Below are 66944 nucleotides of genomic sequence, written 5' to 3' on the forward strand. Positions count from 1 at the left end.
CTTGTAAATTGGAGACATCCTGTAAGGACGTTATTCCACTGCATAGCTTGGTGTCATCTGCAAAGACAGAAATGTTACTTTTGATCTCAGACCCAATATCATTTATAAATATATTGAAAAGTAAGGGTCCCAGCACTGAACCTTGGGGTACACCACCTTAGAGCTTTCAGAGTAAAAATTATTAACAACGACTCTCTGAATTCTGTCTTTTAGCCAGTTTTCTATCCTTTTAAACCCTGATCTTTCCAATCCTGTAGACTTTACCTTACACATGAGCCGTGTGTGGGGAACTGTATCGAACACTTTTGCAAAATCCAGGTATACCACGTCCACTGCCACGCCTCTGTCCAAGGTTTCACTCACTTCTTCAGATTTATTTTTATGATTTGTTTGACAACTTCTGCCTTTCATGAATCCATGCTGTCTTTTGCTTAAAATATTTTTTTCCCCCCATCAAGAACTCATCCATGTGGTCTTTTATTAAACTCTCCAGTATCTTCCCGACTATAGAAGTTAACAGGTCTATAGTTACTTGGTAAAGACTTTGTTCCCTTTTTAAATACTGGCACCACATTGTTCAATTGTGAACTGGGTGGTGATGTCACAAGGGGCAGGGCCTCCAGATTATGTCACTGGGTGGGCACGCCCCATGTCTATATAAGTAATGGCATACGTCGGACCCAGCATTACAGCGGGAGAGAGCATCGAGACAACATCAGAAGAACAGTGGGAGAAGACAGCCCTGCCCCCCCCCCGCTCCAAAGCACCCATCCCCCCCATGTTGAGGGCATGTGGCCTGGTATGGCTCACTCTCCCCCACCGCCCTTTACTGACCTGCATGCTCAGATAAGGGTCTGGTATGGATCTTAAGGGAGGGGGGGTGCCCATTAAAACCCACACGAGACCACAGGGTCTGGTATCGTCTTGGGGGGGAACCCCACACCAGTTTTTTTTTTTGTTCATTTTGGCGAGGAGTTCCCCTTAAAGATCCTTAGCACATAAGCAAGTCGAATCATCAAAGTGCGACTTCTATTCAAATCAATAGGCTCCCATAGGGAACCAATGATTTTGAATAGAGACAAAGAAACGCTGCTAAAAGCTAGCATGGCTAGACGCGCATTAATGCCAAAAGCTACTAAAAGCATGTTTTTTACAGCCGCCTTTTTTTGGCACTGGTATTGCAGCTTGTTTTTTTTTTAATGCCCGTGTGCATGAGGCCAAAACCCCAATGAGAGAGTCTCTGTACTATGTGATAGATGGCACAACATCGCAGAATTTAAACACAGGCTGAAGTCAACAGTTGTGCCTCACTTACAGGCCATAAGCAGGAAGCACGGTTTGCTCTCACACATTGATCAGCGTATGAGAGGAAAAGAAAACCTCCTGAAAACCAGCAGTATAAAAACCCCACCTTTCTATTGTCATTCATTCCCTCTACAGCAGTGGTTCGCAACCTCTGTCCTCAGAACCCACTGACAGGCCACATTTTAAGTATTACCTTGGGGAGCTGCAGACTAGAATACTGCAATCACTGAGCCGCAAATTATATCACCTGTGATGTATTTCAGTTATGTTGCCTGTTAGTGGGTCCTGAGGACAGGAGTTGAGAACCACTACTCTACAGAATTTTTTTGCAACCCTTCACAGTAAAGACGCCTATGAAAAAAAAAAATTCAGACTCGAGGCACCCCAGTCTAACGCTAGGTTCACATTACTGCGTGTGGGGTAATGCATGCAAAAATGTGTATGTTCCTGACACAGACAAATGTGTTGCTCTTTAGCAGATGTGCAGGAGTGCATATAATTCTTCCATTGGCAGTTTGATGCAATGAGATTTAAAAAAAAGGGGGGGGGGGGTCAGGGACTTTTTTCCCTTTGTGAAAGGAATAGGCTGCCATACACCAAACCCTAACTACTCCCTCTTTAACTGCAGTGTCAACAGCCAGCATACCCCCAGGTGAGAGGGCTGCACTCTAACTGCCTACATACAGTTCCCGCATTGTAATGGAGGAGCAGTAGTCCTTGCTACTATTATGAATGAGCCATAAAAAAGCATACACGCACACAGCCTATTTAAATAGTGAAGTACTGTACCTGCACTGGTACTAGCGGGTTCTGCCCTGTAGAGGGAGGTGGAGAGCTCAGAACTTAGGAAGCCACCTCCCCCCTTCCACAACTTTCACTTCACTTCACTGTCCTGACCAAGCACCCGCTGTGAAGAAGGTCGTCAAATCAGTCAGCCAGTGCTGTGGCATCCTGCTCTACAGTATGCATCAGTCACTATCTGTCTCTGATCTAACCTTTTCACTTCTTCCCACCGATGGTACGCATATATGCGGCCTCTCGCCAGGTCTGCTTTACCGCAGAGAGGCCGCATATAGCCCTATGTAAACACTTTTCTGTGCTAAGAGCTCTGCGTGTAACCAGCACAGTCACTGGTGAGGTCTGAAAAGGAAACATAACCTGAATGCCCACCTCCCAGCATTTAGAAGCTCTTAAAGGGCTGGGATGTGGAGGCGAAAAGTGCTTTACCCTTCACCTACCTCATCTTGCATGTGACACAAATACATTTCACCTCCTGATCCCTCTGTGTATGACTTGTACATGTTTTAAACCCCTCAATAAAATTACACGGCACTGGGCCTCTGATAATTTTTACGAAGGAAATCTACTTTTTTTATTATTATTATTTATATATACTGTACACACCTTTTTTTCATTTAATTGGATAACACATTTTCAAATGAATATGTTTTGCTATATATAAATATATATATATATATATATACAAACACACACACACACACTCATATATATATACACACACACACACATTTTTTTTTCCAGGTTCTATTTTTTTCCCCTCTCTTTATCTTGAAAGCCAGGCCATTTGGTGGATCTGTCAACAATAGAATTCTTGTGATATTTATCTATATTTTGTTGTTTGATGTATATCTATGATTCTCTCTTATGTCTGTATAGTTGCTCCTATCTATAGTTGACGCATTCATCCCCTGATGAAGCCTAGAGGTGAAACATGTTGGGATAACCTATATTTACTCAACCTTCAGCAGACCTCTAGTGTAACCACTATTTTGGATTTACTCCACACTGAATGACCTTCAGTGATTGATCACTAATTTTAATAACAATTTTTGTATAATTAAAAATAAACTATATGTAATTTCTACCTACTGTTTCTGGGTTTCCATTGTTATGATACTATGTGATTAAGCACCACTACAGTCCCATCCTTCTCTAAAAAAAAAACCCTCAAAATTAAGAAAAAAAGGAAGAAGAGATCATCCTTGGGGTGTCTATTTTCAAAAAAAGGGGTAATTTCAGGGGTTTTCGCGCTGTGCTGTTCTTATTTGCTATGTTTTTCTTTCGAATTTGTCTTTTGTCAAAAAAATAATTGAAAAAAAATAGGGGTTTTTAAGTAACACCAAAAGAAAGTAATTTGAGTACAGTGTTGCATAATGTAATTGTAATTGTCAAAATATCACAGTGCTGAAAACTGAAAAATGGCCTGGTAATGAAGGAGTGAAGCATGCTGATACTGAATTGGTTACGACACCAACTTATCTTTTTTGCCTACTTTATGGTACTTGTCCACAAACAGGTTACACAGCTTTCTCAGTATCAGATGAGACAACTAATAAAGTATCTTGGCACAGGCTTTAATTTTATACTTTTCATTTGCATACAAATGGAAGAGATGTTTGGGAGGAGCAGCCAATTCAAATCTTAAAAACACAAAAAGGAAGTAAAAGATTGCACACAATCTGAAGCATTGACTACAGAAATATAAAGACATTATAATGCAGCTTAGACATAAGAAATCATCTATATGGGCTGTATCTTATTAATATATAATAAGAGGCTGCTGCAGTTTGGTCAGGAAATGGACACATTATGCTGTTATTAGAGAGCTGACATCCCTATGCAGGAAGGAAAACCCATCTCCCTGCTTCCCTCAACTCATTCTTCATCCCCCACCTCTGTCCAACCAAATCATCACCATGGGATTTCCCACTGAGAGCAAACTCAATAAAACCTATATACATACAAAGCTAATGAGCATAATTTGAGGATTGAATTATACCCCATTATCATGGCAGAGCACTACCCGGTTACATCAAGCAGCTAATCGCCAAGAGTCAATTGATTTTTCAAAAAACAAAAATACTCAGTCTGGCTAAAGTGCATTCAATTGATTGGGCCTCAAATGCTGAAATGGAATTTAAAAGGAATCTGTAACAAAGCAAAACAACTGTGTGATTAGGCTCCGATTGAAACTAAAATGACACATCCCATTTCCAGGGCAGCTGCACATAGAAAATAAGCCTACTGCAATGGAAAGAGAATGTGGCAGAGACAAAGAATGGCTTCCACTAAAGCCTATGTACAAAGTGTAAAGTTCACTCTCTATTACAAATTACAGGTAACAGAGGATCTATCCAGAAATGCACATCCTGGAATATTTACCAACAATCACAGTCGCTCATTCAGCACCGAAGAATGCCTTGTCCAATCAGAATGACTTGTATTCATTAAAAAAAAAAAAGCAGGATTATAGGAAGGGTGAGTGACCCCCTATGATTGCTATACAGAAGGGCATTCTCTCAGCAACTGGTAGATTGTTGCTAATATTGAAATCCTTGGAATCCAGAAGAGGAGGATTGGGGATGCTCTGCTGCTCTGTGGAAAACCATTGCACGCAGCAGCCCCGATCCTCCTCTTCTGCATTCCCCACTGACACGCTAAACGTCCCCAAATTCTTTGTGTGCCACCATAGAAAACCACTTCCTGTGGTGGCACACATGTAGGCTTGATCCCCGTGCCATGTTCTCTGTGTGTCCATTGAAGTAGGGGGCATTTAGCGGTGCTCTGAAACTTATTTATGCAGTATGTACATATTACCAAACAGTTCTTAAAAGTTTTAAAACATTAAAAATAAGAAAAAAGGCCCTGCACATAAAAATGTCTAATGAAGTACATTTGATAGCTGAAAAACACATTCTGATTGCAGCTAACAAAACATCTTGACAACTTAAGAATTAAAATGTGGTTGCACCCATTAGCACTGACAAACATAACTGGTAGTATAAGTGCATCATCCAAATATTTGGCCTATTTAAAGGAAGCCTGTCATAAGGAAAACATGTGGGGTGCCACTGCTAACCTCCTCCCTAAAAAATGATATTAGTCTGCATGTTCAGCTACTTTACTGTCCTGAATCAAACTGACCTAAATCAAAGATACAAATCAAGAGCATCATTTTGCTGAAGAGATTGACAGTCATCTAGCCTTTTACCCATTTTAATTTCTAAAGGATCTGTGAAGTCGTTTTTTATCCAGGTACCCCTGCCAGGCAGCACAGCCCAAGGAGTACAGCTTTGTTAAGAACACTAGTAAAAAAAAATAAAAAAAAACACATGTATGGCCGGCTTTAGTACTTATGTTTGAGGGTAAGGCTGGACAAATCCAAAGAGCCACCAATGTTTCCTAAATCAGGCCCCTACATTGAAATTAAACTTTTCTCCTCCGTGCCGCCTCCCGTACATAGAAATCACCATTCTTTTGTGGTCGATTTAGCTTTTTTTCTGTTCAGCCCCAGCCCCATTCTCTAGGTGGGAAAGATGTGCTGTATTTATGATGCCTCTTGGGATATGCACATTGCATAATCCATAAAGCATTTGCTTCCATTAAGGAGGCTGCCTGAACCTGAAAGAGACAGCCGCCTCCCAATGACGCCACAGAGGAAGATAGTGACATGGGACCAAAGGAGGGGCAGCATGGAAGTTGATCACAACCCTGAATGGGCTGGGTGGGTAAGTATCTGAACTGGGGATGGGCAAGCACCAGGTTAGTGGGAATAAAAAAAAAATTCAAGCAGAGCTCCAAGAATTCAGACACCCTTTAAAATGTGCTGGTTTACACAGGGTTAAGTTCAACAAGGTGTATGCCACCTCATCTTTGTATTTAAAATTGACATTGGTACTGAGAAAGCAGCATCACTCCCTGTCACAGCACCAGGAGTATAGCGATAGCTGTACTTCCAGCACTCTGACAGCATCAATGCGACTTTCTTACACAGCAGCCATTTTGCCAGCCACTCCCCTCTGCTGTCCTTAGATTTTGTGAATAGGATCACAGAGCACTTTGTGCTCTGTGATTGGGCAAGAGGAGAGGAGGGAGAGTAGCTGTACTGGAAACCGGAAGGTTCAGCTCCAGAAGTATAGCGATAGCTGCACTCCTGGCATTGATTACATATATAAATTGTAAATAAAATAAAAAAGGATGAGTCCACAAGGAGGCATACACCTTACTGGACGTTACCCTTTGTGAGCCAGCACTAAAAAGGGGCTGAATTCCCGAAGGAGGCTAAAGTTCCTATTTCTCAATTCACAGCCTGCAACTTCCTTCAAGCAACTTGCCCAAGCTTCCAGTAAGATAACAGTAACTACTGCATGAATGTTAAAAACTGAGTAGTGGGTACCCAATCTCATGGCTGACATTATAAATAAAAAGTTCCCCCAAAAGTCTGTATATATAATTTTCCGATGCTCTTTTTTTTTTAACCGACATATGCTTATAGTGCCCTCACTTCATATTAATAAATGCTAAAAAAAAAAAAAGAAAAGTAAAACAATGGAAGCAAAACCTTCCTGTAGTTCAGGGGTGCCCAACCTTTTGAAGAGCGAGGGCCACGTAAGCAACTTGGTAACCGGTCGCGGGCCACATAGGGTGGAGGGGACACAAGTCTGTTTAATCTGCTGCTCCATAGAGGTGAATGGAGGGTCCCACTGAGTTGGAAAAATTGTGTGAAAGGGGCCTAAAGCTACTTTCGCACTGATGCACTGCAGTTTACCCACACCGTGGATGCAGCGTTGTGTGCCTGTGGCTTTCCTGGGTTTGCTGCACTGAGCCGTAGACTTCTATTATATCCTGCAGGTGTTGTGCACTTTCTGAAAGCGCACCAAACCTGCAGGTAATAACAGAAGTCTATGGCTCAGTGCAGGTAACCCACATGTAAACTCAGTAAACATTGGTTTGAAAGCAGCCCAGTAACCACTACAGAACAGATATGCCCATATATACACTGTGATTTTAGTAATAAACTTACCTTTAATAACAGTCTTCCATTCAGGTATCGTCGGGTGTTGCTGTCCCAGGCAGAGTGCATTTGGTATCACTCCACCTGTGACAGGTGGCAGCACTTTACAGGAAGCATCGGCTTATGCGGCTCTTCTCCGCAGCTGCTTGCTTCATCTATCACCGGCACAACTCTGATGCTCTAGGATGGCATCCTGCGATCTGTGCTTGCCAACCCGCTATACCCAGGACAGGAGGTCGCGGGCCACTGGTTAGGCACTACTGCTGTAGTTGATAGACGTCCCTGGGTCCCACTGCAAGATCTTTAAATGTTCCTGAATCCCACATCCTGTGACAAGACCTTCCAGCATTATGTAGGATTTAAGATCCCCAGATTTTCCAGGATCCCTTGAGGTGGTCAGTGACTTTATTCTTGACTAAATCAATGCTATGAAACTAGGGTTCCAAAGCTATAGCCCACGGGCCAAATTTTGGCCTGCTAAAGTATTCCATCCAGCCAACAGCTAGGGTGAAGTTCCCCCCATTCCCCTGCTGCACTGAGGTCATCCCATTAGGGGACTATTAAAACAGCCGACATCCTAGCATCCAACACTATCCTTGACTCAGCAGGAGGACAGACTTCCTGCGACCATTCCTGCTCACCCCCTCACCCTGCTTCTACATCCACACTGTATCCAAGGAAAGTATCAAGCATAGGAAATCTGAGGTGCCCTGATGTATGGGGGGGGGGGGGGTACATTCATGGGAAGAGGGCTCCGATTTGGACTTTGTACTGAGGGGGGACTCCTAAGGCAAACCTTGATGTAAGGAGTAAGTGGGGGGACTCCTAAGGCAAACCTTGATGTAAGGAGTAAGGGGGGGGGGGACTCCTAAGGCAAACCTTGATGTAAGGTGTAAGGGGGGGACTCTGAAGGCAAACCTTGATGTAAGGAGTAAGGGGGGGGACTCTGAAGGCAAACCTTGATGTAAGGAGTAAGGGGGGGGGGGACTCCTAAGGCAAACCTTGGTGTAAGGGGGGGACTCTGAAAGCAAACCTTGATGTAAGGAGTAAGGGGGGGACTCTGAAGGCAAACCTTGATGTAAGGAGTAAGGGGGGGACTCTGAAGGCAAACCTTGATGTAAGGAGTAAGGGGGGGGGGACTCTGAAGGCAAACCTTGATGTAAGGAGTAAGGGGGGGACTCCTAAGGCAAACCTTGATGTAAGGAGTACGTGGGGGGACTCCTAAGGCAAACCTTGATGTAAGGAGTACGTGGGGGGACTCCTAAGGCAAACCTTGATGTAAGGAGTACGTGGGGGGAACCCTAAGGCAAACCTTGATGTAAGGAGTACGTGGGGGGACTCCTAAGGCAAACCTTGATGTAAGGAGTACGTGGGGGGACTCCTAAGGCAAACCTTGATGTAAGGAGTACGTGGGGGGACTCCTAAGGCAAACCTTGATGTAAGGAGTAAGTGGGGGGACTCCTAAGGCAAACCTTGATGTAAGGAGTAAGGGGGGGGGGGACTCCTAAGGCAAACCTTGATGTAAGGAGTAAGGGGGGGACTCTGAAGGCAAACCTTGATGTAAGGAGTAAGGGGGGGACTCTGAAGGCAAACCTTGATGTAAGGAGTAAGGGGGGGACTCTGAAGGCAAACCTTGATGTAAGGAGTAAGGGGGGGGGACTCTGAAGGCAAACCTTGATGTAAGGAGTAAGGGGGGGGGACTCTGAAGGCAAACCTTGATGTAAGGAGTAAGGGGGGGACTCTGAAGGCAAACCTTGATGTAAGGAGTAAGTTGGGGGACTCCTAAGGCAAACCTTGATGTAAGGAGTATGTGGGGGGACTCCTAAGGCAAACCTTGATGTAAGGAGTACGTGGGGGGACTCCTAAGGCAAACCTTGATGTAAGGAGTACGTGGGGGGACTCCTAAGGCAAACCTTGATGTAAGGAGTAAGTGGGGGGACTCCTAAGGCAAACCTTGATGTAAGGAGTAAGTGGGGGGACTCCTAAGGCAAACCTTGATGTAAGGAGTAAGTGGGGGGACTCCTAAGGCAAACCTTGATGTAAGGAGTAAGTGGGGGGACTCCTAAGGCAAACCTTGATGTAAGGAGTACGTGGGGGGACTCCTAAGGCAAACCTTGATGTAAGGAGTAAGTGGGGGGACTCCTAAGGCAAACCTTGATGTAAGGAGTAAGTGGGGGGACTCCTAAGGCAAACCTTGATGTAAGGAGTAAGTGGGGGGACTCCTAAGGCAAACCTTGATGTAAGGAGTAAGTGGGGGGACTCCTAAGGCAAACCTTGATGTAAGGAGTAAGTGGGGGGACTCCTAAGGCAAACCTTGATGTAAGGAGTACGTGGGGGGACTCCTAAGGCAAACCTTGATGTAAGGAGTAAGTGGGGGGACTCCTAAGGCAAACCTTGATGTAAGGAGTAAGGGGGGGACTCTGAAGGCAAACCTTGATGTAAGGAGTAAGTGGGGGGACTCCTAAGGCAAACCTTGATGTAAGGAGTACGTAGGGGGACTCCTAAGGCAAACCTTGATGTAAGGAGTAAGTGGGGGGACTCCTAAGGCAAACCTTGATGTAAGGAGTAAGTGGGGGGACTCCTAAAGCAAACCTTGATGTAAGGAGTAAGTGGGGGGACTTCACTTTTTTTTTTTTTACTGAAAATCTCTCTTGTTTTGAACAGTATCATGCTGATTCTAAAAAAAGATCCAAGTAAAGCATGGTTCTTCAATTTATAAAAACGGATTTTTTTTGGAGCCACAGGTATTTTGAAAATACATGCTTTCTTTGGTCCTCATACTGCAAAGGTTTGGAGAAGCTTGGATAAAGTTTCCTTCCAATGTTTTGTTTATATTTGCTTTCACTTGCTTGTTTCGTTTGTTTGTTTTTTACCTGAAGGTTGGGGAGGTTACAAAATAAGTGATCATGGCATTTTTATGTAAGGTACAATTTATATGAAAATAGTACAAACATGACATTTTAATTCTGAATTTAGTTTAAAGTGTTAATAAACCCTCCTGGTATAAAAATAAAAAAAAGTAGATTTATTGTTTAGTTCAATTGTGTACACTCCTGGCCGACACACAAGGGCACCATCAAAGCAACCAGCAGAACTAAGACCTCTTGGTTGTTTGTACGCACATCCATACAGCTACAGATGAGTGGGTCTATATGCAAAGGGGTCGATTTACTAAAACCAGAGCATTCATAATCTGGTGCAGCTGTGCATAGAAACCTTATATTACTGGACAAGCTGAAGTTAGAAGGCGATTGGTTACAATGCACAGCTGCACCAGATTTTGCACTCTCCAGTTTTAGTAAATTAACCCCAAATGGTCCGCTTCCCAGGCAGCTCATCTATCCCTGCACTCAAAAACAGATGAGTAACTACTCAGATGTGCAAAAAGATCTGTACAGTGATGGGATCTGTCAGAATGTCATTGATTTGTACAGGTGCCTGCCTGTGGCCGTACACGAACACTGTCAGGAGCAGAAATCACACCTTCTTTGTAAGCTGTACAGGCCATCTGCGGCCATCTGAGTAAGACCCCTTTCACATTACAGCGGGAGCCGCGGTGGCGGTATATCGCCGCTAAAAATAGCGGCGCTATACCGCCAGGATTGCCGTGGGAATCAGCCGCTAGTGGTGCGGCATTAACCCCCGCTAGCGGCCGATAAAGGGTTAATACCGCCCGCAATGCGCCTCTGCAGAGGCGCATTGCGGGCGGTATTGCCGCGGTTTCCCATTGTTTTCAATGTGAAGGAGTGGTATACATGCCGCTCCTCTTACCGCTCCAAAGATGCCGCTGACAGGAGATTTTTTTCTCTCCCACCAGCGCATCGCCTCAATGTGAAAGCCCTCCGACTTTCACATTGAGTAGGCAGTGAAGGAGTTTTTCAGGCGGTATAGCAGCGCTATTTTTAGCACTGTACCGCCTGAAAAACTCCTCAGTGTGAAAGGGGTCTAAGGCAAGCGCTAACAGCCACAAATCGTCAAAGGGCACGGCCACAAGGAATCATGGGACATGTAGTCCTGATGCAGCAGGCCACCTGACTGGTGCTTCGACTGAGCAGTGCAGGCTCCCTGGCTGGAACTTGGTGGAAGAGCTTTAGGAGGACATAGAGCTAACAGAATGAAACATGAATCTTTAGGGCAAAGTAACAGGATAGGAACTGCCACTATATTATAGTAACTTGCTGCTTAAAGCAGAGTTCCACCCAAAAGTGGATCTTCAGCTTTAAGCACTCCCTGCCCCCTTACATGCCACTTTTGGCATGTCATTTTTTTTGGGGGGGGGAAAAGAGTACCTAGTTTTGACAAGTACCCAGCTCCCACTGCTCTTGCTGCCTAGGCAACTCCTCATCTTCCTCCCATCTTCTTTGGACACATCGCAGGTCCCAGAAGATTGCCCGGCCACTAAGAAGGCGCCGCAGCAGGACTAAGGAATGTGCAGTGTGCACCGAGCTGTGAAGCCGCAAGCTGTCACAGCCAGTTGCTCACACTTGAAATGCAAGCGCCGCAGAGAGGCGAAGGAAAGGAGCAAATCTTTGAGCGCCCGTGTCGCTGGACCATGGGACAGGTGAGTGGCTGTTTATTAAAAGTCAGCAGCTACACTTTTTATAGCTGCTGACTTTTAGTAAACTCAAAAACCACAGGAGCTCTGCTTTAAGGGAAAAATGCCTTCTCTGTCTAGTGTTTAATGCCATTTTCAAACGGACTTTCATTTCTCCAAATGACTATCACCCTGCACTCTCCACCCCTTCATAATGTCAAAAAGCCCAGGGGGTGAAGGTTCTCATTAGGGTCTGTTCACACCACAATGAGTGCACTGAGCGCATGCAAAAGCACGAGTGGTGACATGCATTGGCCTTCTATACTGCTGTGCATTTTAATGTGGTGTGAGAGAGAGACACTTATACTTCAGCAAGCTTTATTTGTAAAGCAAATTTCAATAGACCGTTTAAACTCTTGCAATTAATCTCGTTGTGGTGTGTTTATGTGCGTTTACACCTATTGTGCGGGGGGGAAACCAAATCAGCACAATGCATTGGTGTGAACTGCTCATTTTTACAATGTGAATGCTCTGGCATGTGGTGATTTACACATTCCAGCACATCAGGTGTGAATGAACCCTTAAAGTGGTACCAAAAATGACATCTAGGATACAGTCTGTTTTTCTGTAATTTTGTTTGTTACCAGGCAATCCTGCCCATAACGTTGCTATACACTAGTAGATTTTCAAATGAAATTTCATACAATAATTTGTAAAACAATTCTCAGAATATTTGCTGAAATGTCGTTTGCTTTTAACATTCAATTTTGTAACAAACAGACAGACATTCTCGAATATAAACCATAAAAACTGCCGAAAATCTGTTAGAGAAAAAGAGAAAAAGTTTGCACCCCGCCCATTAAAATTTTCTTTGTGGAAGCGATTCCACGTGGTTCTCACCATGGCCGACTGGATAGATTGATAGCAGCGCAGCCATTGGCTCCCGGTGCGGTCAATCAAATGCAGTGACGCGGCCACCGGGCCGAGTCATACACTCTGTGTCTATGCACGCTGAGTGTATAACACGGGAGTGCGCCCGCAAGGTAACCCCCTCGGGAGAGAGCTTCCCATAAGGGGGTTAGCTCTTGCTGGGAGAAGCCGAGACACCCGCCGTGGGACCCCAGAAAAGGATGTTCGGGGCTCAGGTAAGTAAAATGGGGGCTGGGGTGGGGCCGGAGAGTGCAAGATGTTTTTTCACCTTAATGCATAGGATGCATCATGGTTAAGAAAACATGAAGCTTTACAACCCCTTTAAGGACCGAGCTTCTTTCTGAGACTTGGTGTTTACAAGCTAGAAAATTACTTAGAAAAAAAATTATAATGTTTGGGGGTTCTAACGCCCTAGGGAATAAAATGGCGGTCATTGCAATACTTTATGTCACGCCGTATTTGCACAGCGGTCTTATAAGCGCACTTTTGTTTTTAAAAATACACTTTTTTTAATAAAAAAATAAGACAACAGTAAAGTTAGCTCAATTTTTTTTTTATTGTGAAAGATAATGTTACGCCGAGTAAATTGATACCCAACATGTCACGCTTCAAAATTGCGTACACTCGTGGAATGGCGACAAACTTTTACCCTTAAAAATCTCCATAGACGATGTTTAAAAAAAATCTACCGGTTGTATGTTTTGAGATACAGAGGAGGTCTAGGGCTAGAATTATTGCTCTGGCTCTAACGATCGCGGCGATACCTCACGTGTGGTTTAAAAAAAAAAATTTTTATTTTACCTTTTATTTAAATTGTTTACACTGTTCTTTTATTTCCCTATTACAGTGTAAACATCCCATGTAATAGAAAAAAGCATGACAGGTCTTCTTAAATATGAGATCTGGGCTCAAAAAAACTCACATCTCATATTTACACTAAAGTGCAATAAAAAAAAAAAATTAAAAAAAACATTTGTCATTTGAAAAAAATTAAGAAAAAATAAAAAATCGCTTCAGCCCTGCTATGGTATGGAGGCGGGTGGGGGGCCCATCTTCCCCTCACTTGTCTCCATACCCAGCCACAAGAAGGACCCGATCGCCTCCGCCTCTGCTAACGGCTCAGGCCACGGGAGAGCGGCGGGAGGGGCTCTCGCCGCCGATAATGGTGAACTTGCGGTGAATACCCCGCAGAAACCACCATTATCGGAAACCAGACCACCGGCTGAAGAAGAGAATACCTGGGTTATGGCAGCTAGCTGCTGCCATAACAGAGATATCCCGCTTCAAACAGCCGATGTATATCGGCGTGCGGCAGTCCGGAAGCGGTTAAGACAGGAAGTGTGTGTACAGATTGTGCAGCGCTTTACAACATGAGGGGAGCCAGTACAGTTACAATTCAATACAGGAAGAATCACAGAGCCCTGCTCATTAGAGCTTCCAATCTGGGAGGCAGGGTCAAGTGATATAAAAGGTAAAAACTGTGGAGGATGATCTGATGGAGAAAATAAGAGGAGGGTTTTCAGAGTAGAAATGTAATCTGACAGATTGAGGTAAGGAGTTCCAGAGGATTGGATATACTCAGGAAAGTCCTGGAGGCAAGCATGGGACGAGGCGACAAGGGAACTAGAGAGCAGGAGGTCTTTGGAGGAACGTAGAAAACAATTTGGTCTAAATTTGAAGAAAAAAAAAAGGAAAAATAAATAATAATGAATGAATGCAGCATTGCATTTAAAGAGGTAAAGCTTTCTGGCCATATGTCTGTTGAGGTTTACAGGCGCACACTTACTTTTGTTCTCCTGTGAATCAAAGTCAGCTGATAGCAGGCTAATGCCTGCTATCATCTGATGGGGTGGAGCCATGCCAGTCTATGGAAAGATTCCTACAATATTGTCGGGATCCAATGGCTGCTAGATAAAAAGCTAGGCCTGCCTTTCATTCCTGCCTCCTCAATGACTGACAATTACCTCCGCCCCGTGGAGCAAACCAATCGGCAGTCATGTAACCACTCACTTTTCAGTCTTAGAGCCTGCATTGAACAAGCTGTAGTATTCTCATATGCTGCAGCATGGAGGTTTCCTTTAAAAGAGAAGCATAGCCAAAGCATTTTAGGGTCTCTTGAGGGTCACAGGAATGCACTTACTTTTGCTCTCCTATGACCCCAAAGCAGGTGATAGAGGGGTATTGCCAGCTGTTAGCTGACACGTCAGGATTAAGAATGAGCTCAGGCGTGTTTGCAACTCCACGTGCCCGCCAGGAAGTGGACACCTCACAGTGCTAATCACAGGCAGAGAGACATTTCCTGATCTGTGCAGCCGCGGATTGGAAAATGTCTCACTGCCTGCGATTAGCGCTGTGGAGTGTCAGCTTCCTGGCAGGCGCAGGCACGTGGAGTTGCGAACATGCCAGAGCTCATCCTTATGGCCCATACACACGATCCCAATATCGTACAACTTTTGTCGCTAACACTACTCGTCGTACAGTGCTCGGCCCTACACAGCGGAGCGGACCAAAGCCGCCTCCCTCTCCTCTCTATTTACGGAGGAGGAGGGGGTCCGAAGGAAACACTCCGCTGTGCCTATCCACCGAACCCGGGTCCCGGATGTTCTTTAGTCGCTTCCAGCAATACCTTGAGGCAGGGTGACAGCAGCAGTGGGGATGACAGACCGCCGAGGATCTCCAGCTGGACTTCACTCTGCTGGCCACTCGTTCCTCCCGCCATGTCAACCGCTGCTGTGCCGCTCTATCCCGCGCTGTTCTGAGGTCTGTAAATGTTTTAATGTAGTCCAAATAGACATTTGCTGGGGGGTGCTATGGGAGGTAAAAGGGGCGTCTGTGCACTGAGTGGGGTCTGCACTGTGGGGGGCCTACACTAATGGAGAGGGGGGTGTACACTGATGGAGGGGAGATCTGCAATGATGGGGGGCTGCACTGAGGGGGGTCCTGCACTGATGAAGAGGGGGGTCTGCACTGAGGGCGGGTGCACTGTGGGGATCTGCACTGAGGGGGGTCTGCAATAATGGGAGCTGCAATGATGGATGGGGGTCTACAATGACGGTGTCTGTACTTAGTGAGGGGGGTCTGTACTTAGTGAGGGGGATCTATACTGCGGGAGGGGGGGGTCTGTACTTAGTGAGGGGGGTCTATACTGCGGGAGGGGGGGGTCTGGACTTAGTGAGGGGGATCTATACTGCGGGAGGGGGGTCTGTACTTAGTGATGGGGATCTATACTGCGGGAGGGGGGGGGTCTGGACTTAGTGGGGGGGTCTATACTGCAGGAGGGGGATCTGTACTTAGTGAGGGGGATCTATACTGCGGGAGGGGGGGTCTGGACTTAGTGGGGGGGTCTATACTGAGAGAAGGGGATCTGTAGTTAGTGGAGGGGGGACGATACCAACCCTAGTGACGTCACCAAACCTGGCGCCTAACTTTTTTAGCTGGCTCCTAGATTCAAAGCAAATTTGTCAAGCCTTGCTGTAATGTATTTGTATTGTATTTTCGGACGACAACTATACTGACAAAGAAAATCGTGCGATCTGGTATCGTACGAGGAAAATTTTCGTGTTTGTCCGATCTAATAATATTGGATCGTGATCGGCTCTCTAAAGTACTGTACACACGATCGGAAAATCGTCCGATATTCGGATCGTGTGTACGGGCCATTAGTCAGGATCCACGCAGTGCCCTGATTGACGCATGCCAAGCGCTGGAGCCAGCTGTTCCCAGCCCAATGAGCGCTGGAGGGGCAAAGGGGAGATCAGTGACTGCTCCCAGCACACAGCTGATGGAGAACTGAACGATCAGCAGTCACGTGATCACTCAGTTCTTGTTGTTGCCATATTTAATCCTGCTTTAAGTGACCCTGTTCTATGTACCCCCCTCAGGATGGATGTAGTGAAGGTATTTGCAGCAACACAAGTTATCAGCCACACATCTGACAACATTGGCAGCGACCCAAGTATGAGCAAACAAGCTGTATCAACACAAACCACGGCTCCAATAGAAGCTGTCAAAAAAATAGAAAAATCAAACTGGAGTTATATGCTGTGCAGTTTTCTTGTTGCTGAGAAGTGGTGGAGCCACCAAAAAGCCCAGAGAGACAGTGATGAGGATGGAGGTGCTGCCAGGAGACACTTTCCATACACCCCGAGTGACAAGTTGATAAGGGTACATTGGAGAGTGACATCCTGATACCATTCATTGTGGATGACCCCCCAGTGCCCCCTACTGGGAGATGATAGCACACAGCGATGCTCTGCTCCCAGGAAAACACACAGGCACTGTGTACCATTATCATACCCAGTCACTCATGCCGGCAGATGTGGAGCTATTCTGTGACAGTCACACCCCAGGCCTCAGCTCACAGCCGAACTCTACACAAACACAGCCTACTACCACAACCAGGCCACCTTCCACTGAACAAACTACGCAAACTTCTCCTCCACCGGCCGCCACCTTCCCCCCTACACACTCTCAATCCGCAATGTCACTCTGCAGGCTCCGCTTACCTGTGTGAGAGAGATGAGCGCCGCCATCTTTGCAGCTACTCACAGGAACGCGCAGAGCGTCAAGCCTGCACCGGGAACGCGCGCAGCTCTGGCAGGGGGGCGGGGACACGAACGCTGACTGAGTGGAGGGGGCGGGGACACGAAGGTTGACGAAGGGGAGGGGGCGGGGTTATGCACAATATACCACACTGGACGGAAAGGGGTGGGCTCGTGGGCGTTGACTGAGTAGAAGGGGCGGGGTGATTGCAGCATTTTAGACAACACAGGACGGGGTGATGGAGATAGGCGTGATTGAGAAATCGGCTTGGTCACACAGCAGAGGAAGGGGAGCGGTGTAGAAGCAGATTCCTGGATTCTATACTGACGTTTACAACTTGCAATCGTCAGCGCATACCAAGTTTGCATTGTGAAGTTTAACCACTTTAAGGATTTACCCAATAAAATAGGTCAAAACTCTATTGGGTGGCCGTGGCTGTAAGCAACCTAATTGTGTTCCCAGAATGTGACCACTCATTGCTGCGCCTATACTCTTAGGGCCAGATCCACAAAGATCTGCCCCGGCGCAGCGTATCTGAGATACGCTACGCCACTGTAACTTACTTTTTTTGGTTTGAATCCTGAAAGAATTCCCGCCGTAAGTTACAGCGGCGTAGTGTATCTCTCGCGGCGTAACAGGGCCTAATTCAAATCGGCGAGTAGGGGGGCGTGTTTCATTTAAATGAAGCGCGTCCCTGCGCCGAACGAACTGCGCATGCGCTGTCCCTAAATTTGCCGCCGTGCATTGCGCTAAATGATATCGCAAGGACGTCATTGTTTTGACGTGGACGTAAATTATGTCCATCCCCGATTCACGGACGACTTACGCAAATGTAAAATTAAAATTATATGCGGGAACAACAGCCATACTTAACATTGCGTACGCCACCAAATAGCAGGTTTAACTATACGCCGGAAAAAGCCGACTAGAGACAACGTAAAAGAATGCGACGGCCGCTCGTACGTTCGTGGATCGTCGGAAATAGCTAATTTGCGTACTCGACGCGGATTACGACGGGAACGCCACCCAGCGGACGCCGAAGAATTGCATCTTAGATCCGAAGACGTACGCCTGTCAGATCTAACCCAGATGCTGTTGTATCTTGTTTTGAGGATTCAAAACAACGATACGACGCGGGAAATTTGAAAGTACGCCGGTGTATCAGTAGATACACCGGCGTACTCTCTTTGTGGATCTGCCCCTTAACCACTTCGTTACTGAGCCTGTTTTTCAGATTCAGTGTTTACGAGACTAAAACTGTTTTTTTTGCTAGAATATTACTTAAAACCCCCAAACATTATATATATATTTTTTTCTAACACCCTAGAGAATAAAATGGCAGTCATTGCAATACTTTTTGTCACACCGTATTTGCGCAGCGGTCTTACAAGCGCACTTTTTTTGGAAAAAAAAACACTTTTTTGAATTAAAAAATAAGACAACAATACATTTTTCCCAATTTTTTTATATATTGTGAAAGATAATGTTACGCCAAGTAAAATGATACCCAACATGTCATGCTTAAAAATTGCGCCCGCTCGTGGCATGGCGTCAAACTTTCACCCTTAAAAATCTCGATAGGCGGCGTTTAAAAAATTCTACAGGTTGCATTTTTTAAGCTACAGAGTAGGCCTAGGGCTATAATTATTGCTCTCGCTCTAACGATCGCGGCGATACCTCACTTGTGTGATTTGAACACCGTTTTCATATGCGGGCGCTACTCGCGTAAGCGTTCGCTTCTGCGCGCGAGCTCGTCGGGACGGGTCGCTTTAAAAAAAAATTTTGTTTGTTTTCTTATTTATTTTTATTTATTTTATTACTTTTTACACTGAAAAAAAAAATTGATCACTTTTATTCCTATTATAAGGAATGTAAACATCCCTTGTAATAGAAAAAAGCATGACAGGTCCTCTTAAATATGAGATCTGGGGTCAAAAAGACCTCAGATCTCATATTTAGACTTAAATGCAAGAAAAAAAAAAAAATTTTGAAAAATGTCATTTTTTCAAATGACAAAAAAAAAAAATGTTGCTTTAAGAGGCTGGGCGGGACTGACGTTTTGACGTCACTTCCGCCCAGCAGAGCTATGGGGACGGGTGAAGGAGATTTTACCCTCACTCGTAACCCCGCTCAGCTGCCGAACGGTCGCGATCTCCTCCACCGTTACCGACGGCTCCGGTAAGCGGCGGAGGGCGCGGGACAGCGGCGGGAGGGGGGGGGCCCCTCTCCCGCCACCGATAACGGCGATCTCGCGGCGAATCCACCGCGGAGACCGCCGTTATTGTGTACAGGACCATCGGCACTAAAGATGGATACCTCAGTTGTGGCAGCAGCTGCTGCCGTTACTGAGATATCCATCTTTAAAAACAGGACGTATTTTGACTATGGGCTGGAAAGCAAGTGTTAAAGTGCATGGTAATTAATCATAAATAGTAATAAATCATTGCTTGTGTAAACCTTCATCCGTGTATCTCTAATAAAAAATAAGCAATCAAAACCTTGTTTCGTAATCATCTGTAAAAATATCGAAATATAAGCCGCGCAGACAAATATAGCAAACTGACAGTAAAGTGCCAATTGTTTTGCTTGTCCTTTTAATAGTTTAACTATATATTGCAAATCATATTGTGGCAAAACAGTTATATACACATGTGCGCCAGTGCTTCAGTGACTTCCACCACCTTTGACCTGTTTTTCCAGGTCACATTGTGCTTTCCCCTACTTTGGGGCACTGGACTTGGACTCCTCTGTGAACCTCCTTCTCCTGTGTATTCCCTGGGCTCTGGATCGTTTCGTCAAAATGGCATGTACGGCATTTAAAGACCACCTTACCTCCGCTCTAGACAAAATTTATATAACAAGGGACATCCTCATAGTGCAATAGTTTTATTTTGTTTATTCAAGTATTAAGCACTTACACTTAAGTATAAAAACTTCTGTTACTGTATGATAGCAGAGCTCGGAGGCTCTCACGTCACTTCCAGTATCAGCAGCATCACCCAGCTCCACCCAACGTGTGTCGTCATGGTGACGTGACTTCCTCAGGGGTATGGGGCCGGGCAAACATACAATGATTTTATGCTGGTGACAATTGAGCTGCCATAGTAATGTGTACGCAACCAGAGGTGGACTGACAACTCATTGGGCCCCCGGGCAATAAGAGATTATGGGTCCCCCAGGCAGTAGATTATGGGGCCACACAGTATACACACATACAGTATACATACACAGTATACACAGACACACAATATACACACACATACTGAAAAGGTACTGGCGATTCTTGGGATTTAAAAAAAACACAGATTTTTACATACTGTCCCTGGTTTTACTGAGGCTGGCAAACCTGATGGGGGTCCCCTAGTGGCATGGGGCCCTCGGGCAGTGCCCGAATGGTCAGTCCGCCCCTGTACACAACACTCCCCTCAAATCTATGTTGCAGATAATAATTTATATGTATAATAGAACATTCTCATCCATCTACCTCAAAAACACAGACTCTGTATACTTTAATATAACAACAAAATAAAACTTCTACAATCTCCCATTACTCTACACTGGGGGTCAGCAATCAGTAGATCATGATCTACTTGTAGACAGGGATGGACTGGCCATTGGGACTACAGGGAGTTTCCCTGTGGGCCGATGGCTGACAGCTGACTCAACAGCTATGGCCTGGGGGTTTCTCACTTCTGCCTAATCTTGTCCCATAGGGGGAGGCACCAAACTGATTCTTTGCCCCGGGTGAAATAATGTCTAGCTTCCCCACTGGTACAGCCTATAAGAGTACCAGTACCAGCCGCTCTACTCTAATAAAGTAAAACGGCTAGTGGCAAGTGAAGGGGGAGGGGTGGCTTTGGTGGCCGGGGGGGCGCAGGAGTTGTCCGGCCTCTGTGGGAGAGACCTGTCAAAGTGGGCCAAATTTTTGTCCCAGTCCAGCCCTGCTTGTAGATGTTGGACAGGTGACTTGTAGATCGTGGTCTGGACTTGTTAAGCCACCATTCCAGAGCATCAAACAGAGTGCAATGCAGGGGGACTACTTGTAAAGTTGTAGTTGTAGTAGGGCCCAAGAGCCGCAGAAGCCGATGCCTCCTCTGTAATGCTGGCTCCTGTCCAGGGGCGGACTGACAACTCATGGGGCCCCCGGGCAATAGAAGATTATGAAGCCCCTGGGCTTACAGATGGCCACCACGTCAGGAGGCAGTGCAGAGGCAGGGCAGCTAAAATCTCAGGATTTTCACATAAGAAGCATGTTGGTTTTGGACATATCGGGGACAGATGTAAAAAAAACACAGATTTTTACATACTGTCCCTGGTTTTACTGAGCCTGGCAACCCTGGTGGGGCCCCCTAGTGACATGGGGCCCCTTAGGCAGTGCCCGAGTGACTCAATGGTCAGCCCACCCCTGCTCCTGTCCCATGCAGAGTGATACCAACTGCACTCCACCTTTTATCCCAACTCCCATCTCCCAAGTTTATGTGTGAAAGAGCCCTAAGGGTGCTGCTGCTGAAATCAACGAAGGGCTCATTTACAAGTGCAGTAGGCACTGCTGCTCCCCTGAAAAGCGATCCGAGTGAATTTGACAGGTGGTGAGGAGGTTATACGTTGCCTCCTTACCACCTGATTTAAACCCATGATTGCCGTGCAATGTACGCAATTATGACAATTAGAGGTTTCTATCAGGTGTGAGGAGGTGACACTGTGCCCACTGATCTTTGACTTCTCCCATCTTGTTCAGGTAGATCTCACTAAGTCCATATACTCCATCTAGTGGTCAAACATGAGAAAGCAAAGAAAGTACATATTCAATTTGTTAGACATAAAACTAGGGATGAAAGGGAGCAGCCCTGTCTGGTGCCATTATTTATAGTAAAGGCTTCGGATTTTATCCTATTAGCCAAAACCCTGGCAGAAGAGGAAGCATATAAAGACATATTTGCAATAAAACATCATTTTAGAAAGGGGTTTTGGGCCTAAACCTCTCTGCTGTAAAGAGAGATGAAGAAATGACCAGTTGACCCTTTCAAAAGCCTTCTCGGCATCACAAGCCAAGAGGCAGGTAGGGGTGATGCAGTGTTGATAAGTGTATGGGGGAGGTAAATTGTATAAAGAGGAATAGAACTGTCTAAACTTTACTATGTCGGAGCTCCTATGCTTTTAGGTGTTAGAATATGTGAGAAGATATGAAATAGTCTGTTTGTGTTGTCTAGGATGTATAATACGTGCTAGATGTCTACCACATTTGTTAGCCTGCATATAATCAAGGAATCGCATCTTATCCCACGCAATTAGAGAGCGGTCGGCCAACAGGCGGAGAAGATCTCTGCGTGAATTAGACAGTTCTACCACAGTGGTTGGGGCCAAAGTGCGTTTATGTGTGGTTTCCAGGGTTGAAATGAGAGTGACTAGTTGCTTGATATTGGGTGATCATGCCTGTGTAAGCAATCACAGTGTAAAAAAAAAAATCACCCTTCACAACAGCAGCACAATGTAATACAAACTATCACCAAAGCAAGTACAGAGTCACTGTGGGGACACTGTACTGCTGTGGCGGTGATCGTGTGCAATGGCTGGCTGCTCTAATATCATTGTATGTAAGTGCTGACAGCCATTTTCTCTGATCACCACTTATAAAGTACAATGCTACTAGACCAATGCTGCCAGTCATTGTCCCCCCAATCATTGCCACACCAATCAAAGTGTCCCTTATTACCACCACACCAGTCGCAGTGTCCCTAATCACCGCCACACCAGTCCCAGTGTCCTTTATCACTGCCACACCAGTCCCAGTGTCCTTGATCATTGCCACACCATTCCCAGTGTCACCAAAGCAGTATATGCCAACAACAGTGTTCCTTACACTGCCCTTCAGACGTAGTGTCACCGCACCAGAGTTTACTAGCAGCAATTGTCCCAGATTGTCGCCAGATCAGTTTCAGTGTCAGCAGGCCAGTGTAAGTCAGCAACAGTGTTCCTGATTGCTGCCACACTAATCCCCAGTGTCACCAGATTTACATAAGCCAACAACAGTGTTCCCTATTGCTGCTACACAAGTCCCAGTGTCACCAGACCAGTACAGCCAGCAACAGTGTTCATGATCACCACCATTCCAGCCTGCACCGCCACTGGCCCATACTGACGCCATACTGTATGCTGTCTTTGCCTGTTTGCTGACCATATCTCAGTCGGAATTTACCTATCTGCACATGTGATTGGTTATGTTCCTGTGAGACACCAGTCCCAGGCATTCTCTGCCCATTCCAGCCAACTGCACTACTGGAACCACAGGAAGTCTTTTGTTCTTCCTTTCTTCTGCCTCCCTGTACATCCTAGCCAGTGAACACAACATTTCTAGGGGTAGCCACACTTGTTTGGCTTTTTAGAGTGGGGACTGCTTTAGAGGTACTACACTAAGCTATATTCCCCGACAACTTGTACAAAGGTGACCATTACAATACCTTGGTTTTAAACAATAGGTTAACCACTTCCATACCAGGCACTTACGCACCTTCCCGCCCAAGCCAATTTTCAGCTTTCAGCACTGTCGCACTTTGAATGGCAATTGCGCGGTCGTGCGACGTGGCTCCCAAACAAAATTGGCGTCCTTTTTTCCCCACAAATAGAGCTTTCTTTTGGTGGTATTTGATCACCTCTGCGTTTTTTTTTTTTTGCGCAACAACTAAGAAATAACTGAAAATTTTGAAAAAAAATTAAGTTTTTATTTTTTTCTGTAAATTTTTTTGTAAATAAGTACGTTTTCTCTTTCAATTACGGGCACTGATATGGCGGCACTGATGGGCACCGATGAGGTAGTACTGACACGCACAGATGAGGTGGCACTGATTGGTGGCGCTGGTATGCGGCACTGATGGGCACACATAGGCGGCACTGATGGGCACACATAGGCGGCACTGATGGGCACAGATAGGCGGCACTGGGCACTCATAGGTGGGCACTCATGGGCGGCACTTATGGGTGGCACTGATGGATACTTATGGGTGGCACAGATGGGCACTGATAGGTGGGCACTGGGCATGGATGGGCACTGTGGGGGTGGCACTGATGGACACTGTGGGGTGGCACTGATGGACACTGTGGGGTGGCACTGATGGACACTGGGGTGGCACTGATGGACACTGTGGGGCAGCACTGATCTACCCATGTTTCCAGTCAGTGCCCATTTGTGGGCACTGATTGGCATCTTTTTTTTTTTTTTAAGCTTTTTTTTTTTTTCAAGACGGCTCTTCCTGTTTACATCGTGATCAGCCGTGGTTGGACACGGCTGATCACGTGGTAAAGAGTCTCCGCTGGAGGCTCTTTACCGAGATCGGAGATGCAGGGTGTCAGACTGACACCCCGCATCACCGATCGCCGCGCTGCGCGCCCCCACGGGCGCGCGCGGCATGAAATCCTGCAGGACGTCCATGGACGTCCAGTCAGGATTTCAAAATCACTTCCCGGACGTAAATCGGCCATAGGCCGGGCGGGAAGTGGTTAATTTGTCTGATACGCAAGATGCAATTTACTATCTCTCGCCTTGACTATTGCAACTCCCTTCTTATTGGCCTGCCTCTCTATAGGCTATCCCCTCTTTAGTCTATCATGAATCCTGCTGCCAGACTTATCCAGCTTACCAACCGCTCAGTGTCTGTCAACCCTCTCCTCCAATCTCTACACTGGCTCCCTATCACCCATCAAATTATATTAAAAATACTAACCACAACATACAAAGTCATTAACAACTCTGCCCCAAGCTATATCACCAATCTTGTCTCCAAATATCACCCAAACTGTCCTCTCCGCTCTTCTCAAGACCTCCTACTCTCAAGCTCTCTTGTCTCCTCCTCCCATGCTCGTCTCCAGGATTTCTCCAGAGCCTCTACCATCCTCTGGAACTCGCTACCTCAACCTGTCCTGCTATCCCCTACTCTTGCTACCTTCAGGCAATCCCTGAAAACTCATCTATTCAGGGAAGTTTATCACATCTCCAACTAATCTTTTGCCACTTCCATCAGCTCATTCCCCACAGTTACAACCTTTTGTACCACCTGCCCCATCCTATTAGATTGCAAGCTCTTCTGGGCAGGGCCCTCTTAATCCTCTTGTATTTTATTGTATTATAACTGCATTGTCTCCCTTTTATATTATAAAGTGCTGCGTAAACTGTTGGTGCTATATAAATCCTGTATAATAATAATAATAATAATTTACTAAAACTGATGCATACAGAATCTGGTGCAGCTGTGCATAAAAACCATATCCTAGTATCGGGACCGATACCGAGCATTTGCGCGAGTACTTATACTTACCCAATACCTGGTTGGGGGGGCAGAGACTGTGGACAGAGAGGGCGGGTGGAACCTGTGGACGGAGACGGCGGAGCTTGTGGATGGAGACGGAGGGCGGAGTCTGTGAATGGAGACGGCGGGCAAGGTCTGTGGATGGAGACGGCAGGCGGAGCCTGTGGACGGAGACAGCGGGTGGAGCCTGTGGACCGAGAGGCAGGTAAACTGGCAGGGGTGTAGGGCGCAGCTGCATCATGATCGGTGTCCGGTGCTGTCACATTGGGTCGCAGCTGAACATCCCTAGGCCCATCTTGGTACACCCTGCACTCGGCTGCAGTAAGCCAGCAGCGGACATCTTGTTACACCCAGCCCATATAGTTCGGGCTGGGTGTAACAAGATGTCTGCTGCTGCTTACTGCAGCCGAGTGCAGGGTGTACCAAGATGGGTGTTGCAGCATAGTTTTTTTTAAATAAATATTTTCCTTGTGTAATTTTTTTGCAGCATTTCAGTGCCAGCCACCTGTCAGTGCCCACAAGTGCCACCTATCAGTGCAATCAGTGCCATCTATGAGTGCCCACAAGTGCAACCTATCAGTGCCCACAAGTGCCACCTATTAGTGCAAACAGTGCCATCTATCAGTGCCCACAAGTGCCACCTATCAGTGCAATCAGTGCCATCTATCAGTGTAATCAGTGCCATCTATCAGTTGAAGTTCCCACAAGTGCCACCTATCAGTGCAATCAGATGGCACTTGTGGGCACTGGTAGATGGCACTGATTGCACTGATAGGTGGCACTTGTGGACACTGATAGATGGCACTTGTGGGCACTGATATATGGTACTGATTGCACTGATAGATGGCACTTGCGGGCACTGAACGATGGCACTGATTGCACTGATAGGTGGCACTTGTGGGCACTGATAGATGGCACTTGTGGGCACTGATAGATGGCACTATCAGTGCCCAAAAGAAAGCTCTATTTGTAGGAAAAAAGGATGTCAATTTTGTTTGAGAGCCACGTCACACAACCGCGCAATTGTCAGTTAAAGCGACGCAGTGTCGAATAGCAAAAAAGTGGCCTGGCCATTGGGCAGCCAAATCCTCATATCCAAAGCTTACAGTCACATATTTCAAACCAATCCAGGAAAGGTATATGATAGGTGACTCTTGAATACAATTCTATATCAGGTAAGCCCCTTTGTTCCTTGTTCCTGGTGAGAATGGCATATCTAATTCTGGGTTTCTTTTATCCCTGAATATATTTAAACAGTAGTTATTGTAGACATGTTCAGTTCATTTAATTCTGAATCTATTTTCAGACAATTTTTTAATTTTTCGGAGATTCAGATGTATCGAAATTGGAATAAAAATGTCATAGAATTTGAAAACAAGAATAGAATAGAAAAGATAAGAAAAAAAAAACAAAACATAAAATAATAGAATATAAAATAAAGGAATAGAAAAGAGTATAATAGAATTAAAAATTAATAGAATATAAAATAAAATAGAATAGAATATAAAACAAAATAAAATAATAAAATATAAAATAATAGAGTAAAATAGAATATAAAACAATAGAATAAAATAGAATAAAAAATTAAGTAATAGAAAAGAATAGAATAGGAAATAAAATAATACAAAAGAATATAAAAGAAAGGAATAGAATAGATTTTTTTGTAATAAAATAGAATATAGCCGCCTTCCAAAATTTGAGTTTTTAAAAGAATAGAAGTGAATAAAACAGAATAGAATAGAATAGAATATAAAAGAATAGAATGAAATAGAATAGAAAATAAATGAATAGAATAGATTAGAATAGAAAAGAATAGAATGGAAAAGAATAGAAAGAATGAAACCATTTTCCAAAACTCAAATAGAATACATTTGAATTTGAATAGAAAAGAATGGAATAGAATAGAAAATAATTGAAAAAATACAATAGAATAAAATAGAATATAACCATTGTTTAAAATGCAAATTTCGAATAGAATAGATTAGAATAGAAAATGTAATAAAATAATAGAATACAAAAGGATACAAAAAATCTAACCCTCTTATGAAATTTGAATAGAATAAATTTGAATAGAATAGATTAGATTAGAATATAACCACCTTTCAAAATTCAAATGTCAAATAGAAAAAAATGGAACTGAAAAGATTAGAATAGAAAAAAGAATAGAAAAGAACAGAAGAGAATAGAATGTCTTCCGAAATTCGAATAGAATAAATTTGAAAAGAATAAATAAGAAAAGAATAGAATCATCTGAAATTCGAATAGAATACATTTTGAATAGAATAGATTAGAATAGAAAATAAAATAATAGAATATAAAAGGATACAAAAAATATAACCCTCTTCTGAAATTTGAATAGAATAGATTAGATTAGAATATAACCACCTTTCAAAATTCAAATGTCAAATAGAAAAAAATGGAATAGAAAAGATTATAATAGAAAAAAGGAATAGAAAAGAACAGAAGAGACTAGAAAAGGCAATAAAATAGAATAAAATAGAAAGAATATAACTGTTTTCCGAAATTCAAATAAATTTGAATAGAATAGATAAGAAAAGAATAGAATCATCTGAAATTTGAATAGAATACATTTGAATAGAATAGATTAGAATAGAAAATAATAATTTGAATCAAATTTAAAAACGAATAAACAAAATAGAATGGATTACAAAATTAATTTAAAGTGGTTGTAAAGGCCCCCCACAGCCCCCCTAATTCTTAGCTGAGCCCCCTCTCGATCCAGCAATGTGTACAAGAGACTCGGCTGTCCTGGGACTCCCTCTCCTCATTGGCTGAGACAGCAGTGGGTGCCCATTGGCTCCCATTGCTGTCAATCACAGCAAGTGAGCCAATGAGGAGAGAGTGGGGGGACGAGACGTGGCTCTGTGTCTTATGGACACATAGTGCAGCAGCTCGGGAGCAAGCTTTCTCTGGGGGCACTGCTCGAAGGGCCACTTGCCCCTCCCACCATACATTACGGACCACCCACTGTACATTTACTGATACAGGGTGGCTGCTCTGCACCAGATCACATACCTAGTACGTGATCTGACACTTTCAGGTCTAGGCTGTGATTCTACACAGCGGGAGCCCAGAAGCGTGTACCGTGGACACGATGTCCGCCGTCACCCGCCGATTACACAGGGGAACAACCTAGGCACACAGTTAACCCTTTGATCGCCCCTGATGTTAACCTCTTTTCTGCCAGTGTCATTAGTACAGTGACAGTGCATATTTTTAGCACTGATCACTGTATTAGTGTCACTGGTCCCCAAAAAGTGTCAAAAGTGTCAGTTAGGTGTCCGATTTGTTCATCGTAGTCCCACTGTAAGTCGCTGATCGTCGGCTTTACCAGTAAAAAAAAATATCCCATAGTTTCTCTACGCTTTCTCTGCGCAAACCAATCAATATACACGTATTTGGATTTTTTACCAAAAATTTGTAACAGAATACATATTAATAAAGCATCTTTATTTTTTACATTTTTTTTTAATTGGGTATGTCTTGTAGCAGAAAGTAAAAAACATTGTTTTCTTTTCAAAATTTTCTTTTGAGCCCAGGTTCACAATGACAGCGGGATTGAAATCGTGCAAATTCAACTGAACTTGAACAATTTCATACCCACATGTCAGTCCGACATTCGGGGGCGATTTCGTACCCTGAAGTCACCAAAAGTAGTACAGAAATTACTTTTGGGAACCGGTGCGGCGCCGCAAAATCAGCGTCGTACCGATTCGGACGGTGCTATTGTCGGCAATAGCCGCCAATTTCAAAATGCAATGTGAACCTAGGCTGATAGCTAGATTCAGATAGAGTTAGGCCGGCGTATCAGTAGATACGCCGACCTAACTCGGAATCTGCGCCGACCTAAGTTTAAGTGTATTCTCAAACTGAGATACACTTAAACCTATCTAAGATACGACGGCTTGCGCAATAGGGTGCAATATTTAGGCTGGCCGCTAGGTGGCGCTTCCATTGCGCTCGGCGTAGAATATTTAAATCACTAGATATGCCTATTCACGAACGTACGCGCGCCCGTCGCAGTAAAGATACGCCGTTTACATAAGGCATTTTCAGGCAGTAAAGTTATTCCATCAAATAGCTGGACTAGTAATATTAATTATGGCCGTCGTTCCCGCGTCGAAATTTGAAAATTTTACGTTGTTTGCGTAAGTCGTCCGTGAATAGGGCTGGACGTAATTTACGTCCACTTCGAAACCAATACGTCCTTGCGGCGTACTTTGCCGCAATGCACACTGGGATATGTACACGGACGGCGCATGAGCCGTTCGTAAAAAATGTCAATCACGTCGGGTCACAGTTAATCTACATAAAACACGCCCCCCACATCCTCATTTGAATTTGGCGCGCTTACGCTGGCCTATTCACGCTACGCCGCCGTAACTTAGCAGGCAAGTACTTTGTGAATACAGTACTTGCCTAGCTAACTTACGGCGGCGTAGTGTAAATACGATATGCTACGCCGCCGCAAAGATGCGGCGGGCTACTTGAATCCACCTATAAGACTCGGTTCCGGAAGCCCCCATTTAGCTTTGTGGGCCAGGTACATTGACGATGTCCTCCTTCTATGGACGGGTACTAGACACCAACTTGAGGAGTTCTTTTCTTCCCTCAATAAAAACGAAAGGGGGATACGTTTTGTCCATGAAGCGAGTCAGAAATCAATTAACTTTCTGGACCTCACTATTATGAAGGACAATGGCTTATTCAAAACCAAGTCATATTTCAAACAAACTGACCGGAATTCCTTCATCCCCTTGGGCAGCTGTCATAATGACACCTGGTTAAGATCGTTCCCCAAGAGCCAGTTTGTAAGGATGAGAAGGAATTGTACAACTTTAGAGGATTATGGGCTACAAGCGGGGATATTAAAAAATAGTCTACAAGAAAAAGGTTATGATCCAGAAGCATTAGAAACCACCAAGAAGGAAGTCACGGAATTGGATAGACTTCAACTTCTGGATCCTAGTTCCAAATCCAACAGGGATAGGCCTATGATACCATTCATAACAGCGTTTTCAACTCAGCATTATGCGATAAAAAAACTATTTAAAAAGCATTGGCACCTGTTGGGTAATGACAGGATTATTAAAACATTTCTGCCATCTAACCCACAGGTAATATTCAGAGGGGTACCTTCCTTAAGGGATAGGATAGCCCCGAATGTAGTGGACCCTCCTACGAAAAAAGTATCCTTTTTTCAACGGAACATAACAGGGTATCATCAATGTCGCAGATGTCAAATATGCACCTTGAATAAAAGTGCCGCCATTACTAGTAAGAAAAAAAAAAAAAATGCCATAAATCTATCCCCTATTTTGTAGACGCTATAACTTTTGCGCAAACCAATCAATATACGCTTATTGCGATTTTGATTTTTATCAAAAATATGTAGAAGAATATGCATCGGTCTAAACTGAGGAAAAAATATATATATATATATTTTTTAAATTGTGATATTTATTAAATCAAAAAATATTGTGTTTTTTTCAAAATTTTCGCTCTTCTTTTGTTTATAGCGCAAAAAATAAAAACCGCAGAGATGATCAAATACCACCAAACGAAAGCTTTATTTGTAGGGGATTTCATTTGGGTACGGTGTTGCATGACCGCGCAATTGTCATTCAAAGTGCACCAGCGCTGAAAACTAAAAATTGGTCTGGACAGGAAGGGGGTGAAAATGCCCGGTATGGAAGTGGTTAAAGCGGGACTTCACCCGAAAAAAAATTTTTAACATTAGATTGAGGCTCATTTTGTCAAGGGGAATCGGGTATTTTTTTTAAAATTGAAGCTGTACTTACCGTTTTAGAGAGCGATCTTCTCCGCGGCTTCCGGGTATGGGCTGCGGGACTGGGCGTTCCTACTTGATTGACAGGCTTCCGACAGGCTTCCGACGGTCGCATACATCGCGTCACGAGTAGCCGAAAGAAGCCGAACGTCGTTGCTGCTCTATACGGCGCCTGCGCACCGACGTTCGGCTACTTTCGGAAAATCGTGACGCGATGTATGCGACCATCGGAAGCCTGTCAATCAAGTAGGAACGCCCAGCCCCGCAGCCCATACCCGGAAGCGGCGGAGAAGATGCATCTCTAAAACGGTAAGTACTGCTTTGATTGTAAAAAAAACACTGATTCCCCTTGACAAAACGAGCCTCAATCTAATGTTAAAAAAAAAAGGTTTTTGGGTGAACCTCCACTTTAAGTGGTTAATTAGGCATTCCAATACACTGTACCAGAACCAGTGTTAGAATAGAACTAAAAAAAGAGCAACACTGAAAGCATGAAAAGCATCAAACAGCTAATAGTAGTAGCATTAAAAAATTATATCAGTCATCAAAATCCTGCAGCAACCAAGCTCAATAGGAACAAATTCACTATTCACTTCGCAAGCCTCAGACCACTGAGCATGCGCGGAGTAGCCTGCAGAACAGAAGACAGCGCCAGCAGCTGATGAAAGAGCATGCGCAGTGTAATATGTATGAGGCGCACAGGTTCTCTGGCAGCCGGATATAGTCCTGGAAACGAGGCTTGGAATGCAAGCTGTTTTCCCGGAGCTGTGAGGCGTCCTGACGATTACTATATGTGTTACTATGGTAGTTACTGAAGATGGAGTCGTGCCGTGGGGTGTGATATGTGAGTTGGTCATGTCTTAGTAGTATGCAGGCTTTGTGGAGGCAGTGAAGGTTGCACCGCTCATATCTTGTATATAGAGCATGTCCAGTCTCTCTGTATAGGTAAAATGATTGGAGTTCTATGAGAAGCATGGGTTTTTAGGAGTGATCATCACCACCAGGCACAAATCACTGGAAGGGCACACACTAGAAATGCAGGAGCTTTGTTTTTTGGTTGTTGTTTACTAAGGGTGTTGGTTCTGTGTTCTATACAATCTCCTCCTTTATGGTGGCCAAACGCATGTCCCTAAATGATCCATTTATTTCCAATCCAGCGCTGACAACCCATTTGACTAATATGCCACACCCAGGTGGAAGTGAATTTCTATCAATCATTAAGATATGATCGTAACTTGATTGTCTAAGTCACTGTTTTCCCCATGTGATCTTATAATGTGATCAAAGGAAATCCAGCCGTACTCATGAAGAAAGCATACCATTGATGCAGAACTATCAATCATTTTCCATCCTGGTCGACTGACTCATTTTGATCGAATCTGGCTTGAAATTGAGTCTAAGGCCTCTTTCAGATGGGGTGGACTCCATCAAGCGGATCCGCCTGCTCAGCGGGGGATCTATCCGCTGATCCCCACTGACAGGAGGGTAACGGTTCTGTGTGAAACGGGCCAACGACAACAAAATTACAGTTTGTATGGCCACCGTTAGATTTACTGACAACTATTTAACCTCCCTGGCGGTATGATTCTTTCAGAAAAAACATGCTGAAAGCGGTACCATTATTTGCAAGGAAATTTGGCGTTTTATATTGTAGGTCTGTAATTTTTAGAAATAACTCACTTAAATCTGACCAAACAAGATTCTAATAGGCATCCCGGGTATGAGATTTTTTTAAAAACAAAATTATAAATTATAATATAATAAATAATTATAAATAATTATAACAAATAATAATATAATTATAATAAAAATTATTCAATAATGTAATCAAATCAAAATCACTGAAATTTTTTCAGTTGCAGAATTGTCGCTGTCATTATTTTTTTTTTTTATGACGAATTTCCCCACAAATCACTATCGCACAATTCTGCAAGTGATTATAATTTATTATCGCTGTTTTTTAGCTGATCTAAAACTATTTTTGACATAAAGGGACACTTTTGGTTGCTATGGACAATCTACAGTTTGCAGGGAGAAAGAAACGTTTTTATTATATAAAATGACATGCATGACACAGGACAGACCACTAGGGACAAGGGGGGTGTGTTTTTTTTACATACAGTACTGTAATCTATAAGATTACAGTATACTGTATGTAAAGTGTTTGTTTACTTTTTTGAATTTGGCGCCGTTCTCCGTCCCCGTGCGTCGTAACGTCGCAGGGAACGGAGATCGGCGTCACACGGAGGCACTGTGTGAATCGAGCGAGGTCCTGCTCGCTCACACAGCGCGGTGGCATCGCTGGATCCAGGGACAAGGTAAGTAAACCATGCCTGTGGATCTAGCGAGGCAAGCCCGAGTCTGACTCGGGATTACAGTTTGTATGGCCACCGAGTCAGACTCGGGAATACCGCCAGGCAGGTTAAAGTAAGGACCTGCCCTTAAATTAATTGTTTAGATTTGTCCTCGTATGAAATGGTTTTGGTACATTTTAACCACTTGCCATCCAGGCCAATTCTGACATTTCTCTCCTACATGTAAAAATCATAATTATAATTTTTATTTTTTTTGTTAGACAATTGCATAGAACCCCAAACATTATGTATAGTGTTTTTTTTTTTTTTTATTAGCAAAGGCCCTAGAGAATACAATGGCGGTTGTTACAACTTTTTATCTTGCACGGTATTTGCGCAGCAATTTTTCAAACGTGGGGGAAAAAACGGTTTTGTGCTTAAAAATAACAAAAAATCAAAACCAGTAAAATTAGCCGAATGTTTTTGCATAATGTGAAAGATGAAGTTGTGACGAGTAAATGGATACCGAACATGTCATGCTTTAAAATTTCACACTCTCGTGGAATGGCCCCAAACTTCAGTACTTAAAAATTTAAAGCGCCGCCTATGGGGATTTTTTTTACTGAATACATGTTTTGAGTTACAGAGGAGGTCTAGGGCTCTTGCACTAATGTTCGCGGTGATACCTCACATGTGTGTTTTTAACGCAGTTTTTATATGTGGGCGGGACTTGCGTATACACACGCTTCAGCGTGTGAGCACATGGGGGCTTTAAATAAAAAAAAAAAATTAATTATTTTCTTTTTGTTAGTTTGACACTTTAAAAAAAAAAAATGTGATCACTTTTATTCCTATTACAAGAAATGTAAACATCCCTTGTGATAGGAATATGACAAGACAGGTCCTCTTTACAGTAAGATCTGGGGTCAATAAGACCTCACATCTCATCTCTAGGCTGTGAAGCCTGAAATGAATAAAAAAACAAACAAAAACGATTTCTGCTTCCCAGCCAAGGTGGTGCTATTTTTTTGAATGCAGAGGCTGGGCGTGACGTCATAACATTGTATCTGGCTTCCGACGATCATAGAGAGTCCGGTGACCATCTGGTACGCCAAAATCTCTATGGTCAACTTCTGGGGCCGGCGGATCCGTTCTCCGACTCACCAATCGCAGAGGTGAGTCGGTAGAAGCAGCGGAGGGTGGCGGGAGTGGGGAACGTCCCCTCTCGCCTCCCGTAAGAACGATAAAGCGGTGGAACAGCCGCTATGATTGTTCTTATGGTGCACACAATCGCCGGCTCTAAAAGACGATATCTGAATGATGCCTGTAGCTGCAGGCATCATTAAGATATCCCTGCACAAAGTCAAGGACGTCATATGACGGGACGGTTAACGAGTTTGTACAAATCGGTTGTAGTGTGTATTACCACACCAATTGTGATAAAGGGAAGCTCCCCTTTTTTTTTTCCTTCATATGATTGTCTCGATTTACACTTTGGAAAATCGTAGTTTTGGTGTAGACCACAAAAGATCAGTACATAATACCAAATGACAAGTTTACACTAGGAGAGGAGTTTAGCCCATGTGCATCCAGGAGGCACAGGCCCTATGTATTCAAAGACGTATACGTAAGCCTAAAATGCAGAATACCTGCATTCTTGACATAGATCCTTGAAGGCATATGTCTCATTGCAGCGTTTAGCCCCATCCAGATGCAACCTATTTCACCTTGCCATAGACTTTGACACTGCTCCTGCCTCCTGAGCTCACTAATTGCCAGGATTGGACACACACACGCTGAGGCTGGGTTCACACTACTACACTACTTTCATCCTACTTTGCTCTGTGTTCAATGTTTCCCTATGAGAGCGTCTTGTAGCGTCCTACACAAGTCGGTCAGACTTTGAAAATGCTCCCTGTACTACTTTTGGTCCTACATTGATCCTACTTCAGGCCCATTGAATATCATTGAAGTCGGACCAAAGTAGTATCCTGTTCATGAAAGTAGGATGGATGTAGGACCAATGTAGGATAAATGTAGGACCAATGTAGCAGAGCAAAGTAGGATGGAAGTAGTGTAGCAGTGTGAACCCAGCCTAATAGTCTAGTGTTCAAGGTGTCCTAATACCATATGACAAGAATATTCCAGTACTAGTCCTAGACACTGACAGAGTATGGGACAGTTTGTGTGATCGCTATCTAGAACACATCTAATTGTAACACACTAGTTTGGTAATTCCAGAAAACATACAAATATGTGCAGCTCCATACACATGCACTCTTTAGAATGCTGCTCCATGGGGTTGATTTGCTAAAGGCAAATTCACTGTGCACTACCTGTAGATTTGAGGGGAAGCTCTGCTGATTTCTATCATCCAATCGTGTGCAAGCAAAAATTCTGTTTATTTTCCTTGCATGTCCCCCTCAGATCTACAGCGACTGCACTTCCTAGTGCACAGTGGATTTGCCTTTAGGGTGAATTCACACCTATGCATTTTTAGTGCTTTTTGCATTTTGCAGATTTGCACTACAGAACGTGTTCCATAGGAAATCATGTTAAATGGACTGCATTGCAAATCTGCAAAATGCAAAAAGCACTAAAACTGCATAGGTGTGAATCCAGCCTTAGTAAATGAACCCCCATGTCTGTGTACACACTGAACACACACCGCTGCCCATCAGGCCACCAGTGTGTCTACAGAGCATGCCAATATATAACTCTTTAACAGACAGGCTTTCTCGCATGTAGTATTGGTGAGCTAGGAGGACAGCAATAAAAGCCTTTTGAATATTTCAGGTTACACAACAGATCCTTTCCAGGTGCACAGACAGAGATTTAGTTAAAAAAAAAAAGGGTTTAGTTGTAGGTGTTCCTTTTCAGTTGTTGCACACCATAGGCTCAGTTCAAAGACCAAACATACCAGGGCATATTTTCAAAAAAGACAGTTATTTTTAGCTGAGTCCAGTCAGATTTGACTGCACATAGACCCTGGAATTCATAAAGAATGCTGTCAGGCCTCAATACAACAATTATTGTGCGAGACAGATTAATGTACCTGTTGGAAACATGTGTTTTGACGCATGGAGGCCCGCACTTAAAGGGTTTGTAAAGGAATTTTTTTTATCTTAATAGCTTCCTTTACCTTAATGCAGTGCTGTTTTCATGTCCTCCATTGTTCGTTTTTGCTCTCAAGTTGCTGTAATTCTTCTCTGATCTCCACACTTCCTGGTTGTCTGTTTCCTGATAACCACAGTGCTGGGAGCTTTCTCTCTCTGTGGTCACTAATCAAGGAGGTGTGATTACTGTGTGTCTAAAACCCCTCAGCACCAATCGGTTTCGTTTTCCAAACCATCACTGCCCTGTATTGGCTCTGTACATCACAGAGGCAGGAAACAACCTGCAAAAACGAAACTAGAAACTACAGGTACATTATATGATTGATTTTTAATCGTTTTTAAAAGGAATCAGTTAACTATTATGTCTCTATACCCTGTAAACAGTCATTTCAGCAAAACATGTTTTTTTTATTTACAACTCCTTTAAGACAGAATGTCCATACCAGACACTCCTCAGTGCAGCTTACAAACACTGGGATCCCACCTGGCCATTAGGCCACACACATGCACATTGCTTGGTAGTTTTGCTCTGGGAACAGGCAGAACCTGATATGGAGAGCTTTGAGAGACCAGTTTACCTTAGGTTCACCTTGCTTGTGGGTGACCGCAGACTGCAGTTGGCAGATACCATAGCTGCCAGAAGTTAGTAAATCTGCTGGCTGCCATGCACTGTGAGTTTCAAGCTACGCAGACGTTATGGTCCCTATGCTTAGCCCACTCCACAGTCTCATCAGCAATGGAGTTCACAGCGTCTCCCGGCAGGGATGTAGTCCCAAGGGAGGGGGCGAGCACACTGACTAACCCCCTGCCAGAACGGCTCAGATGGTGTTGGAAAGCTTACTGAGGAGAAACGGGAAGTGAGAAATTCAGACAAAGGGGGGAATAAAACATTTAGCCCTGGTTCACACTGGGTACGATTTGGAACGATTTGAGATGCGATTTGACATGTCAAATCGCATCTCAAATCGGCGGCAATTGTCGGCAATGGCACTGTCCTAATCAGTGCGAACGCCGCATCTGTGATTTCAAAAAGTAGTTCCTGTACTACTTTTTGCGATTTCGGGCCGCGATTTACATTGCGGCAAAATCGCAGCCGCGAAATCGCGGTAAAATCGCCCATTTTACCGCGATTTTGAATTCGCAGCAGTGGGAACCTAGGCTTAGAAGGGAAATGGAAGGAAAAGGTAAGTGAACCAACAATACACTAGCTTAAAGAAACCTATTTAGAAAATAAAAAAACAATCACACAGAAGGTGTACCTTATGGGCGCCAGTCATATGCCTTAAAATGGTTGACAGCAGTTAGCAGATTCCAAAGCTACTTTTCTGCCCAGTAGGGTCTATGGCCACCTGCTTTCAATCACAAGCAAGGTGGACCTGATGGAGAACATGATCTCTCAACCTCCCTATAAGGCTCCACCCACTGTTGGTGTTTGGCTTTTGTCATTGGTTCCTAGAACGCTGGTGGACTGCTTCCCAGCAACCAGTGAAGTAACTGGGTGCCTGTATGCCAGCTTATAGTTGGGCTTAACCACCTAAAGTTTTGTTATTTTCAAACTGTAGGTAACTTTGTTTAAATTTTTTTATTTATCGCAGTCATTGGGCCACATTGTAAAAGTGATGCAAATAATGAATCTGTCATTCTTGTCAAATCTTTTCCAGTGCTTTTGTGAATTGGGCGCTGTTTGTTTGTTTTTTTCTAAAGGAGCCATACTACCAAAAAAGTGGGCTTTAAAGCTAAACACCAGCCTCTGAGATTTATATACATTTCTAAGGCACAAACGTTGCCTCTTGTAATGATGCGTAAAATATTTACAGTGTCTCTGTTTACACTATATTTTTATTCGTCGGCTGAATACTGCTGTCAGCAGCAAACTATTGGTGCTGAGGGTATGAGAGCTGCGATAGTGAAGTAATCCGGTTTATCCTTCCTTTCCTCTCCCTCCTGTCAATTCACAGAACACATTTTGTGTTCTATTCACATAATACAAGGCTTTTTTTATTATATATATATATATATATATATATATATATATATATATATATATATATATATATATATATATATATATAATATATATATATATATTTTTATGAACACAGGTGAGATCCTGATGTTTACTCTCCTCTCTCTCGTTGTCCATTCACGGAATCGCTTCACTGTCATAACAGCAGCTCTCATTCCCACAACTCCAGGTATTTAGTAGGCCTAAAATATTTTTCTCTATGAATAGTCTGTTTTCCCTTTTAATTTGGAGAGCTGATCGTTTGTTCTTTTTCTTCAACAGGAGAAACACGATGGCTAGAAGTGGGATAAGAAGTTCAGCTCTGGCCAGGGCAGAAGCTCAGCTTTCTGGTCAGAGGGTCCCTATGAAATCTAAGGATTCTAAAGATGAACTGCAGGTTGGTATTCACCATGGACGTACCTATTAAAGTGGTTCTAAAGGCCGAAGGTTTTTTATTTTCATGCATTCTGTGCATTAAGATACAAAACCTGTGGGCAGCAGCCCTCCTAATGCTTAATTGAGCCCAGCGATGTTGCACAAGAGCACCAGCTGCCCAGGACCCTCCCTCCTGATTGGCTGAGACACAGCAGTGGGTGCCATTGTCTCCTGCTGCTGTCAATCAATATCCAATGTCAATGTCTGAATGGACACACAGAGCAGTGGCCTGGCTCGGGTGCCTCCAAAAAAAAGCTGCTTGCTGTGGGGGCACTCGAAAGGAGGGGGAGGAACTCGAGAGCCGAAGAGGGACCCAAGAAGCAGGTAAGTATAACATGTTTGTTATTTTTAAATACATTTTTTATAATTACATTTTGTTTGAGTGTGTTTTTATAATCTGACTACATTTTCTATGGGGACCAAGAGGTTTTACTCTGGTATCTGGATACAGAGATTGTGCTTCCTTGGTTTAATGGCACAGTGCGGCATGAAAATGTTGGTGCCCCCCCCTCCCCAAAAATCACAATCGCATTTAAAAACTCACTGCACTGTGTTTGTGATCTCTGTTTGGTGTTTAATTAGGAATTTGACACCTGCAGCAGATCGCACACCCGTTGAATTTTGAATGTGGTGCAGAAAACACAATGAGGGGGGAGGTTGCTGAGCATGATGCACCCTAAATATGAGTGTAACATATTCAGAAAGGGGATCCTTTTTAAAAAAATAAAATATTCCCCCTTTAATCACTAAATCATTTATTAATGTGCCACAAAGAAACTTCTCAACTGCTTTAAGCAGTGTTTTTTTGTTTTTTTTTGTTTTTTTTTTATATTGAGTTTTTAGTGTACAAACAAGGTACAATAAAAACCAACACACAAACAATGAGATCCATGTGTTGCCCAGACATTAGTGCCTGTAATATGTATGCAAAGATTGAGAGCAACACTGGATCAGTAGTGGTGGTGTGACTTTGTAACCTGCAGTGGTAAGTGACAATAAATCCTATGAAGATCAGCCCGTATTTTCCACAAATGTTCCAGAAGCAAACTACAGTAAGTTTACCTTTTGTGCACATTGAAACCTTTACTTGTGCACCTGCTTGGGATCATACTACATTACCCATCAAACATAGTGCATCAGCACAAGAACACATGAGTGAAATGTGGGAATGAAATTTCATAAAGACATACTTGCTGTCCTCCCCTATCTGTTTCTACTGTAGAGGATCCTCTGATAACTGAACAAGTAAGTGCTTCTCTGTGTCTGCAGAAAATGTGGATGAGCCCCCTTGAGTGACAACCATGCTCCAGTAAAGGGCTGGTGTCATCCGGGGGGAACCAAGAAGCATGAACATGCCTTGCTATTCTGTCAATCTTTGAACACAGTAGACAACATTGACTGTAAAGGCACACGACAGGAAAGTTGGCAATATTTAAGTAGAATAAAAGGCATGCTATGTAGAAAGATTATGTTCATGCTTTTAATTTTAGAACCCTCCATTTTGCATTAAAGATACCAGTTTGTGACGTGATGCTTAAATAATAACTATAGGCAAAACTTTTTTTAGTTTTGGATAGAGGGGAGTTGGATTAGAATACTTGTCGGTAATTATTGCTGTCTGTGCCCCCGTTAGGGAGATTTACCCTCTCTATTTGTTCTTTTTACCATTTCAGTAAAAGAAAATGCCAAATTTTGGGCTGTCCCCCCAGAAAACTAAGACGGAAAGTCTTCTAATACAGACTCTAGTTCTGGTGCCTTGGGGGGTGGGGGGGTGTCCCCAAGAGATTATAACTTGCAGGTATTTCCTCTCACATCCTGTTTGGTTATGGGACATGAAATGAAGGAAAGTCTCCCCATTGGGACAAAGGGGGCAAAAATAAACTTTACAGGGTTTATAACTCTCCTTTACTCTATCCAAATTGGGAAAATAAGTTTTGCTTTATAGTTCTTCTTTAACAAAATTTTGACTTTGGAGATTTATCTAAACCTAAACAAAAATATGTACTTGTATTAGCTTACTTCATTTAACGTTAAAACTACTTTGTCTTTTAGGAATACATGCGTGCGCTCAGCAGCAAAACGAGCGCGTTAAAACTAGCACAACCATCAATTGCTAACCTAAGCGATTTATCGGCTTCAGAACAAGAAAGTGAAAAGTATAAAGGTACTGTTGGCCCTCAACAGTCAACGGGAACCCAAAGCCGTTTTTTAAAGAAAAAAAACCCAGCCAGTAAAGATACTCAAAGCAATGTCAAACCAGCAAGTGTGGTGGCAAAGCCACAACCTATGCAGTCAAAGATGCCAACCAGTGCAGCACTGAAGAGACTAGCAGAATTTGAGAACAGACATCGAATGAGGTATACCTGGGAAAAAAATCTACACACTCTGCTGCTTTTACTATTTGACACTCAGTTTGCGTGGTAACCTCCTTCCATAATATATATATATATTTTTTTTTTTTTACAGAAAAGTAGAACTGGACATCTCTGAGAATGATTCTGACCTGAGGACTTCGGAGGAAAGACCATTCTCCAACAGGTCAAGTAGTGAACTCAGCTTCCGAGGGAACAGGTTTTTGAAGAAAAAGGTCAATATAAAGGAACCAGAGCCCGTGGAACAGATCAGGACACCTTCTGTCAGGGGTAGCTCAGCAGATAAGCGGCAAGTTGCAGAGAGTGAGGAGGAAGAAATGCTCCAGCTGGTTGGAAGTTCGGTGGAGTTTTCAGAAGCCGATGAGAAGTGGTTGAAAATGCCGGTGAGCTTAACCTGTGGAGTCTTTGCACAATGAGAGAATGATTTATCAGCAGCCATCTTGAGTTTTAGTATAGAAAGAGAAAATGCTGTATTACCCACTGTGGAGTTGATTTACAGAAAAATACTGTGCACTTTGTAAGTGCATTTGCACTTTTTTTTAAGTGTAGTAAAGATTATATATATATATATATATATATATATATATATATATGTATATATATATATATATATATATATGTGTGGAATATGCCTTTAAGCGCTTTCTAAGAATTGTTGTTTTCTCCTAATTAGAAACCACCTAGATCTCCCTCACCACCCAGCAGATTAACACCACGCAGAAACCTGCATCGGAGTCCTTCAGCTCTTGGCTATTTCTCTCCACGCCGTCCTCCTTCTCGTTTTTCTTCCAGAACTCCCTCTCCTCCTAGTTATGGAACTCCGAGATACCCAAGAAGAACACACTCCTTAATTCGATTTGGATCACGATCTCCTTCACCATCTGTGAGAAGTTCCTTGACAAGCAACTCTCCAAGGCCAAGACTGGGGAGACGTAGTAGAACTCCTCTCTCCCAGAGAAGCAACTTTAAATCCCTCGATGAGCTATTTTCGAGAGCAGATGATCTCAGTAGTTCAAGTTCCAATGGTAATATGACACAGTTTTAGTCATTGTTTTATATCATATGAGCTGCTAATTTGTATTATACATGCTTATGGTGCATGGTAACTTCAAATGTTTATTCAAGGACATTACTGATTTTAAACTTTGATTCCCCTTCGGATGTAGTATTTGACACTGTGAATACTGACAATCTGTTCAAACTATGACAGGACTTATACAGTATATTTAACTGCTTACTCAGACTTTTATTGTAATGGTAGCCACAAAAATGGAGCTAAACACAATGGGGGGCATTTTTCAAAAATGGATCAGATTACCATGCACAATGCTGAAGCTTCAATCAATGAGCTTCCATCTTCAGCTTGTTCAATTAAGCTTTGAAAATAAAAGCTAGAAAGCTGACTGGTTGCCTGGCACAGCTGCTCAAGATTCTGGCTTCTACAATTTTGATAAGTTTCCTTCGAAATGCATTGCACTTACGTGTAACTGTACGATGACCATAATAATTTATGGCTAGGGTCAGTAAATTTTATATACGCAGCAGGTAATCTAGTTTACCTTTACCAAAAAACTGCCTATGTTAATAAGGGACCTTTTGTGGATGAAAACAAGCTGTGCCGCTTTAAACCATGTTGCATATAGGCATAGTCCATACTTCATGAAGCCTGAGTGAAAAACTCCCAGAGATTGCTTCTTATCATCCTGCCTTGTTGCTAAGACATGCTCAGCTGTTACTGTTCACATCCACTATCGTGGGAGGGAGCTTTTAAATGCAGAGCTCAGAGCGACTGCGTCAGGCGGGAGAGCACACGTGGAGGGGGTTTGAATCGGGGGGGGGGGGGGGGAAGCTCAATCCTTTTAATATAGAGGTGAAAAGTAATAACTGGGCATGTCTTGGCAACGCCCTAGCAACAAGGCAGGATGAGGAAATGCAATCTCTGGGAGCTTTTTCAGTCGTGCATTATGAGGTATGTGAATGGCCTACACCAAGGGCATTATTCCACTTTGGTCAAAACTGCACAGTTTATTTTTATCTACAGATGCCCCTTATATGTATAAGCATTTAATTTTACCAAAAACAAAAAACTATGCCTTTTTAAGATAAGAACTTCTGGCTTGCCTAGTATGTGAGGTTGAAAAAAGTCCAACCTGTGTGTGTGTGTGTGTGTGTGTGTGTGATTTTTGTGTGTGTGTGTGATTTTTTTTTATTTATTTTTTTATGTCAGTATTACGTTGTAAATCCCAGTATGTTGTCATTCTGGTGACTATCTAATAATATTTTTTTGACATTATCAATGCTCTCTGTTTACTTTGCTTGCAGCAGCTTGCATGCCATTGCTGAGCCTATCATCTACTAGGACCCCCAGGTCCTTTTCCATCCTAGATTCCACCCCAGAGCTTATCCCCCCCTCCCTAGTGAGTAGATTGCATTCATATTTTTGTTACTCAAATGCATAATTTTAATTTTTCCACATTAAACCTCATTTGCCATATAGTTGCCCACCCCATTAATTTGTTCAGATCTTCTTGCAAGTTTCCACATCCTGTGGAGGTTATTGACCTGCTTGGCTTAGTGTCGTCCGCAAATACAGAGATTGAGCTGTTTATCCCATCCTCCCAGGTCTTTTATGAATAAATTAAATATGATTGGTCCTAGGACAGAACCCTGGCGACCCCACTACCCACCCCTGACCATTCTGAGTACTCCCCTTTTAACACCACGCTCTGAACTCGCCCCTGTAGCCAGTTTTCAATCCATGTACTCCCCCCTATGCTCCATGCCACGGACCTTACTTTGTACAGTAAACATTTATGAGGAACTGTGTCGCATGTTTTTGCTAATTCCAGATGCACCACGTCTACGGGCCTTCCTTTTATCTAGATGGCTGCTCACCTCCTCATAGAAGGTTAATCGATTGGTTTGGCAAAAACGATTCTTCATGAATCCATGCCGCTTAATACTAATGATCTTGTCATTACTAAAATCTTATATATAGTCCCTTATCCCCTCCAAGAGCTTGCATACAATTGATGTTAGGCTAACTGGTCTGTAATTCCCAGGAAGATAACTTGGCCCTATTTTAAATATTAGTGCTACATTGGCTTTTCTCCAATCAGCTGGTACCATTCCAGTCAGTAGACTGTCAGTAAAAATTAGGAACAATGGTCTGGCAATTACTTGACTGAGTTCCCCAAGTACCCTCGGGTGCAAGCCATCTGGTCCCGGTGACTTTTTGATACGATTTCCAAGTCTAATTCTAATTCTGTCCTCTGTTGGCCATGGGGGAGCTTCCTGTGACATGTCAGGAGGGTAAACACTGCAGTTCTGGTTACTGAAGCCCCCCGATTCCCTTGTGAAAACTGAGGAGAAGAATAAATTCAACACCTTCACCATCTCTCCATCCTTAGTATCCAGATTCCCTTCATCATTCTTTATGGGACCAATATGATCTGACCTCCCTTTCTTACTATTTATGTACTTTTCAGATACGCACTTGTACATGCATGTTCTAGTGGCTCAAAATGTACAGGCCAGGAATTAAACATGATGGCCAGATTACTAGTATTTTTAGAAGGATGCGAGCCTGTTTTTCTGTCTTGACAGGTTTACTTTAATACATATACATTTTTCCAGTAAACAGAAGTAAAGCGGTATTCTGGCACAATTTTTTGCTGAGGTAAAATTTAGGGTTGTCCCGATTCCGATACTAGTATCGGTATCAGGACCGATTCCGAGTATTTGCGGGAGTACTTGTACTCCCGTAAATACCCCCGATGCCAGATCCGATATCAACCCCTAACGTTACGCCGCATCCCCGCTGCCAACTGGTTAATGCGGGCGGGGAACATCACAGCTTTCATTTGAATAGCTGTAATGATTTGCGCCGCGCTGCGTATTGACACTCCCCCCTTGCTCGGGATTGGACCGTTCACCCGAGCAAGGGGGAGTGTCTATACGCAGCGCGGCGCGAATCATTACAGCTATTCAAATGAAAGCTGTGATGTTCCCTGCGCGTATTAGCCAGTCGGCGGCAGCGGGGATGCGGCGGGATGCATAAAATTTATATAGGTCAGTGAGACGCATAAACTGCATGTTGTCTGATTTATATAGGAATACATATTCTGACATCAGAGGGTTTGTGGGTAAATATGCAATCATATGTATAATCAATAAATTGGTCACCACCAGCGGTACAAGAAATACATTTCTCTTTTGACATCAGAGGGTGGTATTTTCACTGTTAATTTTGCAATTATTTGGATTATCAATTGATCCACTGGTTCTCTTTTTTTTTTTAGATTTCAAACTGAATATATTGAGCTTGGATGAACTGGCACCTGCTGCAGGAACGGAAGAACTTGAAGAAAAGGTAAAGGTGTAATATATATATATATATATATATATATATATATATATATATATATATATATATATATATATATATATATATATATATATATATATATATATATATATATATATTTTCTTTCTTTAACCTGGTAGAATAGCTGTTAACGTCCTTATTGCAAATCAAAACTAAAGAAATTCCTATCTCAACATCAGCCTGCAACCTACCGAATTATCCAGTCTAATGCTTCAAAAACACGGGTTTCGTTTGCACATATTTGTAAATGTATGCGCAAGCTACAGTGACCCCATAAGGCACACCAGTACTTGCTTCCACTGTTGGGGGCTTTCAAAATTCAGAGTTAGGACTACAGAAGATACTGGGGTGCCTTGACGGGGCTCTGTAGCTTTCAAATGTGTGCAAACGAAACCCCTGTTTAACGCATACTGTTAGGCTAATTTGTTTGGTTACAGGCTGGTCAGGAGGTTGAGCTGGGAATTTCTTTTGTTTTGCATGCATTGCCCTTCCATGTACTCCTTGCTGCAAAGACCAGGTATAGGTGAGAGTAGTGTCAATTTGTTGGGTAATGTCCTTATTGCTTCGATGATCAACCATATTGGTGTATGGAAGCCCCAACAATTGACTTCACTTATTTGCTCATTTTTGGTCTGTTAAAGCGGTGGTTCACCCTGCAGAACAACATTTTAGCATACAATTCGGCATTGTAGCGCGAGCTACAGTATGCCGGTCTTAATTTTTTTATCGCCGTACTCACAGTGTAATCGTACATAGTAGATTCTGACTGCCCGCGGGGAATGTGCGTTCCTTTCAAGAGGGAGGGTGATTGACGGCCGGCTCTGGCACGTCACGCTCCCCGAAGACAGCCGGAGTAGGTCTCGGCTCTTCACGGCGCCTGCGCACAGACGCCGTGAAGAGCCAAGCCTATTTCGGCTATTTCCGGAGAAGCGTGACGCGCCAGAGCCGGCCGTCAATCACCTTCCGTCTGGATTGGAACGCCCATTCCCCGTGGGCAGTCGGAATCTACTATGTGCGATTACACTGTGAGTACGGCGATAAAAAAATTAAGACCGGCATACTGTAGCTCGCGCTACAATGCCGAATTTTAGGCTAGAAGAAAAAAAAAATTATTTTATAGGGTGAACCCCCGCTTTAAATACTTTTTTTATCATTTAAAAGTGTGTTTTGTTTTTGTTATCTGTTCAATAAGCAAAAACAAATTAAATATCCACTGCTGCCCTGTGCACTAAGCATGTAGACAAGATTGATTGAGAACTGCAAAGGAAACCTTTTGCGAACTACAAAATGCCTATGCCCTATGTTTTGGAGATAAGACAGGGAGGTGTTCTGTAGTACTAACGTTGCTCCTGTTCTAACTCCTTGGTGAGGGATTGTTGTCACTCAATGACAGGAAATGTGTTCCTAGTAGAATCGCCAACTTGGGAAAGTATCTGGGGGAGGGGGGGGGGGAGAATAAATAAAATGAATGCAATATATTATGTTGTTCTTGCTTTTAGATACGCATTAGCTCGTTGCCTATGAAGTCGGCAAATGAAAAACCTAAGGAACGCAAGCAAGCACCCATTACCGACCATCGAGAGCCCTCACATAGACATAAAGATGCAAAGACATTCATGAGACAGAAGTCCAGCTCTGACGAAGAATCTGCTCCTGAAGTGCATACAGAAACAAATAAGTCGGACGTGTCTAAGCATCGTCACAAAGATAGCTCTAGTTCTGAGCAGTACAGTCAAGAGCGACCTGATGAAACTACTATCCATTCCGCCTATTCTGAGGATTTTGAAGATTCTGTACCCTCTGACAATGAACTCCGTTCCAGCTCTTACTCATATTCCCTCCCTAAATCCATATCCTCTGATTCCAGCCTCTCCTCTAGCCATTCTTATCCTCAGCCTAGCCAATCAAAACGGAAAGAACAGTCCCATATAACACACAGACTTGTTTTACGAGAAACTTCTGTGCAGACAAATGATGCTGAATTTGCATACAGCTGGCCACAAGGTAATTCAATTTTGATAACCATTTACAAAGGAGTTTTGTTTTGCATAAGTGACCATTGCATTTTATTTTTAAAATGTTTTTTTCTATGTTATTATTTTTTTTTTTACTATGGCTCCTTTTTCACACTTTTGTGACTTGGGATTCAACTTGTGAGACCCAAAGTCACAGGACATATGAAATTCAATGTATTAGAATGTAAAGTCGGATCAAAGTCGCAGTGGAAATCATGCGACTTTGGAGACATGCTAATGTAAAAGGAGCCCATATGGATTAAATCTTTGTTTTACAAATAAATGTTTAACACAAGGATTTTTCAGAGCAGCATTGCTATGAAATGGCACAGTAGCTGCCTTTTCCAAAAGCTGGTTTCTATCCAAAACCTCAAACTGAGCTCTCTAATAAAGTGAGTCGCTGCTCTGGCTCATTTACTTTGTGTAGATCGCAGCCTTAAAGGGTTGGTTCAGCTTTTACTGAAAAAAACTAACTTGCAGATAAGGAGCATCCGTAAATAAAAAATAAAACAAAAATGCAGCTTTGACCAAAGTTGAATAATGTTCTTGCTATATGTGTAAGCTATTCATATACCTCATGAAGCCTGACTGGAAAACTCCTAGGATGTTCACCCCTACCATCAGAAATGCTAAACTCAGAGCTACTGCATCAGGGGGGAGAAGGCATACGTGAGAGGATTTAAATCAAAGTAAGAGCTCTTGTGATGGTGCAGATGAACAGTAAGAGCTGGGATTGTCTTGGCGACGTTTTAGAAGTTTTCTAGTCTTGCTTCATGAGTTGCACCTTTAATATTAAAAACGTGAATACTACGCTTAGAGGGCGCTGCTTTTTGTCTCCTTATGAGTTGCACCTACAACTATGGAAAGGTCATTATTTTACCTTTAGTTAAAGCTGCACAGTTTATTTTTATCTACAGACTTCCCTTCTCTGCATAGGCAGTCTTTCTTTGGTAAAGGTGAACTATGTATTTTTAAATACTGAGCTCTGCAAACAGGCTAGTGGAGAGACAGAGGAAAACTTAAAGGGTCACTAAAGGAAAAAATTATTTTTGCTGAAATGACTGTTTACAGGGTATAAGAGATATAAAAGTTAACCGATTCCTTTTAAAAATGATTAAAAATTTAAAAATTGAATTTAATCTATCATATAATGTGCCTCTAGTTTCACTTTCGGTTTTAAAGGTACATACATGAAGTTCTGGGTGAGAGGTTAGTCGGGAAGACTCACAGAACAAAAACAAACAAATCCAGGGCAGTGTTGTTTTTAAAATGAATCTGATTGGTTCTGAGGAGTTTTAGACACACAGTAATGACAGCTTAGACCACAGAGAGAAAGCTCCCAGTACCATGGTTATAAGGAAACAGGCAACCAGGAAGTGTGGAGATCACAGCAGAATTACAGCTACTTCAAAGCAAAAACGAACAATGAGGACATGAAACCAGTACTGCAGTAAGGTAAAGGAAGCTATTTAGCTAAAAAAAAAATTCCTTTAGTGACCCTTTAACTAGAAGCATAGCTTTGTAGTCAACTTTAAAATATGCAACATTTAAATATTTACCCAAGTAAATATGTTTGTACATAGCAAGATGTATGTACATTGTTTAGTAATCTTTTTATTTCAAAGTTGTTTTATTTATTTTTTCTGTCTCGCATAGCAACCATTGGCTTTGGACCTCTTGCTCCCTCCATTGCTGTGGAGCCAGCTTCAGTAGTGAGCCATGTGGTGAGCCCTGAGTTAATTGAAGGTAATTTTATTTGACTTGTTCACAAACAAACTTGTATAGCAACTTAACTGCACCATTGTAAAATGACGGTCAAGCGGGAACCCCATTGTTCTGGAAGGACGTCATATGATGTCTTTCTGAGAACGCTCCTCGCACGGCCGTGAGCCGCATTTTGATATGATCTGTCAGTGGATACCGCAGATAACTGATCATTGTACTGGCTCGCTACCGGTACCATGTGATTGCTGTGAAACCGATCAAAGCAAATCACATGACCCTTTTAAGCAATGAATGGCTTCCTTACATGCCATTCATTGTATACAATTGTGTTGCTGTGGTGAAGTCCCTGCACTTGTAGTCCATTGATGCTATTTCAAACCACATAACCAAAGGTCTTTACCTCTGTACGGACCTTTGCCTGGAGGAATAGAGTCTGCAACCTGTGTTCCAATGTTTGCGGTAGCAATGATTTTTTTTTTTTCTTTTTTTGTAGAATATGCCTTTTAAAGAGGAAGTTAACCCAACAAAAAAAAAATACACCCTGCAAGACAAGGGCATAATGAGCTAGAATGCATAGCATACTAGCTCAATATGAAGTACTTACCTGAGATCAAAGCCCCCGCAGCCGACCTCGTTCGCCACCATGTCTCGCGGCGGGTCTTCTGGGTATCGCGGCCCTGGCGCTGTGATTGTCCGGAGCCGCGATGATGTCACTCCCACGCATGCGTGCGGGTGCCGTCACTAACTGCATGATCGTCGGAAGCGTCACGCTCAGTGCGCCTGCGCGTTGTCTACAGCGCATGCGCCATAGACATCGGTGCATGTCTTTTGCAAATATCTCCTAAACCGTGTAGGTTTAGGAGATATTTCTTGTACCTACAGGTAAGCCTTAATCTAGGCTTACCTGTAGGTAAATGTGGTCTGTAAGGCCCCTTTCAGACTGGGGCAGGAGCTGCGGTGGCGGTATAACGCCGCTAAAAATAGCGGCGCTATACCGCCGGAATTGCCGCGGGTATCAGCCGCTAGCGGTGCGGTATTAACCCCCGCTAGCGGCCGATAAAGAGCTAATACCGCCCGCAATGCGCCTCTATAGAGGCGCATTGCGGGCGGTATTGCCGCGGTTTCCCATTGTTTTCAATGTGAAGGAGCGGTATACATGCTGCTCCTCTCACCGCTCCAAAGATGCTGCTGACAGGAGATTTTTTTTGTCTCCTGCCAGCGCATCGCCTCAGTGTGAAAGCCCTCGGGCTTTCACATTGAGTCTGCAGTGAAGGAGTTTTTCAGGCGCGATAGCAGCGCTATTTTTAGCGCTGTACCGCCTGAAAAACTCCTCAATGTGAAAGGGGCCTTAGGGTTTAGAACCAGTTTAAATATAGCCTAAAACTGCAATATAGATGTGTACAGTTGTGCTCAGAAGTTTACAATCTCCTGACAGAGTTTGTAATATGCAGACCATTTTCTTTTTTAAGAAACATGTGATCACTCCAAACACATTTATCTTTGATATTTAAATTAATAGAACAAATTAATAGGCTGTACCACACCTTCTGTGATTGACTGTGCATAGGCTATAATGGACAGTTCATTGTCGGGTAATCAGAAAGGCATATTCCTGATTACCTGAAAAATGTAAAGAATGCTTTTAGTTTGAGGATTAACCCTTCCTGAGCACACTACATAGTGTTTCAGGTACTACACATGTCTTCTGAGAGAGAAATTATACAAGTGAATAAAAGGAAAAACAAAATGATACTATTATAACTGTATTATCAGTGTTGATGGGCTTTAATGGACAAATGCAGTGAGCTTTTCACATCAGTTTGAAATCGTTCAGAATTCATTGACCTGCTTCTACTACTTTTGCATTCCCATAGTCCTGTATGGAGGAGAGATTCAGTTCAGAAGAAAACATGTTTCTCTCAATGTTTGGCCCTAAGAATGGAGAATCACTTTTTTTTTTTTTTTTTTTTCAAATGCCTATTCCTGATCGATTCTTTTTAAACCATATTTGCTTATACACAGTTTCAAATATCTGTCTTCAGGCTCAATATGACCTGCAGTTTCTGAAAACGTCATGTTTTACTAATTTGTATTTATTGTCTACCAGCTTTGACCACATACAATCCAATGGCTCTAGCACTGAATGACATGTTGAAACAGCAGCTGCTTCTTACTCGGGGTTTTGTGGACATGGCTCGACAGCTGTACCTCTCCACTGTGAAATCTCTGGAGAGTGAGTCTTATCAATATACCACGCTGGAGGACACTAAGAAGGTAAAAACAAGATCAAGTAGGAGGTTTAGTTGCTTGCTGGTTTTGGACATTCTGGGCTACTTTTCAGATAGATTTACTTCTCTTTACCTGACCATTGCTCTGTGTCTGAATGGACACCCAGAGCAGCAGCTCGGGTAACCCACATGGTAAACTGCTTACTGTGGGGGCACCTGACAGGAGGGAGGGGCCAGGAGCGCTGACGAGGGACCTGAAGAGGAGGATCGGCCTGCTCTGTGCAAAACCACTGCACAGAGCAGGTAAGTATGACATGTTTGTTAATTTAAAAAAAAAAGACTTTAGTATCACTTTTAAGATTGAGACACTTCTTAGGATCTTTTAGTGCAGTCCAGATTTTATCCTTTGATTTCTCATACACCATTAAGGCAAATTGATTTTGAATCCCTTCCTATAATTCTTTTATTTTGGTCTTCACAAATCTCAGTCCGCTGTAACAGAAATCAGTCCACAAATAACTATCCAAAAATGTCCACATTTTCTATGGACTTGTTAGTAATGCGTATTCTTCTGGCACATGCAACAACAGTAATAATAATATTAAAAATCCGTCCTTTAGCTCCAGACAAATTACTTTGCCTCCGTTGAAATTACAGTATGTAAGTCTGCTACAGGCAAGAGAAAGTGTTTCTATTGCTTGCTCTGCCCAGTTGTTTAGACTGCAACATTGTAATTCTGTGGCAAGTCACAAAGAGACTGCAGCAGGCTCCCACATTTGTGAACACAGCCAGGAGCTGCACAGCCACTATTACAAGATTGCCATTTGAGCCAGCTTTTCAGTCTGAGAAATAGTTGCTGATGTCATAGCAAAATGACAGCAGCCTTTAAAAAAGAAGATGAAGGGATTGCCAGGGGAAGTACTGGGACTTTTGTGAGATTATAAATGCATGCATATGTTAACCTGCACAATAATTACAGTGGATGCACTTTAAACTCAACTTGTGAATAAAAATCCTAGATCCAAGGATCTGCCAAAATTCTAAGGCAGAAGAGCACCAGCTGTTGTGGGAATGATGCATAAGGGAAATATTCCACTCTAATATATCTATGTATTAAATTGAGCATGGAACTCTTAGTATATGGGGAGAAAACAGATTTCTGTCTTGTCCATTGTGGAACACAGGAAGTCATTAACTGTTGGGTTATACTTCTGTCTACAGGCAGATTGGACACTGGCAAATACAAAAACTGTTGATCGGCTTTGCTGAGACATCCTTCCATTTTTTTGTTTTTTTTTGTTTTTTGTGTGGCTTTTTTACTTGGATTTTTCTTCGGTCAAATTTCCTTGCTACATTGCTGTTTTGAGCTGGTCCCTACATGGTAGCTATCTAGATTTGTGTTTCCTCAGCAGATCTTTGGAAAGCTGCACCCAGATCCTGCTGCTCTGGATGCTACAGGGCTAGCCTGGAAGTGACTATTGAGCACTGTGTTTTGCGCAAGATGCTTTGCAGGTTTAGAGTTGTTGGAAATGCCTCGAATCATGCCCTGTCTCACTTTATGAGCACGCTGTTTAGGCTGAGCACCAGGAGTTGCTTTGCTACTTGTTGCACGTTCAGTTTTTCAATTTACTAACTGTGTTGGTTTTTTACTGCGGAAGGGGGTAATGCTGAGAGATTGAGTTCTCATATCAACTGCGAGTGGAGTGTGTTACTGCATGGTCTCGTTCCTGCAAGTGTCGAGAAAGCGTCTCCCAGCTGTTGCTCCTGCTTGCAAGAGCCACATCGAACTCTGATCTACAGACCGTTTCTGCCCCCCTACACCTGTTGCCAGAGGTTGGATTTGTGAGTACCTAAGGCCTTGCCTCATACCCTCCGATATCTTGCATTTCCGTCTGATGTTAGTAGCAGGGAGCAAAGTTCTACTGTGCTGGGTGCCCTCTACTCCTAGAGTTTATGCATTTTTCTGGGTTTTCCCTATCATCAGGGACTTCTCTGCTCTGTCCACGGCGGTTTTTACTGCAGTCATGTATGACTTTATGGGCCAAAGAACAGATGTTTTCTCACTCAAAACACTGAGACCTTTAGTGCACTTCTGTAGATTCCATATCTAATCAAACAACTTTAATAGCCTCTGAGCACACTGAGTTTGTTGATGCTGAGTCTCTACAGCCCTTTCCTGAAGAACCTGCCTCTAAGGATTTGCAGTCTTTTGCCATGGCTCCCACCTTCAAGCTAGAAGATCAGTGTGTCACTACTTCTTCTACCAGCACTTTACCCAGTCTAGGATCCTTTAGGGCTCTTTTAGACCACTAAGACCTTCCTGGTTCACCTGCTTGCTCAGTTTTTCTCCATGGAGTCTTGAAACATCCTGACAAGATGTCTGTACCTCCCAAGTGCTCAGCCTTAAAGAAGACCTTGTTTAAAAAATGTTCTGCCCCCTTTCTGCGCCTGGCAGTGTTCTGTCCTAATCCACCATTCCAGTATAGGATACACCTGTCTTTAGGTATCCTGATGACAAGCCCTGTTTATTTTTTTTGACAAACTTGTTTTTTAACCTTTTTTTTTTAGTCATGATCATAATCTCTCGCCCTGACTCACTGGACTGGTCTAAGGCTATCTGAGTTTGATTACTGTAGCAGTTGATCCCTTGATCATGGAACATTTAGAAGAAATGCCCGTGGCTCAAAAGGACAGATTGTTGCAGGTTTCTGATTTCATTTTTCACTTGTCTCTCCTTTACACATGGAAAGAACACGTTGGTTTAAGTGTTGGAATGTGAAACTTTTTTTTTTTTTAAGAAGCAAGTCCTGCTACTTTCAGGACTCAATGGGCAGGTCCTCTTTGGAACTGCCCTGGATGCCATAATTAAGGATGCCATAGGGGCCAAGAGTACTCCTCTTCCTCAACCAAAGAAGAAGCTCAAGGTTAAATCTGGGAAGGCTAATCCCTCATTACTGTGAGGGCTCAAATTTCAAGCCCAGACCCAAGTCTGGCTCGCAGCTTGCCCGCAAACCTTAGAACTCCAGTCCTGAAGTCTCTTCCCCGTGAGATTGCACTCTGGTTCCACAGTAGGAGGCATCTGTTAGTCTTTGCAGACACCTGGACAGCCTTCATCTCGCATGCTTTGGTGCTACAGGGTATTTCCAGGGGCTGCAAGCTAGAATTTCACACTCGGGCCCCCTACACGGTTAATCACTTTTAATATTCACCTCACAGATGAGCAGATTTTCATACAGCCTCAGCTGGTCTTTTCGGACTGTGTTATCCCAATACCGTGAAAGTATGGTTTCAGGTTCGGTCAGTTTCCAGACCAAAAAGGGTCATCCACTTCATCTTGGATTTCGAGGTCCTAGATGTCCTCATTTGAGCTTGGAAATGTAACGTGAAATCTATCCGATCTGTCATGGCCTTTTCCTCGTTAATTTCTACACTTTGCTGTGGATTCTTTGCGCTTTGTTTGTAGCCCTGCCTGTCTTCTGCAGATTAGGTGTCCAGCAAGGTGCTGTCCCTAGTATTAGACTCGCTGTACTTTCAGGGCATTCCCATTGTGGGATATCTAGATTACCTTCTGCTTTGTGGACAACTTGGCTCTGACCATCTGATGTCCAACCCCCTTCCCTGCCAGTGTCATAGTCTTTGCTATCATTGGCTGCTAGGACTGCCAACATCCTAGTAACTGATGATCCAATTTCCAAGGTTGCACAGGATAAAACTTCCCCTCAGCAGTGCTGCTCCACCTTCCAGCTGCACCCCCTGACTCCTGCTTTGTGGCTCCTGGCACCTGTAAAGTAAGGGGACTCTATTTTATATGGACACTCCAGTCTAAGGGGGCTTCTGATTGATACGGACACTTTAATTTTAGGGGAGATTTTGATCAATGTGTGCTCTAATCTAAGGAGGGATTCTGATGCATAAGGGGACTAACGTAAAAAGGCTGGATTACTGATGTGCATGAAGGGTGTGAACGTTATCTGTGACTTGCAGCCTGAAAATTTTATTTGACGGAAAAGTGTAATTTCTTTTTAATGATTATGCTGAGTGTTGTAAATGTTAGGCTCAGGTTTATGTAACCATGCCCCTTTAAGAACCTCCCACTGTTGGCATAATCTGACCACATGCAGCATTCTGTTAAGCATGTGCTTGGCTTCATTACTGAAGGTTGTTGGTATGGGGAGGTGTTAAATGATTATGTGCAGTGTGGCATGCCCCCCCCCCCCCCCCACTGGGGCTCAACTTATGTTCTTGCACACAGTCCCACTGCATTTAGAAAACACCCCTGCCTCCTCCTTCTCTGCACTGGGACCGGGGACTCCTACATGCATACAGCTCCAGATGTGTGCGCTCACTCCATTCACCTTCTCCAGAGGAAAGGGAGCGGCTGCCTACACGCACGTCGCCTGGCTGGTGGTCTGTTACTAGAGGGGGGGGTGGATAGGAGGGTCTGTATTTCTGGTCCTCTGTGACCACCCCCCTGCAGTAACCGACTGCCAGCCAGGAGGCGTGCGTTGCAGGCAGCTGCTCCCTTTCCTCTACTGGAGAATGTGAATGGATTTGACCCAATTGTAGGAGAGGCAGTATTTTTGAACAGGAGGGAGGGGTCCACCTTGCACTCCTTGGTGGGGGGGATCTAAATATTTCCCCTGTACAGCAGGAAGTGTATGTTAGAGCTTGGCACTGAACGCACTGTTAGCCCTGCCCACTACACCACCTGGAGAGGGGGACACAGTTTGACGTCTTTCCCCTGGGTACTGCATGGAAGGCTTACTGCATGGACCTCTACCTAAGCCCCATACAGAATGTTTGCTCTGTCTTTTTTTCTATCTGCAACTTCCTCTCCATGTCTAATTGTTTTTTTTTTTTTAGTTATAGTACATTGTGAATGTGTATGTATACTACTGGAATTACCCTTCTTTCCCTGTTTTTACTGCCTGTGACCAATGCATCCTGTTTTGTTCTATGTCAATCTGTATGCTGTGTTTACCCGATTTGACAACAATAAAGCACCTTTGAGCCCCGACCACCATGTCTGACTGTTAGTATGAAATGCTGTATTAGTTTTATGCCAGATGTAATGGGATGCACACATTCCAAAAAGGTAAATTTTTGTCTCATCAGTCCACAGAATATTTTCCTCAAAGTCTTGGGGATAATCAAGATGTTTGGTAAATGTGAGATGAGCCTTTGTGTTTTTTGGTCAGCAGTGGCTTTGTCCTTGGAACCCTCCCATGGATTCCATTTTTGCCCAGTCTTTCTTATTGTTGAATCATGGATACGAATCTTAAGTGAGGCCTACAATTTTTTTATGGAGGGTGTCGATGGTTTTCTGCATAACTGTCAGGTCGGCAGTGTTTCCAATGATTGATATTCCTACTGAACCAGACTGAGAGACCATTTAAAGGCTCAGGAACCCTTTGCAGGTGTTGGCCCAGGTTCACACTGGGTACGTTTTGCTTCGATTTGAGATGCGATTTCACATGTGAAATCGCATCTCAAATCGGCGGCAATGACACCGTCCTAATCGGTGCGACGCCGCATCTGCGGCGCTGCACCGATTTAAAAAAGTAGTTCCTGTACTACTTTTTGCGATTTCTGGCCGCGATTTACATTGACATCTGTGCACAAACCTGCACAGATGTCTCTTAAATCGCGGCCGAAATCGGGACTGCCAGCGGGAGTGAAATCGTGCGAGTTCAGCTGAACTCGCACGGCTTCACTCCCGCAGCACACTGAACCAGGGCTAATGGTTTAATTGGCTGATTTAGAGTGGGACACTTTGGGCCAGATCCTCAAAAGGGATACGCCGGCGTAACTGCTGTTACTCCGTCGTATCCCTGTTTCTAACTAACTGCCGGATCTTAGGAAGCAGTACCGCATCCGCCGCTGGGGGTATTTCGTGTCGAAATGCCGCCTCGGGTATGCAAATTCGTACTTACGGAGATCCACGAAGCTTTTACGCTTCGTTTTTTTCTCCGTAAGTTTTAGTTTGCAAACGCAAAATTAGGGCTGCTTTTACATTAACCCCCCTGACGGTAAACCCGAGCGTGACTCGGGGTTGGTTTTCAATGCTAAAATCGGTATCCCCGAGTCACGCTCGGGGTGGACGTGCAGCGGCGCGGCTTACCTTTTGCTGGATCCACGGGCAAATTACTCACCTTGTCCCTGGATCCAGCGATTACATTATTGAACAATTTTTATTATAATTATATTATTATTTGTTATAATTATTTATAATTATTTATTATATTATAATTTATAATTTTGTTTTAAAAAAAAAAATCATACCCGGGATGCCTACAAGACTCTTGCTTGGTCAGATTTAAGTGAGTTATTTCTAAAAATTACAGGCCTACAGTATAAAACGCCAAATTTCCTTGCAAAATAAATGTACCGCTTTTGGTACGTAATTCCAGACAGAATCATACCGCCAGGGAGGTTAAAGTGAATGAGAGCAGTCTTAATGCACACTACTGAAGTCGCTCCGACTTCAGAAAAGGTTCCTGTACTACTTCAAGGCGACTTGTACCCATTGATTTCAATGGGAGTCGCCTCCAAAGTCTGATCAGTGTCTTAACTGAAGCAACTTTACAGGAAGAGAAAATGGTTTTCTCAGGCAAACCCCTTCCTCCCACAGAGCTGATTGTTTGATTGGCCACTAGCAAAGTTGCCTGTCCTGGAGGCGACTTGAAGTTGCCTCGTAAAGTCGTGCCGACTTTCATGTCGCTGTAGTGTGAACCGGCACCAAGACTACTTCTCTGCACATCCAGCATTTTTTTTTTCCCTGGGGACCACCAATAGCCTTCACTTCTTCTGAATTGCCAACCAGAGAAAATATGTGCATTGCTAGCGTCCAGACACGTTAAGTCGCACCAATGACCTGTCAAGTGCTTAATATGAGGGTGGCATGCCCTGAGCATGCACCTTGTAAAACTATTCATCAGTGCAGTTCCAGAATTTTATCTAAAAGATTCATAGTGATTTCAAACTGGCTGTAGTGGCTAATCTATAATCAATTTAATGAATGATAAAATATGGAAGGGCAAGGTAAATGTGATTATTTGTAAATATTTCTTCTTGTCCACAGTACATAAAACAGCACAAGTCTCATAAATGGAGAGATGAACAGAGAGAAGAAATAAATAGAATCGGAGACCACAAGCAATCATCTGGAGAATGTGGCAGCAATTAACCTTGCCTACAATTATCAAACAAGCCCAGCTAATTCAAATATGCAAGTATATGAATGAACTGTGTATGTGGAAGTTGTTCTACTGTGTAAAGCAACTGCTATTTTTAAACCTTTTGGTATACGATTGAATACACACCCATATTTGTTAGATTGGCAAAAAATGTTAGTCTCCACATAATGATATGCCAAAAACCCTGTGAACAGCTGTGAATTAAGTTATAAATAAATCTACAATTATTTGTATTTATTTTTTATACATGCTTTAGCAATGAGCATTAGTGAGTATTTGCTTGCATCTTTAATTGTCTTTATTGATGGTCACTCACCCAGAAGATGTAATGTACTCTGTGATTACACACTGAAAAAATATGTATGCAGACTGACACCCATGGCAAATAAATTAAATAAATGGTTGTAAAGTCAGTTTTTTATTTTTATTTATTTTTTATCTTAAAGTGTTTTGTTACGCTAAAATAAAATAAAAATTGATCGTGTTCCCTTAAGCACTTTATACAGGACACTTATACACCCTTCCTGCCCAGACCAATTTTCAGCGCTCTCACACTTTCAATGGCAATTACTCAGTTATGCAACATTGTACCCAAACAAATTTTTTATAATTTTTTTTTTTCACACAAATAGAGCTTGCTTTTGGTGGTATTTAATCACCACTGGGTTTTTATTTTTTGAGACATAAGTGGGGGAAAAAAAGAGTGAAAATTAAAGTAATTTTCCCTTTTTCGTCTTTCAGGGCAGCCACAATGAGAGACATAGGCTCCTCCCCTTCCTCTGGAAACACTGCTCCAGCCCATAAATTCTTACTTCCCCTGCCAGACTTCAGTTGTTAGTGTCCCCTCCGCAGGGGAGACACTGTGCTTGGAACCTGGCCGGTCAGTCAGGGGGGACTGAGGCCGCTTTTAGACCTGAAAGGAAGCAGGGGCTTCTAGGGTACTAGAGGTGCGGTACTTACTCACCATTTGGAGCCACCCCATCCTCGTCGAGCGCGGAAGCAGGCTGAGGGGGTCCCCTATTGCGTCCACAGGGCCGCAGCGGGGAGGCATCCTAGCTCTCCCTGTTTTTCTTTATAGGCTGCATTGTTGGAACCGGCGGGGTGACGTCATTTCCAGCGGAGAGCGGATGTTTTCCCTTTAACCTGCGATTTCCGGGTTGCGGAGCTGATAGGGGACCAGGCAAACGCTGGAGAGAGTCGGGAACGCGCACAGGCAGCATGAGACTCCGTAGCAGCAATCATCTGCGGTCATGTCGGAAGCAGACGCTCAAACGACACCCAGTGACACTACCTCCAGCCTTCCTAAGGTAAGAGTGTCCTGGGGTGGGTTCCTCTCTACCTAGGAATGCCCCTCCATACACGGTTCCTGTCTATGGGGGCGGGGGGGGGAGGAGGGACAATCCCCTGGGTGGTTGGGGGGGGGGAGAGGAGGTGGCGGCTCTGATCCCTGCAGGATAGAGGGTCAGTGCACTCCTGTGGTTGTATCTGTCTGCCCATTTTTTCTGATTGTTTTCTGCCCTTTTTTGGTGCATGTTTTTCAGAAAGCTACTGACAAGTCAGTCATCCCATACCTCCAGAAGGAAGTGTGTCTCCTGTAGGGATATTCTGGGGGAGTCATGGGCAAAAGTCCTTTGCAGGGACTGTATAGACACCCTAGTTATAGAGAGGGATTCAGAGTGGGAGTCAGGACTAGCTGCTTCCGTAAAGGAGCTATCATCCACTTTCTCATCCTTTAAAACTCTTTTTGAAAGATTTCAACTCCCTTCTAATCCCGTCTCTTAGGATACAACCCCTCCGCTGGCTCAGGGCTCTGCACCTGCCACTACCCAGAGGGCAGAGGAGGCTTCAGGTCCTTCTGGTGTTGAACAGGCATGTCCAGATAGTGCTACCTCTGATGCTCAGAGGAGGAGGGCCAGGATGGGGAATCCGGCAAGCCCTCCAGATATAAATTGTCCCTGGACGTGGTAGAGGACCTCTTGGGGGCAATTTATACGACCCGCGGTATCCAGACCAACAAAAAGACATTAACCCTCTGTGACCAAATGTATCAAGGTCTGGGGGAACAAGAGAAAAGAGTTTTTCCAGTACATGAGGTATTGGTTAACACAGTTAAAAAGGAATGGGAGGATCCCAAGAGGAAACCCTTCTTTTCCAGGTCCCTTAGAAGGTTTCCTTTTTCAGAGGACCCCGCGTCTATTTGGAATAAGACCCCCAAATTAGACGCAGCCTTCTCCCAGGTCTCCAGAAACACAGACCTAGTGTTTGAGGACATCGGGGCCTTAGCTGATGTGATGGATAAGAGGATAGAGTCCCTTCTTAAAAAGACATGGGACTCTACAATGAGTAATTGAAAGCCAGAGTTAGCTGTTACAGTTGTGGCCCGCAACTTAGAGCACTGGCTCAACAAGATCCAGGAGCACATTGAGGCCGGTACGGCTAAGGATACTATCTTGTCCTCCTTTCCCACTATCCTGTGAGGTATCGCTTATATAGCTGACGCCTCAGCGGAATATATCCGCATGTCAGCGGCCCTGGCTAACTCTGCCAGAAGACCCCTCTGGCTCAAAACTTGGCCGGGTGACGGCGCCTCTAAGGCCAAGTTATGCGAGATACCCCTATCTGGTGACCTACTCTTTGGCCCAGGTTTAGAAACCATTCTAGACCGCACGGCGGATAAGAAAAGATCCTTTCCTCTTAAACGAAAGGCCCCGGTACAGTCAAAGAAGGGGTTTTGTCTGCAAAGACAGAGGGGGGCACCCAGGCCTGAGGGGCAGAAGAAGCCTTGGACCCCTAAAGGCAGGGGCAGAGGAGGGGCGATTTTTCGTCGTCCTGAGCAGCCCGGCAAAAGCAATGACTCAGGGTGGGAGGAAGACTGGGGACCTTCCACAATGGGAGGCTATTTCTCCCAACCAGTTAATCAGAAGAGGGTGTCGCCTAGAGTTATCTCCCCCCCCAGAGATACCCGATTACACACTTACCCAAGTGCAGAGAAAAGTCTGATGCCTTGCTTGGGGCCCTAAGGGATCTGGAAGACCAGAGCGTGGTCCGCAGAGTTCCAGAGGCAGAAAAGGGGAAGGGATTCTATTCACACATTTTTGTTGTGAAAAAGACTTCCGGGAAATTCAGACTAATCCTGAATTTGAAACCCCTGAACAGGTCAATTACCTACAAGCAGTTCCGCATGGAGTCGATATTCACAGTCAGGGCCCTTCTCCCCCACAAATGCTTCATGGTATCTCTGGACCTCAGGGACGCGTATCTACACGTCCTGATCGCAGGAAGCTTGGAGTTTCCTGCGGCTAGCGGTAGACCTAGATGGAAAAATTGTACACCTACAGTTCCAGGCTCTGCCATTCGGGCTATCCTCATCTCCCCGCATCTTTACCAAGGTCTTGGCAGAACCCGTGGTGTTTCTGCGACTCCAGGGAGTGTCCATTATAGCGTACCTGGACGACCTGCTCCTGTTCGCAGCTTCCCCAGAACAGCTTTTCAAAGATCTGGAGATGACGATGAAGATCCTAACGGACCTGGGGTGGCTACTGAACTTGGAGAAATCCAGTCTCATCCCCTCACAGTGTATCACATACCTGGGGTTCTACAGCCAGCTGCTTGAGCACTGAGAACCAAGCACTTTTGGGCCAATGTGGTGCCACTAGGATCAGGGAAGGTCTTTCCAACTGAAACTTCCTCAGAACTGCTGGCAATAAGACCGGTGGTGGGAATGCGTAACACATTTTGAACTGCCAGCTCTGGGATGGTAGTAATGGTATTATTCAAATAGTTCCATGTAAGGTAAAAGGATAACTGTTCAAAGAAGGCAGCCAGTTCAAAAAAGTAGAAGTAAAAGAACTCTGTAATGGAAGAAGGGGAGAGAGAACAGCGCCCTCTAAGTGCAGTGATTACTTACACAATAGAAATTATTGCACTTACAGGATTGTAGTGGAAACCGGCATTGTAAAGATCATCCACTCCGACTTCCGGGTGCAAAGGGAAGGTGCGTCTGGCGTCGCTGTTGTGGATGGGTGTCCGCAGTCGGGTCCTTCCTTCAGGGAACAAAGCTGGAGACGATGCTTCCGGCTGGATGGAACATGATCAGCGGTGCACAGTGGACGGCTTCACTTCCGGGTCGGACCGGATGATCTTTACAATGCCTGTTTCCACTACAATCCTGTGAGTGCAATCATTTTTATTGTGTCTAATTTATAAGTAATCACTGCACTTAGAGGGCACTGTTCTCTCTCCCCTTCCGTCATATGACTCCTGCCCAGGATGGCAGAGTGCTCCTGTGGACCTCATATAACTATAGACCGGAAAGGGAAGTGGTTAAAGCGTGTTATGCAGCACAATGCTTGTGCTGTGTATTTTGGCCGCCATCTATCACCTGAAATACCTGGATATGCCCCTCCTGTAAACTGACCACGGTTTACCATGGCTGCTGAGCCCTGAAACCATGGTCAGTGTACATTGCTGTCCCAAAAATGTTCTTCCTTCCACTCACTATGGTAGCAGGTAAGTATGTTAAATTGTATGTACACTTTCACAAATGCATCAAAAGCATTTTGTTGAATTTGATTTTTAATTTGTAAAAATAATTGTTGATTAGAAATTCCAAGCTTTCCTGTAAGAATATACTTTTAAAATGTCATTAAATCCAGACTATGGAGAACTCTGATTATATGCCATATAACAGAGTGCATATTCGCAAAATCACTAAAGCATTCACTTTGTGTAGGATGAAATATACTTGGTTGATTCTGCCTTCAGCTATCTCATCCCCCCCCCCCCCCCTTCTCTGTGTCTGCACTGCAGGTTAAGATTGTGTAGACTTGAGAAACACTGGTGTAAACCAACAGAGCATCCTTAATCTCAGTTCCCTTCTAAGCTTTTTTTTTTTCTTCTTCTTCTTCTTCTTATCTACATGACTATAGCACAATAGTCTCCAAACTGTGGCCCGTTTGACACCAGTGATGGGGCACTTTTCCTCCTACGGACCACAGGTGTTGTGTTATTTTTTTTACTCCCACTAACAAGCCTGAGATTAGGAAAATGTATTCTTACCTGAAATTTTCTTTTCCTGTAGTCCGTAGGCGGCACACAATGGGTTAAGCTTTCCATCTAACCCCTAAAGGAAGAAAACTTAAACTAGCAGTGAGACAAGTTAAATCAATTAATCAATTAATCAAGCACAGCAAGTCCACCTGTCCTGAAGCTATAAACCTCCCCCAAGAACACACACAGACGTATCTTATGCAGCAATAGAGTAATTTTAATGGGAGGGTAAACTTGTGCCGCCTACGGACTACAGGAAAAGAAAATTTCAGGTAAGAATACATTTTCCTATTCCTGGGCGTCCTATGGCGGCACACAATGGGATTTGCAAAGCAGTGCAAGAAAGAAAGGGAGGGACATCAATGGTTTATGGCACCTTGAAGCACTCTCGAGCCAAAGGCCGATCCCTCGGACGAAACTACATCGATTCTGTAGTGTTTTATACGTAGCTGCCTTACAGATCTGGTCCATTGGAACATGATACCTCTCAGCCCAGGACGTAGCTGTAGACCTTGTGGAGTGAGCTCTTAAGAGAAGAGGGGATTCTTTGTCTTCTAGAAAATAACAGTGCTTGATGGTATCCCTTATCCATCTTGCTAGCGATGACTTACTCGCTTTTTCCCCTTTGTTTGGCCCTTGGAACTGTAGGAACAGGGCCTCAGACTGCCTGAACTCCGAGGTCCTCTGTAAGTAGGTAGAGATGGTTCTTTTTACATCCAAGAGGTGTAGGTCATCCTCAGAAACATCTTCAAACACAGGCAACACAATTTCCTGATTGATATTTGTGGACATGGAGACTTTGGGAAGGAAACCCGGCATAGTCCTTAGAATAACTGCATCCGATAGAAACCTGAGATAGGGTTCTTTGGATGAGAGGGCCTGAAGCTCACTTATTCTTCTGGCGGATGTAATTGCTACCAGAAAGATACATTTGAAAGTGAGGAACCTTAAGGATGAACTCTCCAGAGGCTCGAAGGGAGGTGATGTTAGCCTTTTTAGCACTAAAGGTAAGCTCCAAGCTGGTAATGGCTGATGGAAGGATGGTCGTAATTTAATAATTGCTCTGAAAAACCTGCTGACGAGAGGTGTTTTTGAAAATATTCCGTTCAGGCAGGAGTTAATGGCGGTCAACTGGACCCTCAGAGTGTTCGGCTTCAGACCCTTTTGGAAGCCCTCTTGTAAGAACTGCAAGAGAGATGCCACTTGCTCAGGAGAAGATGAATTCCTGGTGCACCAGGCCGAGTAGAGGGTCCACACTCTACTGTAGACTTTTAAGGTAGCAGGCTTCCTAGAGGCTAGAAGGGTAGCAATAACCTCCTGAGATAGGCCTTGAGCCGTCAAGGCTTTGAGTTCAAATTCCATGCCGCCAGCTGGAGTTTCTCAAGGTCTGGGTGGAGCATCTCTGATTGGAGAAGAAGGTACTTCTGGATGCGTAACTTCCAGACCTGATCCTTTGCCATATTCAAGGCTAGCGGGAACCATGCCCTCCTGGGCCAAAATTGCAGGATTGCTATTGCTCTCACCTCCTCATCCCGAATTTTCTGCAGCACTTTCGGGATCAGTGGAATCGGGGGAAAGATATAGACGAAAAACTTCCTCCAGCTTATCGACAGAGCGTCTATCGCTAGCGGATTCCCCACTCTGGATAGGGAGCAGAACTGGGGAAGCTTCCTGTTCTGAGAGTTGGCCATCGCATCCAAATCTGACAGACCCCACCTGGAGGTGATCTTCCTGAAGACCAGAGGGTTCAGCTCCCAGTCTCCCGGGCCGATCGGATTCCTGCTGAGCCAATCCGCTCTCACATTGTCCACTCCTCTGATGTGGATGGCCGTTAGAGAAAGGAGGTTTTCCTCCGCCCAGAGCATGATGCGGGCACACTCCTTCTGCATGGAAGGGCTTCGTGTTCCCCCCTGTTTGTTTAGGTAGAATAGTGCAGCTAAGTTGTCTGATTGTACCTGAACCGCCTTGTGGAGAACTTTGGATTTGAAATGGACGAGCGCTTTCCTGATTGCCGTGAGCTCTTTCAAGTTCGAAAACATTAGAAGCTCCCTTTGCGACCAGGCTTCTTGTACCCAATGATCCTCCACATGGGCACCCCAGGCTAAGCCTGAGGCATCCGAGGTGAGGACCGTCTGAGTCGGAGCCTTGAGGGATCTGCCCTGCAGGAAACGTTGTGGGTGCATCCACCAACGGAGATCCTGCTTCACTGCTGATTGTTGATAGTTCTCTGCAAAGAGTCTGGGCTCTTGTCCCATTGGGTCAAAATGCAGTCCTGTAGCACTCTGAAATGAGCCCTGGCCCAAGGAACAGCTTCCAAGGATGATGTCATCATTCCCAGTACTCTCATTGCCTTCCTCACTGAGCAGTGATCGATTTGCAAGAGATCTTGTACCGCCTGTTGAAGATTGGTAGCCCTCTGATCTGAAAGGAACAACTTCATTTGAAGGGTGTCTATTGTGAACCCGAGGTAGGGAATGACTGGAGTAGGGTTCAGAAAAGACTTTTTTATGTTTACTATGAAACCGTGGGCGTCCAGCATTTGTAGAGTCTTGTGAAGATGTTGTTTCAACATGGCCTTTAAGGGAGCTCTGACTAGCCAGTCGTCTAGACAGGGTGTCACACATATCCCCTGTAGACGCAGGGCTGCAGTCAGGACCACCACCACTTTCGTAAAAACTTGAGGTGCCGAGGTAATGCCAAATGGCAGGCATGTGAACTGAAAATGGAGAATCTGGAGATTGAAGAGGAGAGCGACCCGTAGATATTTCCTGTGTGCCCTGAGAATAGGGACGTGCAGGTATGCGTCCTGAAGGTCGACTGACGCTAGGAAGTCTCCTTCTTCTATGTTCGCAATGGCAGACCGAATTGATTCCATTCTGAATTTGCG

General features: G+C 43.8%; 2 protein-coding genes across 7 annotated transcripts in view; one reads left to right on the forward strand and one right to left on the reverse strand.

Moving 5' to 3' along the window:
* EPS15L1 (epidermal growth factor receptor pathway substrate 15 like 1) overlaps positions 1 to 17176 on the reverse strand; it is a 214913-nt gene extending 197737 nt beyond the window's left edge. For 2 of the 4 annotated variants that reach the window (XM_040320975.1, XM_040320967.1), the window contains exon 1: positions 17090 to 17176. In XM_040320975.1, coding sequence (XP_040176909.1) covers positions 17090 to 17116 — 27 coding nt within the window. In that variant the 5' untranslated portion in view covers positions 17117 to 17176. The remainder of the gene's footprint in view (positions 1 to 17089) is intronic. The other 2 variants (XM_040320992.1, XM_040320984.1) reach the window with 1 other exon arrangement.
* A 14738-nt stretch (positions 17177 to 31914) lies between these two features.
* Positions 31915 to 59245, forward strand: C1H19orf44 (chromosome 1 C19orf44 homolog). 3 transcript variants are annotated; one of them, XM_040321020.1, is made up of 11 exons: positions 31915 to 32079; positions 38748 to 38840; positions 38933 to 39047; positions 41138 to 41442; positions 41552 to 41840; positions 42131 to 42482; positions 45759 to 45835; positions 47344 to 47848; positions 49516 to 49605; positions 51692 to 51858; positions 58894 to 59245. In XM_040321020.1, the coding sequence occupies exons 3-11, from the start codon at positions 38943 to 38945 to the stop codon at positions 58996 to 58998; spliced, it is 1995 nt and encodes a 664-aa protein (XP_040176954.1). In that variant the 5' UTR covers positions 31915 to 32079; positions 38748 to 38840; positions 38933 to 38942; the 3' UTR covers positions 58999 to 59245. The 3 variants fall into 3 exon arrangements, with proteins under 3 accessions (XP_040176954.1, XP_040176936.1, XP_040176945.1); XM_040321002.1 differs by lacking the exon at positions 38748 to 38840; XM_040321011.1 differs by lacking the exon at positions 38748 to 38840 and having other exon boundaries at positions 45759 to 45829.
* The last annotated feature ends 7699 nt before the right edge of the window (positions 59246 to 66944 follow it).

Source organism: Rana temporaria, chromosome 1 (genome assembly GCF_905171775.1).
Source record: "Rana temporaria chromosome 1, aRanTem1.1, whole genome shotgun sequence".
NCBI lineage: Eukaryota > Metazoa > Chordata > Amphibia > Anura > Ranidae > Rana > Rana temporaria.

Coding starts and splice junctions, on each gene's coding strand:
- C1H19orf44 (XM_040321002.1), top strand. Junction 39,048..41,137: donor ATTCTAAAGATGAACTGCAG/GTTGGTATTCAC, acceptor TTTGTCTTTTAG/GAATACATGCGTGCGCTCAG. Junction 45,836..47,343: donor AACTTGAAGAAAAGGTAAAG/GTGTAATATATA, acceptor TCTTGCTTTTAG/ATACGCATTAGCTCGTTGCC.